Source organism: Brienomyrus brachyistius, unplaced genomic scaffold (genome assembly GCF_023856365.1).
Source record: "Brienomyrus brachyistius isolate T26 unplaced genomic scaffold, BBRACH_0.4 scaffold82, whole genome shotgun sequence".
In the NCBI taxonomy this organism is placed as follows: Eukaryota; Metazoa; Chordata; class Actinopteri; order Osteoglossiformes; family Mormyridae; genus Brienomyrus; species Brienomyrus brachyistius.
The window spans coordinates 1-72089 of record NW_026042357.1 but is presented as its reverse complement, the minus strand read 5'-3'; the positions used below and the strand labels follow the sequence as shown (position 1 = coordinate 72089).

Sequence of the window (72089 nt, the reverse complement as noted above, 5' to 3'; positions counted from 1 at the left end):
CCCTTATCTCCTACCCTTCTGCCCCAGGGGAAAGAGCAGCTGATGGCTCCCACTGAGGCGCAGTGGATTTCTGTCGAGTGAATCCCAACAGGGAGTATGCAGCTGGGGCTCCTTCCAAAGCCACTGCCTGCTCCCGATCTCTTCGCTTCAGCGACGGGAGATTAGCGGCAGTGAGGGAATGGGCCGATTAAGCCCCCCTACAGGGGTTTGCACCATTTGAATCTCCAATGGCCCCACTGAACCATCCACCCACTTAGCCAGGAATGCTGAGGGAGGGCAGGCAACTGAGGAATGGATTTGGGGTGCAGACGGAGAGAACAGGCCCATCAACAAACACGTGTGCTGTCACAATTCCCTACTGGGCCCAGTTTCCCTAGGTCCAGTCGGGGGTTGTCTGTGGGGTTCATGAGCACCGCCTAGAGACATGGCAGGCTTCATGTTGGAGGTGCAGAGTGTTCTAAACTGATGGACAGATACAGTCACAGACACTGTCAGGGCAGAATGGGGGTGGAGTTCGCCTGGACTGCATCCCAGCGCGGATGGTATAAGCTACAATGATGCATGGGCAGAGCCCCGCGTGTCTCAAGGCGGGGGCACCGAAGGCAGCCTTATTCAGCCTCCCCCACCCTGGCCTCTCCTGTTTCCCTCACGTCTGAGATAAACAGCCAAATTCGTCTGCCTCAAATCAAGCCTGACGTCCAAAAGAAAGCATGCAGGTTGTCTGCAAGGGGATTCATGCGGGCTGCGATAAAGATGGTAGATGAGAGCTAATGAACATCTTTGGTGCGTTGAACTGAGCTTAACTGATGCAGATTTTCACCAACAATGAACTTCTTTCGTGTCTCGGCTTGATTAGAATGATTGTAGTTGTAAAACGGGCCTCGGATTTGATTCAGCAGATTTATCGACTGCAGATCTGAGGTGTAAATAGGGAACCCCTCCCCCCGACACCTGATGGCAGAGGGTAACCAGAGGTTTCCCTCCACTGCTCCGCAAAGCCAAGGAGAATAAAGAATGAGATTTGCAGGATAACCGTGCGATCAGGAGCTGAGATGCGTCCAGTTGACCTGCCTTCAACCCTGCCCATGCTGGGGTAATGATGACTTAATCTTTTTTTATTAAAGCTCAGCTAAAGTGCCTGCTGGTTGATAGGTCGGGGGCACGCGGCACTTCTGCTTCCTTTGGTGAGCGGCGAGGGCCGGCAGCACCTGAAGACGATGTCCTGCTCCCGTTTCACGTAAGTGTCCAGACTTTTTTGCATTGCCAGCAAGAGCCAATCCAGCGAGACAGGTGGCCGTTTGTCTCCTTGGCATTTATTCTCCGAATATGAGAGCCCCCCCCAATCCCATTCATGCTCTGGTGAGGATCCGCGCACAGCTACACAGTTTAGCTGCTCTCTCCACCCAGAGGGACGGAGAGTGTCCTGACCGGCTCCCCCTATTGTCCGTTCCTCGCTTGAAAAGTCACACCGTGGTTCACTTTTATTCTGTTCCCAGACGTTCAGCGAATGCCTTGGTGGGGACAAGCTGTGAGCATGTTCACTCGGGACTGAGGTGTACCTTTCCCACTGCGTGTGACAGTTTGCTCTTACCTAGTTATGCCATAAGTAATTCTTGGTGCATGTGGGGTGGCTGGGGGGGGGGGGGGGGGGGGCACCATGCAAATAATGTAGCCCTCCCGCGCCTCTCCTCTTTCCACCTCACACTTCCTGGATCAGCTGCAGTCATGCGCTAATGAAATGCGCAGGTGCTGCCAAGAAGCACGCAGGGCCTCGGTGCAGAGGAACCGGGGCTGTGTACTGAGTCACAGCGTACACCCGGCCTGGTGACGTCTAAGGCCGGCTTACTGGCAGCCGTGCATCATTTGCATGCAGGACTGCTGAGTCAGCGCATGCCTTTTGCAGCAGCACATTACGTGTTTTCTGCCCGCTGCTGCCACTGCCGGACCGGTCAGTGGGGCCGCGCCTCCATGCTCCTGCCAAGCCCAGCTCAAGATAACGAGCTTTATTTTTAACGGTGTTATTACCTCGATCGTTATTGCTGTGATTATTCACAGGCGGTGTTCTCCGTCGAGAGCGTTGACTGGAAGTGAAACTTTCAACACATCGCGGCGCATTCCAGCACCCTGTGCTGCTGTGGGATCCACAGACTGTGGTGGGGGCACCAGGGTGGCGTGCAGCATGCACGCTCGCAATTCCAAGCCTGTGAGCTCATGCGATTGAACCCCGACGTCTCCCCGCCCCCTGTGTCCTACTCATTGTGAAGCCTTAACTCCTTATTGCCCTCAAGCTTCCTAGGAACAGACTGCCTAGAACGGACTACCTAGAACAGACTGCCTAGAACAGACTGCCTAGAACAGACTGCCTAGAACAGACGGCCTTGAAATGGTTACGCCGACAGCTTCTGCGAGGAGTGATTTTACCTGGTAAGTCTGGGTGCTAATATGATCATTCTGGGTTTTTGCTGGTTTTTCCTGGAACGAAGTGCAGAAGTAACCTGTGTTTGTACACAGTCAGTCTTCAGCACATTCAGCTGAACCAAACTGGTCAGAGTACTCACAGAGGATGTCTGTGAATATTGAGGGAGTCAGACTTCTCAAGGAAGATGCAGGTGAACATTGAGGGAGTCACAGTACTCACAGAAGATGCATGTGACCATTGAGGGAGTCACAGTACTCACAGAGGATATATGTGAACATTAAGAGAGTCATAGTACTTGCAGAGAATATGTGTTAACATTGGGGGAGTCACAGTACTCACAGAGGATGCACTATATATAGACATTTATGATATAAAAAAAAAAAAAATTGGCTGAAAAAGGAAGGAAAGCCCTATCGATGCTTCAGAAATCTCATTTCAAAAGCCTAGCGGCAAAGTGACTTGCAGGTCAGAGCAGCCAACACATTTGGAAACAAGTAAATACGAACATATCGGGAAATGTTAAAGACTAAGCTCAGATACTATCTGAGAAGCTCTGTCCTAATATGGAGGCCTCCGAGCAGGCCGGTGTTGCACAAGCCCGGAGACAGGCGAATTAGGACATTGTATTCCATGCACTGTTTTCCGAGGCATGAGAGTTATGCAACACGTAAGCGGGCGGTGGTATTTGAATGTGCTGACTGTCTTCTCGTAGGTAATGCTTAGGTGACACGCTTTGGAACAAGATGACCTTCCTGATATGAGACCTATCTGTTCTCTTTTTGTCTCTCTCTCCTGGACAGTGGGGAAAACAAAACAAAACAAACGCTTTGCATGATCATTGATAAAAATGAAATCTGTAACACTTCACTTGACGGAGCACAAATAGAAATAGCTCAGTTACTACTGAAGTACAAATCATGAACAAATCCTGAACAAATACAGTTACTACTTGAGATAAATGATGCATCACGATTCGTTAATGATGAATAAACATGAGATCAGCATTTCACTTGTGTTACTCATTACTTGTTCCTTCAGTACTTCCTTTGGTTCTTCCTTCAGATACTCACTAAGGTTTACTGAATTAACAGATACAGTAATAAATATAGTATACTTGGGATAAAACTTGCATCACGATTCTTTAATGATGAATAAATATGAGATCAGTATGCAAATAAGACTTAGTTTGTGGTTAATTAATTTATACGCAATAGTATTGTACTATACTTATGTCAAATAAAGCGTTAAAAAAACTGTTAATCTGGTTAATCTGTACTTTTAAATTCCATTTTTTAGTAGCCTTTTAAATATTCCCAACATTTCTGAAGTTGGATATAGTTTATTTAAAGCACCATGATTTTACCCTGACAAATTACTCATCAACTGTCACGAATAGCAGACAGCATGTTCTGTCCAGTACAAATATTTTATCAATGTTTCTGTAATGAAATCCTTTTTAGTGTTGCTTAATATAACAGATAAAGCCATGGTAAGCATTTTGAGAAACTGTAATGGTGCTGCGAGGGTGAAACGTCGGCGATCTACATAGTGTGACCACCTGGGTGCTCCACGAGCTCTGGACACAGGCTTGGGAGAGCCGCGCCCTGCCTTCTGCTGCCAAGAGGGCGGCGCTGTAAACACGACGAGTCAGCGCGAAGGAATGCAAGAGGAGCGGAGAACCCTGGGGAAAGGGCCAGGGGTAAGGGGGAGAGGGGTGGGGGGAGGCGGGGAGAGTGGGCGGTGAGGGGGTGCGTGTGGTGGGGGTGGCGGGCGTGAGTGATGTCGAGAGGGAGGCGGGTGGGGGGAAGGGTAAGGGGGTAAGAGAGAAAAAAAACGCAGCAATGCGAGGAAAGGCTCCTCACATCAAAAGGCATCAAGGTCAAAACTGCAAGGTCGCCGCAGCCTGGATCTGTGCTCAGTCTGTGAGCATCTGTATGAAAACACAGGGAAATGCAGCCGTCACCCCGAACAGCCGCTCCTATTGGCTGCTACCTCCTCATTCTTGTTTTTCGTACCTTACCATTTTCTCTTCCCTGGCTGACAGTAAATGTATTGTTTTCGTGGTCTTCCCTGCCCTTCTGCTCTGGGATAATTGATAAGGTCTGCTGCCGGGTGACTGAGAACGTGTCGTGTTGAGATGTGATTATTAGGGGTCAAGACTCAGTTTCTGTCTCTGTGTCTCTATGCCTCTATCTTTAACGGAGGTCACTTTCATACAGCACTGCCTCTGCATATAATGGAGGTCATATACATACAGCACTGCCTCTGCATATAATGGAGGTCATATACGTACAGCACTGCCTCTGCATATAATAGAGGTCATATACGTACAGCACTGCCTCTGCATATAATGGAGGTCATATACGTACAGCACTGCCTCTGCATATAATGGAGGTCATATACATACAGCACTGCCTCTGTATTTACTGGAAGTCATTTCCATACAGCACTGCCTCTGCCGATAATGGAGGTCATATACGTACAGCACTGCCTCTGTATTTACTGGAAGTCATTTCCATACAGCACTGCCTCTGCATATAATGGAGGTCATTTCCATACAGCACTGCCTCTGCATATAATGGAGGTCATTTCCATATGGCACTGCCTCTGCTTTTAATGAAGGTAATTTCCGTACAGCACTGCCTCTGTATTTGCTGGAGGTCATTTCCATACAGCACTGCCTCTGGGTTATGGAGGATAAAAATGCCTCAAGGTACAGCTGCATTTGAATTTGATAATCACAACAATAAAAGCATTAACAATCACTGTCTCACGGCTTATAAAATAAACATACTACTAGAGTTTAAACTCAGGACATTTGCCACCTGCAGTGCCATAGTTTAACAATCCTCAGCTTCTTTGACCGTTATTTTTTTCAAATCAAATATTAAATAACAGATTTAAATGCTTTTCAATCATCCAATCATCTTTCGACCACTTTGCCATACATGCACACACTATTGGCAATGTTCAGACTATTAATCCTAAGTGCATGTCTTTAGGCTATGGGAGGAAATAAGACCCCCCCCCCCCCCCACCACCCACAGAAAAACCACACAATAGGGAGGCCGTATCGACTCGAGATATGCAAGGAGGCAGGTTTTAACCCCCCAACTGTAATGGCGTGAGACCACCCCGAATGTGTGTCAGGTGAAATATGACATGCTTTCTGTGGGATGTACTTGCAATACTCAGTTGACCGCGATTCACATTGACGCAGCAATGATGTGCATATCCTGGGGAGTCGGATAAACAATAGAAATATGATCAGGCAGTCATGCAGGATGCCTATTTGGGGCCACCTTGAATAAGCCTCAGGTCCTAAACTTACATGTGAGAGTGTGTGACCCCCAGTGTTCAGCTCAGAGGTGCAGTTGGAGGCTCGGGGTTGCATTGCTTTATACTGCTGATAGAACAGGTCTCCTGTGAAAGATCTTGGGATAGTGACATGCACGTGTTAGCCTTCTGGGCTCAGGTATAGCGTTTCCCGAATGGTTTGAACTTCATACTTCAAAGCTTCATGCGTCACGTAGCCTAATATGTGAACTAATGTTCCTGGTCAAACAGGATCATTTAAAATAAAGTGCAGTGAAGCTGACTGTCCCACGATACTCTTTAAATCCCAAGTTAAATAAGAGAAAATGTCAAGTCTGAGAAGAAAAGGGACAATATGATTGTTCTGTGTTGAGTCAGTTTTGCTCAGATGAAAAGGCTTTTTTTTTAAATTATAACACTTTCACATCACTTTCCCAGTCTGGAGTCGGCAGAAAGAAAGCACATCCAGTCATCCCATTCCACATCAGCTGGATTTAATTCCCGGGGAAACATAAAAAGGCCTTATATGGCACTGGTAGGCCAGCGAGTGGCAGGATCCTCACACACAGACACAAAACTTCTCGCATACTTTCCAGTGAGGCCCTCTGGAAGGACTTTCCCTTCCACATCCTACGTTTTATAGATTTATGGGAATGAGAAGACAATTCCCGAAATCTTGTTTTCCTTGCAAATTCTGGGAAAAATAGAGACATGTGAGATGGAGGGGAACTCTGTGTTCACGGGGCAGGCGCGACGTGCGGGGGAGGGGTGGCGGTTTGCCTCTGATCCATGCGTGGGGGGGGCGGCAGCGCGTGTCACACTGAGCGCGAGTCCAAGTGAGTCACGCAGTGCACCCTTAGCCCCCCTGCTGGAACAGCTGCGGGGCCGGGGGGTGGGATGCTGTTGCTGGTGTCCCATGACGGGAAACCCTGTGTCAGTTTCGCGGGGGTGGCGCCGTGGTCGGGGGGCTAACAGAATGGCCGGCATAGACGCCGCCACGACCACAAGAAACCGCAGACCGCTTCTTATGGCATTATGTTTGCCTGTGGGGGGGTTGGTGGGGGGTTCACCGGGCATACGTACGGGTGACCTGGCTGTGTGGGCCTTTGGCGTGTGGGATTGATTATGGTCTGCTGCATGAGCGGTTAGCGTTCCCCTCCCCTGACACGAGAGCTCACAGGAATGAGTCGGGACACAAAGGAACACACAGACGGAGAGAGGGCAAGAGGGAAGGAGGAAGAGAGCGAGATGGGGAGAGAGAGGGCGAGACGGAACACAGTGCTCTTATCTTATGCCTGCTTAAGGAAGGACACCCCCTCAAGCTTCACCCCCCCACCTGTCTGCTTCTTGGTACAGTCCAAAGTGTTTCTCTCCCCTGTGCCCCCTCTTGCGGGATGGTTCAGCCCAGAGTGTCTCCCTTTTTCTTCAATGTGCCTCTCCCCCCTGCCCCCCCCTGCACCTCCCCGTCTGCATTCGGTCATCTCAGGCCCCAGACCCGACTCCCGCTGTGGCCTGTCTTGATTTCATTATCTCCTTTTCATGATTTTTTTCCCCTTCTCCCCGTCTGCCTTCAATTCACACATTTTTATTTAGGGGTTAACCCCCGTTTCTGCATGGGGGGGGGGGGGGGGGGGGTGGCGTCAGGGCAGATAGCAGGCAACAACGTCAGAACAGAATAACGAGGACCAAACGGATCCATGGCCTTTTATTGACTTGTCACCGTGGCCTCAAAGTAAACAGAGAGGGAGCCCCCAGTGGCCGCTGAGCCAGTGGGGGACGAGGCAGGGGATGCGAGGGGAGGGGGGATGAGAGGATAGGGGAAGAATTGACTGCAGTTTGTGATCGTAGGAGAGCAGCACGCATGCTCCACCAGACAGTTAGCCTTGTCATAAAAACCAGCGGCACAGGAAACATGCACAGCCACCCGCGGTCCTCGCCGGGGACGGACCCAGAGGGGCCTGGCTGACCTACATGGAGTCAGAACCCACAATGACTCTTTGCTGCGCTTCACACTTTTTCTTTTCTTTTCATCAAATGCCACCTCTCTTCCTGCCACAGGTCATGAGTTATGCAAATCACCTGCCGATCATTGCGGCGCTTTCTTTAAAAAAAAAAAAAAAAAACACTCGTTACTTCTTTGTCACCCCAAATCAGGGACTAGACCTAAGCCTGTTTTTCATAATTATGGCCGGAAGAGGTCTGGGGGCGGTGGGGGGGGCGGGGAGAAGGTACTGGCGCCCAGGGGAGGGGAGCCAGAAGGGTGCTGTGTAGGACACCACTGAGTCACTGGCTAAAGGGCTTCGCACTGCCTGATGCATCAGACCCCACACCCTGCTGGTTCGCGGGCTTGCGATGCCGCTAATGGCTCCACCAAGGAAGCATGAGGCAGGCAGATTGTCAGTAGCCATGTTGACAAGTTTGAAATACCCCCCCCCCCCCAAAAAAAAAATTAATTTGGGCCCAATCAGGAATGTAAGGAAGTTAGAAACCCTCTGAAATGTTCACCTGCTATCCGGTGGGGCAAATCAACTGAGAGACCCCCCCCCGTCGAAATGTATTTCTGGCTACGGTCCTGGCGCAGGGGGGGTCACTGTTTGGATGACTGTCACCCCATCAGCCTAACAGTGACCACACAGGTCCAGGATCTGTTAATGGTGTCGGAAATGTTACTGTGCACAAACTGTGTCACGGAGCAGTGCACTTCCATCCGCAGTGTGTATAAATACAGACAGTGCAGTCAGAGATGGCAACAGCTCAGCGTGTTTCACTGGAGGGACTGCATGACCTACATATAGTAAAAATAAAGTACACCATGTCAATTATTAAACTCAGAATATACCAGAATTTCTTACAGGGCAGCAGCTTCTCGTTCTATCAGAAAATTAGCTACTAAAGTTAACATTGTTTTTTTTGCAATTGTTGAGATGTTGACTATTTCATTGTGTGTCAACATGCCTATTGATCTTTTATGGTTATTGTTCAGTTGTTCACTATTATCATTACATGTTAACACGACTGTTGCGCTTTTAATTGTTGATGTTGGTTATAAGATTACATATTCATAATGCTGTTTTTCTCATGGTGAAATGTGATCATCTACATAAGTTTTTCTGGGAGAAAAAAGAAGGAAAATGGATATAAAGGAAGGAACAATGCAGAGACCGAGCTGTCGTCGGGAGGGGGGTGTGATGGATGGGTGACGGGGGGTGGGAGAGTCGACGTTGACCCTTGACCTCCACGGTGGGCAGAGGCAAAGAGATGAGAGCAGCAGAAAGGAGTCGGGGTGGGTCTCGAGGGAGGGGCTCTGTCGGATGGGTGGGTGGGTGTTATAGCGGCACTGGAACATCATCCGTTTGTCAGCTCTCAGCCCCTTAACGCCTCCCTCCTGTTCTGGCTTTCATATCCTGGAGGGAGGGGGGCAGAGACAGCTGATAAGAGCCAGAGATTGTTTACCTCTGCGAGAAAGAAACGCCGGTGAAGTTTTAGCCGTCCATGGAGTTGCCTTTCATCACCGGGACCTCCGACACCCCCCCCAACCCAATTGCAAACTTCCTTCCTCTACTGTGGGGGCGCCACCTGTACGCCAGCCACTGGGGTCATGGGGTCGCACCGTGCTTGGCTTGTCCGCCACTTCGGTGCGGTGGGTGGCACTATGATGCTGCTGAGATGGGCGATGCCTGCTTGAAGGGGGAATAGTTTCAGGGCATGTTGGGGGTGGGGGGTGCGAAGAAGCGTGTGACATTTCCAGCGGGGATTGAGAGCAACATCATGTAACCAGTGGTCCGCTATGCCTTCCTCTAATTGCACCGCATCTGATGGCCTTTTGGGGGCGCCACTAAGATCTGCCTCCAGCCCATGGACACTCCCCAGACCCCTTCACTGTGGACTCAGACAGACACAGTCCTCGGAGATGTGTCGAATGAGCCAAACACACGGGCCGCTGAAGTCCACACAGCTTCCTCGCCGCTCCGGTGACAAGATACCAGCAACATCGATTTCCGCGCTGCTGTTCTCAAAACTGGTTTTCTCGCCGAATGCCGGAGCTGAATTATTTATGCCTCCATTCAATTTTTACGCTCTCCTGCCCCCTCCCCCCATGCACCCACCAAGCTGGGGAGAGACTAAAAAAAGCAGATACCCCCCCAGCCATGGCCTCCCCAGCTATGTCTACCGCCGCCACTCAAAATACAACAACGTTATTCACATTTGCCCCCCCCACTAAACCCAACCCTCTCTCCTGCAGGGTCGGGGGGGGGGGGGCAAATGTGAATAATGTTGTTGTATTTTGAGGGGTTATTCAGATCACGTGATCTGAGCTTTTGGTGTCCCTAGCAGCTCGATGACCGCAGCTAACCATCTTACATGCTGGCCATCTGCGCTCGCTTCGAATGACGTCACAGAGTCAGTGTGAATTTGGGTAGCCCCCCCCCCCCCCCCCACACGCACACCCCCAGCACCACAAATAAGGGTCTTGTCAGCAGAAGGCAGGGGAGGGCCCAGACGGGCACAGGTGGATGCTGAGGTTGGAGGAATGGGAGCACCCCATGCCACACCTTGGCGAGGCTGCGTGTGTGGCACTAGCCCGGTTCGGTGGCCCGTGCCAGCCCCCTGGCAGATGCTGCAGGGCCGGGGAGCCGGCGGGGGGGGGGGGGGGGGGGGGTGTAGGCGCCTGATTGCGTGGCGATGGCGAGCACATCCAGGCAGAGATGAAATATTTGCAATTCTGCGGGGTCCCCAGGTCGCGCTCAGCGCCGCATTTGCATGGAAATTAGCCTGGTACTCCTCCCTCCCATTAGAGAGCAAAAAGGACTGAGAGGAGCGAGAGGAGGGGAGCGAGAGGAGGGGAGCAACAGAGGAGCGGAGGAGCACTGCCAGTGGAAAGGCGAGACCACACCAGGCGGTCAGAACCGGGACAGTGGTCGGAAGGGTCAGTCCCTCGGTAGTAGCTACGCTCGAACATCACGGCTTGGCTGGCTTCTGGCTACTTTTAATTTCTGCTGCCACCATGGCTGTGCTGACTTAGATCTGCATCCCAGGCCTAATTTCAGAACGATAATTAGCAGATGTTCTCGATACAGATGTTCTGTTCGGTCCATCCCTCCGGGGCACTCGGAGTAACCCTTGAGGTGAGCACTCAGCTGAACCATTCGAGGAAGGGGAATGCCCGGTCTGCCCTCATAAACCCTCCCCCCCATCCCATCCGTGGCGTCAGAAGTAGGACCTACACCCATCACTGTCAGAATAGGGGCTCCCCGCTCATGTCATGTGACCAAGCAGTGCCTCTACCCACGTGAAGATGAGTACCAAAGTCAGCCACCGAAAAGAGATATTGAAAGGAAGCCGGGGTCAAGCTTTGGAATAATCAGCTTTTGTCTTCCCTGAAAATGCCCTCTACAGGTGCGGGAATCTTTCGAGTCTCTGCGCAGGCTGTCCAATCAGAGAGCTAGGGTGAAGGGGGCGAGGCCCCATGGGTCTCACGTGTGAGCCAATGAGCAGACAGCAAACGGCATTAGCATGCAGGAGCTGTGGCTCTCCCTGTTACAGCCTTTCCCCGTTCGCTGAGAGGTGGAAACTCTCCCCATTTCACTCACGCTGTTTTGGATATCAGCGCTGCGGCTGCCATGGTAACCGTTTTGCTCATGCTAGATTTGACAACAGATAGCTTTCTGTTGTCCAGATAATGGCATCGCTTTACTGTGACAGGACAGAGTCTCGCTCCTCATTGTAGAGGAACGGCGCGCATGCGAGGGAGACGAAGTTTTCTCAGTCACCAACCTGGTGCTCGGAAAAAACTTCTCGTTAAAAATATCGCTCGCATTTGCATGTGACAAGGAATAACAGAACGGCTTTGTAGAGTGTTCAGGCCGTGAGTCTGAGACTCTCAGGCTGCCTCGAGAAAAGGGAAACAAACTGCGGTTTTGTTCGCCATGTCGGCAGCAAGGATTCTGGGAGGCATCCCAGACGGCAGTGGGGGTGTACTTCACTCAGGTACTCGGATGGTGAAATGGGATCGGGGGTGTCCAACCAGCAAGACTGACTGTCCCTCCCCCTGGCCATACACTGTGTATCTGGGGCATCAAGCAGGAGCGATTGATCCAGGGGAGGTGAAAGTGCAGGCGAGACAGGTCATGTTGGGGTCAGGAGTCAGGACAGTGCGGGTCAAGTGGTACTGAAGGCGATTGGCCCAGCAGCCGGCCTGTGGCCTGCCGGGGCCAGCTCATTCGCGGGTCAATAGTGTTCCCAGGGGGCTGCTCGGAGTTTTAAAGGCCTTCACTGTGCATGTGTATGCCCCCTACTGTTAGCTGAGCCACACTGCGAGGCAACGCCATTCATTACCTCATTCATATGTTTGAGAGTGTTTCACAGACACTTAGCTGGTAGGAGGAATTAAAAAAGGCATCCGGGGATGGAAACAGGGATCCATGGTGTCTGTGAAGACCCCGTGCCGTCATGTCCTCTCCTGTCACTGCGCCTAACCGATGTGAGCACTTGCCATCTGGCTCGTGAAAATGCGGCAGGTGATGCGAGAGGCAGCTCTTTGGTGGTCTCCTCGGCGACGAACATAATCACCGGTCAGGATCGTGGTTCTAGTCAACTGTGAGGTTTAGAGCACGCAATGAGGGGGCTGGGGCGGACAGCAGTGCTGACAGACTTTCGTATGCACATGCCACCGGCACTCATCCCGGCCCTGCGAAGCCGACCGGTAGCAGGGACCTCATTTCTGCTCCGACAGGCACATCATCAGCACGGTGGTCACATGGTGTGATGATAGATATGGAGAACTCCCAGCATGCAGTGGGGGGGGGGAGGGTGAGGAGAGAGAGAGAGAGAGAGAGAGAGAGAGAGAGAGGGTAGTGGAGGGCTGATGGACAGAGCAAGTGTATGGCAGAGGGCAAAGCCGATAAGATCGAGGGATGGATAGGGACAAAGGTGGTTGGGCAATGAGCAGAGAGTGGGGGAGTGACGGCAGGGGGGACAGGCACCGGAATGGGCGGGGGCTGGGGGATTGGGCCTGTAGCAGGAGCCGGGTAGCGTGGAGCATGTACCCCAGTGCTCTGTTCGCCCTCCGCCCGCTGTGAGCTGTGTGGGCCGCTCTATGATGTATAAATAGATGTTCTGCTCAGCAAGACCTGGGCTCGCCATTAGAAATGTGCTTAATGGCAGCATTAGGCACGGAGTGGGCTGGCCGCCTTTCACGCTCGCTCTGTCTCCCACTGTCTGTCACTCCCTCCCTTTCTCCCACCCTCCCCGGCCCCTCCACTCTAAAATATTTCTTTCTCCAGTGCCCCCCCCCACCATTCTTGCTCTCTTTGGCCTCTCTGTCTCTCTCAATTTCTACCCCCACCCTGCACTCTGTTTTTCTTTCACTTTCTCTCTCTCTCTCTCTCTCTCTCTCTCTCGCTCGCTGTCTCTGTTTCATCTGGGTGCCCATTCCTCTTTCCTCCTACACTCGACATACTCACTAAATGATTCCAAGTGTCTGGGCCCGGAGCAGACAGACAACACGGAGAGCAGGCGAGTAGGACGGGGTGGGGGGTAATGTTCTCCGCCATTAACCCCCTCACTGCCAAGGCCTCCTGTCCTCCCCAACCTGTGCTAAGCTCCACTTATATATGAGTAATGGAGGCATGGATCTCTATTTTAAACAGGATGAAGGTGCATGTGCTCATTAACAATCCCGAATCCCTCTTGGGCGCCTCTGCTGACTGGCTTGTGATTCCTTACTGTGTCAGGCTGGCAATTGGCATCACATAACCAGGGATACAGTGCCGGGTGGGGTACGACAGGGGTGCAAGGCCACATATTACAGGGAAGAAGACGGCGGTCGCAGGGAATGCAGTTACGCCCGCCTGGGTCTCTGTCTGGGCCTTCATTTCATAAATATTTCACAGTCATGAGCTAAATTATTCAGCACCTCTTGACGACTGTACGCAGGACGTCGCCTGTCACCCCCCCACCCCAACTGGCCATGTCGGGGGCCCCGGGGTGGCCCCTCCTCGCTTCCCCTGTCAGGATTCGATTTCCCTGGTAATGTGTCTGCTGGTGAGATTACATACACGCGGAGCCACCGTCGTCGACGAGCCGACATGCGGACGGGGATTGGTGCCCCCATCCGCAAAAAGGGATTTCTCTCCCAATCCACACGCCGCACAATGAGGCCCGTGACCGCGTGGCGTAATCCCATCTCTTGAAACTCGGGTAGTGTCACCGTGCCAACGGCGCCACGCGCCTGCATTGGATGCTCCTTTATCGCACACGTCAGTTCTCTTAACTTGCCTTCTTCAGTAGGGAACATTGTCAGGGTGTGAGTCACACTCTCCCTCTGCATTACGTCGCCCTGGGGAGCACTTAGATGTACACAGACCTCACCGCTGTGCCTCTACGGAAGAATCTGTATCTATGACTTTATATTTCTGAGCTTGGCAAAATGCAACGGGGACTTGGTGAGTAGTGCATGACGGCGGGCGCGCCGGACGACCCAGAGAAACGTGAATCATGGACCCTAGCTGTGGTGACTCGTTGGCTGTGGTTATCACAAGCCCCAACCCACCCCCCCGGCCACTGTCCAGGGTTCCGGAAGTACAGGGACACCCATCAATCACCCCCCCCGCCCCCCCGCCTCCTGCCCTGCACTGATTTCCCCGTAAACATGGACAAAAAATAAAAACAAGGAAGCCCTGGAATTACAAACAAATCAGCTTGAGTGGCACAGCAGCACTCAACTCAACTTGAGTGGCCCTCCCCCCCCCCCCCCCCCGCATGTCAGGCCCCGCCCACGAGCTGCATGTTTGGTGCAACCGGAGGACACAGCAACAACAGAGTTTTATGCTTAACCAGGTGGGCCAAGAATCTACTTTTAAAAAGTGCTTTAAAAGGGACATTAATGATGGAGTTGGTTGTTATGTTTAACAATGTTTAAAGGTGCAAGCTGGCTTGAGAGCAGCCTTATCAGATAGGAGAGGAGCTGCCGTATTAAAGGGGAGAGGAGCTGCCTTATCAGAGGGGAGAAGAGCTGCCTTATCAGATAGGAGAGGAGCTGCCTTATCAGAGGGGAGAGGAGCTGCCGTATTAATGGGGAGAGAAGCTGCCTTATCAGAGGGGAGAGGAGCTGCCTTATCAGATAGGAGAGGAGCTGCCTTATCAGAGGGGAGAGGAGCTGCTGTATTAAAGAGGAGAGGAGCTGCCTTATCAGATAGGAGAGGAGCTGCCATATTAAAGGGGAGAGGAGCTGCCTTATCAGATAAGAGAGGAGCTGCCTTATCAGATAGGAGAGGAGCTGCCTTATCAGAGGGGAGAGGAGCTGTTGTATTAAAGAGGAGAGGAGCTGCCTTATCAGATAGGAGAGGAGCTGCCGTATTAAAGGGGAGAGGAGCTGCCTTATCAGAGGGGAGAGGAGCTGCCGTATTAAAGAGGAGAGGAGCTGCCTTATCAGATAGTAGAGGAGTTGCCGTATTAAAGGGGAGAGGAGCTGCCTTATCAGAGGGTAGAGGAGCTACTGTATCAAAGGGGAGAGGAGCTGCCTTATCAGAGGGGAGAGGAGCTGCCTTATCAGAGGGTAGAGGAGCTACTGTATCAAAGGGGAGAGGAGCTGCCGTATTAAAGGGGAGAGGAGCTGCCTTATCAGAGGGGAGAGGAGCTGCCGTATTAAAGAGGAGAGGAGCTGCCTTATCAGATAGTAGAGGAGTTGCCGTATTAAAGGGGAGAGGAGCTGCCTTATCAGAGGGTAGAGGAGCTACTGTATCAAAGGGGAGAGGAGCTGCCTTATCAGAGGGGAGAGGAGCTGCCTTATCAGAGGGTAGAGGAGCTACTGTATCAAAGGGGAGAGGAGCTGCCGTATTAAAGGGGAGAGGAGCTGCTTTATCAGAGGGGAAAGGAGCTGCCTTATCAAAGAGGAGAGGAGGTGCCTTATCAGATAGGAGAGGAGCTACTGTGTCAAAGGGGAGAGGAGCTGCCTTATCAAAGAGGAGAGGAGCTGCCTTATCAGAGAGGAGAGGAACTACTGTATCAAAGGGGAGCGGAGCTGCCTTATCAAAGAGGAGAGGAGCTGGCTTATCAGAGAGGAGAAGAGGTGCCTTATCAGAGAGGAGAGGAGCTGCCTTATCAGAGAGGAGATGAGCTACTGTATCAAAGAGGAGAGGAGCTGCCTTATCAGAGAGGAGAGGAGGTGCCTTATCAGATAGGAGAGGAGCTACTGTGTCAAAGGGGAGAGGAGCTGCCTTATCAGAGGGGAGAGGAGCTACTATATCAAAGGGGAGAGGACCTGCCTTATCAGAGGGGAGAGGAGCTGCCTTATCAGAGGGGAGAGGAGCTGGCTTATCAGATAGGAGAGGAGCTGCCGTATTAAAGGGGAGAGGAGCTGCCTTATCAGAGGGGAGAGGAGCTGCCTTATCAGAGGGGAGAGGAGCTGCCGTATTAGAGGAGAGAGGAGCTGCTTTATCAGAGGGGAGAGGAGCTGCCTTATCAGAGGGGAGAGGAGCTGCCTTATCAGAGGGGAGAGGAGCTGCCGTATTAAAGAGGAGAGGAGCTGCCTTATCAGATAGTAGAGGAGTTGCCGTATTAAAGGGGAGAGGAGCTGCCTTATCAGAGGGTAGAGGAGCTACTGTATAAAAGGGGAGAGGAGCTGCCTTATCAGAGGGGAGAGGAGCTGCCTTATCAGAGGGTAGAGGAGCTACTGTATCAAAGGGGAGAGGAGCTGCCGTATTAAAGGGGAGAGGAGCTGCTTTATCAGAGGGGAAAGGAGCTGCCTTATCAAAGAGGAGAGGAGGTGCCTTATCAGATAGGAGAGGAGCTACTGTGTCAAAGGGGAGAGGAGCTGCCTTATCAAAGAGGAGAGGAGCTGCCTTATCAGAGAGGAGAGGAACTACTGTATCAAAGGGGAGAGGAGCTGCCTTATCAAAGAGGAGAGGAGCTGCCTTATCAGAGAGAAGAAGAGGTGCCTTATCAGAGAGGAGAGGAGCTGCCTTATCAGAGAGGAGAGGAGCTACTGTATCAAAGAGGAGAGGAGCTGCCTTATCAGAGAGGAGAGGAGGTGCCTTATCAGATAGGAGAGGAGCTACTGTGTCAAAGGGGAGAGGAGCTGCCTTATCAGAGGGGAGAGGAGCTACTATATCAAAGGGGAGAGGACCTGCCTTATCAGAGGGGAGAGGAGCTGCCTTATCAGAGGGGAGAGGAGCTGCCTTATCAGATAGGAGAGGAGCTGCCGTATTAAAGGGGAGAGGAGCTGCCGTATTAGAGGAGAGAGGAGCTGCTTTATCAGAGGGGAGAGGAGCTGCCGTATTAAAGGGGAGAGGAGCTGCTTTATCAGAGGGGAAAGGAGCTGCCTTATCAGAGGGGAGAGGAGCTGCCTTATCAGAGGGGAGAGGAGCTGCCATATTAAAGGGGAGAGGAGCTGCCTTATCAGAGGGGAGAGGAGCTGCCTTATCAGAGAGGAGAGGAGCTGCCTTATCAGAGAGGAGATGAGCTACTGCATCAAAGAGGAGAGGAGCTGCCTTATCAGATAGGAGAGGAGTTACTGTGTTAAAGGGGAGAGGAGCTGCCTTATCAAAGAGGAGAGGAGCTACTGTGTCAAAGGGGAGAGGAGCTGCCTTATCAAAGAGGAGAGGAGCTGCCTTATCAGAGAGGAGAGGAGGTGCCTTATCAGATAGGAGAGGAGCTACTGTGTCAAAGGGGAGAGGACCTGCCTTATCAGAGGGGAGAGGAGCTGCCTTATCAGAGGGGAGAGGAGCTACTGTATCAAAGGGGAGAGGAGCTGCCTTATCAGAGGGGAGAGAAGCTACTGTATCAAAGGGGAGAGGAGCTGCCTTATCAGAGGGGAGAGGAGCTGCCATATCAGAATGGCATGGACTGGCCATTTTGACACGTCTCAAGTTTAGATGGAGACAGATTAGGGTTCCATCTGTTCGCTGGTGGCTGACAGCTGTGCCTTGCTCCTGTCGCAGCCACGGGGCCGTCCCTAGTTCGAGGGAGCTGCGGACAATGCGCACAAAGCCACAGGGCTGTGCTGTTTTATAGCGACAGTTTAAAAAGGCCAAAAAGAGGGTAAAGATTTGCATCGTTCCTCAGTTGCGGTCTCAGCAAATCGGCTTCCTCCTTCCTCAGATGACCTTTAATTTATGAGATGGCCCCCGCTGACCCCCTTTGGCTTAGTAGGGGGAGCTCCCATACAGGTTATAAAGGCACTGGGGGGGGGGGGGGGGGGGGGGCTAATGCGTGAGCCTCCGCCGTAGCCGACAAAGAAGAAAAAAAATGTTAGGAAATGCCCAGAAGGCACGTTAGGTGGGATGAGATCAGAGAAACAGTCAGCACAGGTCCAGAAACTTAGTGAGAGAAAAACCCTGCTGTTACCATTTCAAAAGGCCAGCTCTGAATGTCATGTGAGCGCCCGTCAGTTTGCTGCGAGACTGTGGCCGTGCCCTGCACGTCTTCGCTTTCCGCTCTTTCTGTCTTTTTTTTCCCAGATTCTCCGCCCGCGGGCTCTTAAGCGCCTTCGGATGTTGTCCTTAGCCGCTGTCTTTCTACCTCCTCAGGCGCGGGTGCCTGTCAGCTCGGCGGCAGCCCCCCTCCCCTGGCTCTCTGGCCCGCGCCCACGGCTCCCCCCGCATGGCCTGCAGCTCTGCCAGCGTCCGGGCTGCTACCGTGCCGACAGCCCGGCAGCGACGGCGACAGATCGCGGCAGCATGCGCGCGGTGGCCCCCGTTAGTCACCGGCTCTGCTCTGACACACCGATCCCAGGCTGGGCCGTGAGATCCCAGAACCCCCCCCCCCCCCATCCCCCTCCTCCCAGGGGAGGACGTACAGTCTTCGGAAGCTCCAGTGCCACGGCTGATGTGGTGGGAGTGAGCTGGCAGTGTATGGCTGGTGCCGTTAACATCCTGCCGTGTGTGGGGTGGACGGCGACGCCGCGCTCACTCTCCGCACTGTGAGCTCGCTCTCTCTCTGTACTGTGAGCTCGCTCTCTCTGCACCGTTTCTCTGGCCTGTTTCACTGACACAGTGCCGGAACCAAAGCTAGGGGGCAGGGGACTGGAGACGCCAGGGTGCTACATCTGCCAGGGGTCTCCTCTGCCGGACCCGGTTCTGGCAATCGACAGCGTGATCCAGGCTGGTTCATACTTCTCTGCACAACCGCAACACTAGTGGGTCCTCTCTGCACATGCATGCACAGGAACGTTCATAGGGGGTTAATGGAGGTCATGTGATGCCAGAGAGCCAGCTCACAGGGTGACTGACTTTGGTCAGCTAGCTGGCGTGAGATATTCAGTTCGAGACAAGTCTGCACACACATACACTTGCATTTAGACATATGCAACAGTTTTATTATTTTGTCTGTGGGGTTTGCAAACTACCCCAGCGCTTGCCAAAAGCACCCATGTTGGTATTTAAAGTGGGCTCTAGTGAATTGATCATGCACAATGTGTCCAGAGCTGCACGGACACAAATTTGGAGTTCAGCAGACGTTCGTCCGCGGAGGAGCACAGTGACGTCAAACGCGTCATACACGTTAGAGCGGACACGTCTGCTAGTACGCGTGTGGAGAGGTATGAACCAGCCTTCATCTGGCATGCCGGGGTGGTGACCTGTCGGCATGACCCCAAAAGGGGAAAACACTAATATCACAATCCTCCGCCAAGTCGTATATCCACCACCATCCCTCCAACTCGAGAAACGTAATGAAGAATGGAGCAAAAACGTGCACAAACCAGCCCTGCCAGCGTCTGGGACGGTGGTAGGAGATCCTGCACTCTGTTATGAGACGAGACACCAGCCTGGGTGCAAAAACAGAGCGAGCTGGAGGCCAGGGGAGAGGAAATTATTTTTAAAAGGAAAGATAAATAATGTCTATCAGGCAGAATAACATCCACCTCGGGGTCCTGGATGGGCAATTGGCCGTGGTGCATGAAGGGATGAAGTTTTCTACAAAAAAGTTATTAGTTACTCCTGAAGTTTCCAAGTGCGCAGAGAGGCAGAATGGACTAAGAAGCATCAATCACGCCCGATTGCGATTGGTCTGGAATTTCCCCCGAAAAGGTTCCCAAGAAAAAAAAAAAAAAAGCACTGGTGGGAGTTTTAAGGTCACTGGGAGGAGGGTGGGTGGAGCACTGGGGCTTTTGTGTTTTGCCAACGATCGCAGCAAGTGTTGACCTCTCTGCAGAGGTAGCTTAAACGCCATTAACTGCTGGTGGTTCCCGCAGGACCAGGATTGGTGATGGTCAAACGGCTTGATAAACAGCGGCACAGACCAGGGAAATTACCTGGAGAGGGAGAGTCTGACACGAGGCAGGCAAGCCCCGAAGAAAATAATTAGTCCAGGAGCTGCAAAAGCCTAGCAGTGATTTAATAAGGAAAGACACGACTCGGAAGAGGGAGGGATTTGGTTACAGCGAGGCGTTTCTAGACTGTCTGGCCAAGAGGCTGGGCACGAACCGAAACGAGAGGAGTGAGAAAAGAGGAGGGATGTCAGACGGCCGCTGTGTTTTTACCATGGTGATCCATGTATGGAGAGGGGAAGTGAACAGGGGGTCTCCCTGCTTGTGGGGGGGGGGGGGGTAAGGGCTGCCAGAATGCACTTATACCTAAGTGAGGAAGACTGGGGGAGGGTGCGCTGTCCGCAGACAATGGCGTCCATGTGGGTTGAAGGCCTGGACTCTGTTTGCACAGCTGCCAAGGGCATGACAGGGGAAGCCGAGAGAGTGTTTGGAGTGGGACAGCCCCGAGCGGGACGAACGGAGGAACTGGGGGTGGGGTGGGTAGGGGGAAGGCTTTGTGTGTGTCACAGGGAGAAAATGACAAACAAGATTCCTTGTCGCGGCACATTCCTGACAAACTGCTCCGCAAGCCAATCAGCTGACGGAAATGAGCGCCGTCACACCAGGAATTGTTCAAGTTACTCTTGCATTTAATGGTGAGAAATGAAGTCCAGTGAAGTACCTAAGAATATATTCCCTCCATCACCTGTCGAGTACATGACCATAGGGGCCTGGAGCCTCTCTGAGGCGGCACAGGGTGGGATTAACCCTTGATGGGATACCGGCCGTCACAGGGCTTGTGCACACTGGCTAGTTAGCCCAACTGCATGTCTTTGGGCCGCAGCAGGAGCCCCACATGAGATAGAGATAACAATCAAACTGAACACACAAAGTTCAGGGGAGGGATTCAAACCCCCAGCCATGCAGGATTGAGGTCATTGTACACATTGCATACAAACGGCCCCTCCCAGCCTGAAGTGAGACACCTCGAGGCGACACCCTGCCCCCCACCCCCGCCTCAAAGCTAAATGAGCTCGAAGCGGCTTAACAGCTCGCAGTGACGAGTTTGATGGCGTAACGTGTCCGGGTGTGACCTCCCCCCCCCCTCCCGCTGCCTAGGGTGCCCAGGGATGTGTGTGGGGGGGGGCATGTGCACTGGGCTGTGAGAGAGGCTTACAGTCACAAGAAGCTGGAGTTGCACTGTAATCAAAACGAATTAGCAAGGACAAAGCCACCAACCACCCTAAACAAACCCCCCCCCCCCAAAAGAAAAACAGGCAATTCAACTTCTGCCTTCACACCCTGGCAGACTGGTGACACAGGCTGCGTCGCATCGGAAGGAGAGATCCCGTCTTCCTGCCGGCTTTTAAAAGGGTTAATTAAACGCCACGGCCGACATCTGTCCCCCGCAGACCAAGGCGGCCCTGGGTCTGACCTTTTTTACGGACCACCGTAAGTCACCGGCGGGTTAAAACAATCATGCGAGGCCTGCCTGCCTCTCCACAAACGACGGGAGAGTGTCCCTGCAAGCGCGGGAATTCCAACAAGCTCCAGGATGTCGATGCCCTGCAATAAAATGAAATTACGCTGCATCGGCCATTTGCGTGAGTAGGAGTACAGGTACACTAAGGTGCTTCTTTTGTATATCCCATCATGCTCTGCTTTCAGACACACACACACATACAGTACCAGTCACGTCTGGACACACCTGCTTTTGATGCATTTGTCTCTATTTTAGCTTTTCTTCACTTTATAGTAAGAGGCCTCAAGGCAATGATGTAATATACATCAAATATTATAACGACCAAGAGATATGTTCAGCATCTCAACATTTCCTCAAATTTTAGACTCTAGAAAACAATCCCCTTCTGATCTGATCGCAGCATTGCAGACTCTTGGCATTCTTTCGACCAGCTTCCTGAATGAGTTTCCACAAGTTCTGGGTACCAGTTGGCCGCCTTGCTCTTACTCTTCAATCCATCTCATCTCCAACCAGCTCTGTATAGTTCAGGTTGGGCGATTGTGGGCGACAGGTCATCTGTCACAGCACTCCTGCCTTATTCCTTATACTTTCTATATAACCTCGAGATGCGCTTATGGGCATTATCTTTGTTTAAAAACAAGTGATTTTCAGTAGATGTTCCAAACTTTTGTCTGGTACCATATACAGTAGAGAGGAGAGCTTTGGGTGTGAACACAGGGTCAGGCTATTTATCCGAGACCCCTGGAGCATTTTAAGAACAATAAATGTGCATGTTGTCATAACCATAACCGTAATTTTAGTTATTAAAATACATCTTCACAGATTAATATCCAAAAGGTTGAAGGATACTTTCAGTAAAGAAAATAACGATAATTTCTCACTATGCGAGAAACGAAAATGTTTTCCGAAAGCCCAGACCCCCGGGCACTTAGTGAGCACCCATCCTCGCAAAAACAGATCGGCGAAAGAAGAGGCGACGTAGGGGCTCCACCCCCCGAAGAATTTTAGTTTAATTAAAGCGATGGGACTGCGGGAGGGGGGGGTCAGGTGGGCCGTTATCAATCACGAGGAGCGAGAGGAGGCTTCACGCTCCGGAGTAGCCACCCATCCGTCTGGGTAGGGCTCTCTGGCATCATTATCATTTTAATCTGTCGGGAAAGGCTGCTTAGACGGCAATCCTGCGCGCGAGGTCACATGTCACACTCTGTCATGCTGGGCCGTTCCATTTCCCTGCGGGGGTGGATCGCTGGGCCTGTGTGCACGCACGTGTCTTACCGAGTGGGACAGTGGCAGCGGGGCGTAAGGAACACGCCACTCCGGACGCGATACGAGACGCGAGATTCTCCTCAGGAGGGATGGAGCGGGTAGGAAGGAAGGGGATGTTATTTGCGGTAATGGCTTTTACAGCGGGGGCTGGGGGGTGTCGGATAGGATGGATAATAAGATTCAGGCTGACAGGACAGCAGGGCTGTGCGTGGGACGCCCCCCCGTGGGGAGGAGACACGGGGGCTTGATAGCTTGAGTAAAGGGGCTTGTCAGCAGACCCCCTTCCTTCTCCCAGGGTGTTCACACCTCCCCTGACCTTACAGAAGCCCAATACCAACATAAATATAGTTAAAACCATTATTACCTCTAATTAACACCCATTCCATTCAGCCAAAAAGCTTCCAAAAGCTTATCCTGGCCAGGGTTGTGGAACCACAACTGACAGAATATACAGTACCAGTCAAACGTTTAGCCACACCAAGCCTCCTACAAAGGAGGGCGACAGAGTATCACATGGACATCACATGACCTGGGCATCTGACCTAAAGTAGAAACTGATATGGAGGAGTTTGACCAGAGAGTGAAGGAGAAGTGGCCAGTGGGTGCTCAGCATATATGGGACCTCTTTCAGGGCAGCTGGAAAAGCATCACAGGAGGCCACCTCATGGAACCGGTGTGGAGGAGACAGTAGGGTCAGCCAGTCCCTGGAGTAATTAAGGTTAAGGGCTTTGCTCAAGGACCCAATGATGGGATCATTCTGCCCACCATGGGATTTGAACCAGCAACCTTCTGAGTCCCAACCCACAGAGCCCAAGTTTTAAGTTTTTATTTCTATGTGTAGGTGTGTCCAAACTTTTGAATGTCACTGTACATATTATCCATCAATATATCCATCCATCCATCATCCATCTATACCCACTTAACCAGGACAGCACTGTGGAGATGCTGAAGCCGACTCCAGTCACATGATAGGGAACACCCCAAGCTGCATGCCAGTCCTCTCACATGCTACAGACAATTTGCATATGCAAATTAGCATAACACAATGTTTTTGCACTGCGGGAGGAAACTGGAGAGCATGCAGGAAAGCTGAGCAAACACAGGTAGGCCATGCAAACGGCACATGTGCGGAGTGCGGGCAGGAGTCGCCTTGAGTCTGCACTGGTGCTCACTGGCTGGCCAACCAGCCTTTAATAAACAGACATTAATGGGTACGGCATGGAAATCAGATGTGTAAGTGCTTATTGTGGGAATTCTGTGTTCTCAAAATCATCCGGTAATATGCAGCTGCTACCTTTCCCATGCAAACTCACCCAAATCAACATTTGTACTAAATGCCTGAACGAGAAGATGCTTTAAGAGGTGATTCAAGCGGAATTTTGAAACTACAATCTCTGACTGAAGGGATGAAGGGATTTAATGTTTAAATCCACTCACCAGGATAATTATAGAGGTTTACACATTAGCCCTGGTTATTAATCTCCTGCTGAAACTCACCATCCTTATTTTCACAACAAACACGTAAACACTGATAGCAAAACTATGTTTGATATGGAGTCATAATGTTTGTCTCTTACTGATACTGAAGTGTAACAAAATAGAGAAATACAGTCATTCGTCAAGATCAAAATTACGAATATTTAATGAATCCCCACCACAGAGCTGTGGCGTACAAGCTGAGGGATGTGCAATAATAGTGAAAAGAGGCGTACATGAACATAGGATTATGGGTCACAGTGTGGAGCTGGCTCGTGCGTCGCCAAGGTTACCACCACGACGCCTAATCTCCTGTTCTGTGACACCGTTCAGGCTGCCGCTGGCCCAGCAGAGTGGTTGAGTGGTTGTATGTTGCCCATGCTCACGTCTCGCTCTTCCTGAAGTCACGTTGTACGGAACAAAGTGTATGGATAACCGTAAACAAGTCAGAGAAAAACATCAGATTTATTAAGGAGGTTGCTAAGGGAAGTAGGTATGTCTCATACAGAAAGCCTGCAGACAGTCAAGGGTCCTGCGTCCCCCCCTGTATGACTGGGTCACCGTGTCAGACCTGCACCCTGACAAAACCACACACAAGTCGCTCCTCAGTTCCTGCCAGGGAAGGTTCCTCAGTTCCTGCCAGGGAAGCGTTCCTCAGTTCCTGCCAGGGAAGGTTCCTCAGTTCCTGCCAGGGAAACGTTCCTCAGTTCCTGCCAGGGAAGGTTCCTCAGTTCCTGCCAGGGAAGGTTCCTCAGTTCCTGCCAGGGAAGCGTTCCACGGCCTGCAGAAAGTTGCCCCCCTTTTTGCAGATTTTACGAATGGTCGCATTTAAAATATAAAATCTTCTAGCCGCTGCCCCCCTCTGTAGGCCGCGTAGACCCGGCACCTGGCTTTTACGGTCTTGAAGATTACAAAGGGCATTATCCCCAGCTCTCGCAGATAAGCCTGGCTAAAACAGCCCACCCCCCTGACTGGGATGCTCGCTCGCTCTCTCTCTCTGTTTCGTTGTCTCTGTCACAGACAAACAGGACATGCTCCTGGGGGTGGGCAGGCTTTCTGTGCTGCTCTTTAACCTCACACAGCTGCATTTGCTTTGTTTCTTTTTTTTTTTTGTTCCATATTTTCCAGCCACCTGAACCCCCCACCCCCGCCGAATGTCCCCGGGCAGGCGGGGGATGCCGGGTACAGGTAGATGTGCAGGCTGTGTAAATGTCAGGAGAATTAGCCAGCGCTCCACAGCCCCATTTGCCAAGCGCCCACGGAGTGCGCCATCGACAATGCCGTTGGCTGCGGGTGGGGGGGGGGGGGGATGCAGTCCGCGAGCGGTCTCTCAGCCGTGAGGGAGCAGCCTGTTCTGGCACCTCATTCCCGACTGCCGGTGAACAGCAGCTTGGAACAGATTGGTCACCCCCCCCCCCAGCCCACCCCCCCTACACATCATCTCCTACCCCCAAATCCCACTGATCACCTCCCTCCCACCTCCAGAAGCATAAAAATACACACCCCTGTTTGGATCATCCTGTAGTGACTCAAATCAAAGTTTCTGAGCTTAAATCTTCCCCAGTTCTGCCAGTGGAGTCTATTACTGGTATTTTCAGCAGCTGGCTGCCCCCCCCCCACCCCCCCACCACCCTCTACGGCACAGCTAGGACACAGTGGTGGGCTAAAAACAGGCGGAGCACACGCACAACATGTATTATTGCAGTGATCTAATGGTAGTGATTTGTATGAGGACATTGTGTTACAGCCACCCTGAAAAAAGTGTCAAAGCATCTCACAAATTTCTCTTTTTGAATGGTCTCCTCCTCTTCCCCCCAGTTTCACAATATATTATCCGGCACTTTGCCCCCTTTCTGTCAGAGGAGGTAACCACAAGCACAGGTGGTGGAATTTTCCAGCGAAATGAATTTTCCAAACTGCCGTTCACAAATCCCACATGGCAAAGGTTACGGATTCCCCGGACACTGTGGCGGGCCAGGCGGGCATGGGGGCTTATGTCGTCAGTCACGATCCGTGACGTTCGTCGTGCCCTCTGCTTGCCCGGCACACAGGAAGCCGGATCCTGGAAAAAGGTCAGGAAAACACGCCGAGCTTGGAACAGAGGGATGTAGCCCTTTTTACGTTTGTGTTACTTGGATTTTGGTGATATCAGTAATGGAAAACATAAGAGAAGAGGCTCGTCACAAGGAACGGTGGCCATCCCAATTGGTGCCGTGGTCCTTGGGGCGGCTGTGGGGGCCAGGACGCCGACCCCCCAGGTGTAAACGTGCTTTTTTCCGTTATAGCTGACATCACAGTGAGGCAACCCTAGTGGGACCCCATACAGTAGCATGCTCTGCTAACTCATGCCTTAAATAGGTTGCCAGGGCAACCTCACAGGCTGACCCGCACGCGCGCCGCCCACGCCGACAGTCGGCTGCTTTTTTTTTAGCCTCTTTTATTTTAGCTGCGTGTGGGGAGGTGCCTGCGAGCGAGCGTGTGAGAGAGCGAGAGAGAGAGAGAGAGCGAGCGAGCTTGCGGATGGAGCTGGAAGGATTCGGGCGAAGGCGGCTATCTCGACGTGCCGCCGGTGTAAGTGAATGGGATCCAGTCGCTGCTGCACAATCCTTTGCGGGGGGGGAGAACATAAAGCTGGTGTCAGCTGTGACATTAAATTCCTTTATTGAAATCATTACTGCCTCTTTGTCTAATCATTAAGTCCTTTAAGAATGACTGGTTTACAGCGGATAAAGTATTTAGACTGAAGAATAGCATGTTAAAGTGAGCAACTATAGCGAAATCCTTCTTGTCTGGCCTTTATGCTGATAAAAGGCATTTAAGCACATACATTGTCAGTACACCATGGCACTTTCCTGACAAATGAGATACAATTTATTCAAAAAAAGGAGAGAGTCGTGTTTATACAGCAAGACTATGAAGCTACAGCCTCTTGTCAGAGCAAAGACCCACTCGGTCACGCTCCGTTTGTGCTGCCTGCGTCTACAGCTCGTCATAACGTTAACGCAATCTCCGCTGCTGACGAAACAAGCATCACGCCGCCCGAGCGGGGGCTGCCGGCCCACGTCAGGAGCCGGTGCAGTCAGCCAGCAGAGGAACAGGTGTATCTGTAATGTGGGTGCACGGTCACCACAGACACACTTCAGGCAGTACATAACGACCACCTTCAACTGAACTGCATCTAACTACCTGAACTGCCTAAATTGCTCCTCCACTTCTCCATTAATCATCATCTGCCGAGGCTGTCATGCAGGCTCTGGCCTTGCAGGGAGCGAGGGACCTCTGGGGAAGTAAAAGCCCATCGTTTCAGGTGAAGCACATTATTGATGTCATACACTTGAGGATAACGCTAATGCTAACAATAACGCTAATGCTAACAATAACGCTAATGCTAACAATAACGTTAATGCTAACAATAACGCTAAAGCAGAAGAAAGACAGAGTGAGCAGAGACTGGACTGGTCTGGGGCAGATATTACATATTTATGAATATGTTTATAGAAGGGAATGTGACCATTCGTACATTTTCACGCTCATGGTGGATCTACGTATACTCAAACACCGCGAACGTTGTGCGGGTGGGCGTGTCTCCGTGTGCATGTGTGACCATGCACCATGTAAAAACTGGCTGGAGCCTCTACACCCACTCCTGGCTGCTGATGAATTAGTGCTGATGATAGCTTTAATCTGAATGAATGTGGAGCTCGCCAGGGCCGGATCTGAGCCTCATTGAAATTCCACTCGTATCGCTGTACCTCACTATGCTTGCGATCATTTGCCCACGCCGCGGCTCTGACCTTTGGTCCCATAGAGACAGACCTCAGGATCTCCACAGATGACCAACTCCGCTCTTGCGTCCTACGGACCAGCAATAGCCAGACCCTTGAGCGACCTTTCAAAAATCATGTCAGGCCCAGTGGTGGGGACCGGGGGTGGGGGATCTGACCGATTCTGGTCAGCCAGGACCAGTCAATGTGCGGAGACAATAGATGAGAAAGTACCCGGGAAAGAGACATGACCGACGTGATTCTGTTGTAAAAGGGAGGAAAATGGGAAAGAGAGAGAGAGAAAGAGGGGGAACGGAGTGATGTGATTGTGAGAAAGACGTGAGATATGAGTAGAAGCAGCATCACGGCTGTTATAGTTCTCATGAAGCATTCCTGGAGGTGCAGTGAATGTTCAGGAAAGAGGGCCCAGACAGAAAATGACGCTCTTGCAGAGCTGCGGATAGGGGAAACGGCGCTAAAATCTGTAATGTGCGCACAATACGCTCTTTGTTCTGGGAAAACGAAGGAAGTCTTCTGAATGTGACAAAAGGAATATACGCAAGACTGGAGGTAATAAACAAAACGCACTCCCCGCATTCTGCTTATAAACCCCACCTTCAAACGGACGCCCACGCACTACTGTTATACAGGTGCAAACACTACAGCGGCAAGAATAGAAAAAAAACGGGAGAAAAGAAAAAACTGCAAAGCTTCCAATAGAACCGAAGAGAAAAGAGGCAGAATGAGATGAGATGAGGGATTATGAGACTCCAAAAATAAATTAGTCATTGGGAGAGAGAGAGAAAAAAAATGTTCCGGAGCTTAAAATAGCCAGCCAAACAAAGGCATGAATAAGCGAGAATGAACATTGTGTGTTTTTTTTTCAGAAGGAGCCCCTTTCTTCTCTGGCTCTCTCGCCGCTTCCCCGTGTTGCTAGGCGACGGCATTCGCTCACGTCCGAGTGCTGAAGGTGCTTGACACCCGCGAGAGCCCGAGCGAGCGAGCGAGCGAGCGCGAGGCAGCCGCGCCGCGTCCCGGCGTTCATTTGAATTTTAAAGCAGCGCAGAGATGAATCCGCCTCCCAATTTAGCTGACATCAAGGTAATGAGGACATCTGATTTCCTTTCTTCCTTCAAAATATCTTTTTAAATGGACCATGAGCTCATTTTCCAAAAGACAGCTGTGTTGTTTTTTAAAAATTGTTTAGATCCTCACTGCGACCACATATTGATTTTGTTGTTTACCAATATCAATAAAAAGAACTGGCATCGTCAAACCCCCCGTTATATAATTAACTGTTAATTTCAACGCCACATCAAAAGATGTTTGGTGTCTGGGCTCCGCTCATTGTCTGAGAAATAATTTTTTTTTGCATTATTTATAGCCTGTCCACCAGCCTATTGTTTAAGGACGGATATGCTGTTTAGAGGAAATAGTTACCAAAAAGCTTGTCAGCGTTTGTGGATGTCCATGCGTATTCGGGCCACATCTGCATTACAGGCTTTAGGATGCCACAGAAATGAACCCCAAGCTGGCCAGGCACACGGCCAGCATCACCCAGAACACGTCCGTCATGCGTTTCCAGTGAGGTCACTCTTCCGAAAAGAACCCGGCACCTGCCTCATTATCCATACACACATCCTCATGTCTGTAGCTTCACCATCAACCCGAGTGATAAGGGTTCATTTACGGTGGGGTGCATTAACACACACTTAGTGGAAAATTCCTACACGGTCAACAGCACAGAGAAAAGATTAACCAGAGGGGGTTGTGAGAGTGATCGCTTAAGGCAAATGCTTCTCCGGCGAGTTGATCAGGCGTTCCACGTTCCCTCCTGAGAGACTCTGCAGCCTCTTTCCACCATAAAGGCAAACAGGCTGATTAATGAGCAGTGACTATTCATCGGTGAGATATGATTGGCTGATTAATGAACAGTGACTATTCATCCATGAGATATGATTGGCTGCTTGGTCTGCTTTAGATGTCCATATCGCTCCACAACTGAAATATCCTGTTAGAGAGGCTACTCAGACAGGCAGAACCTCTGATCTTCATTGTGTGTGAATGTGCCTCTATATCCACCCCAACTCCCCCTCCAGCAAGTGCTCTGCTTTCTGGTTTTGGCCTTATTTAAACAACAGCACACCACACTGCAGTAGGCGAGGCATTATGAAGCTGGGGTCAAAGGTTAGGCCTTAAGGAAAGCCTCCTTCCTCTTTTCAGCTGATAGGTGGGAGATGGCTGTTTTTGAAGCGGGGGCAACACACAAACAGGGGGTGGTTGGAAGTCTGCTTCCTCCTGGAAAAAGAAGTCGAGGTGATTTGTGCAACTGTCACAAAAGCTTTGGGATAGGTGTGTGTGTGTGTGTGTGTGTGCCTGTGGCTTCGGTTTATATTACATTGTGGGGACCAAATGTGCACCATAATGTAATAAAAACCTGTTTTTTGATGTTGTGGGGACCATTTTTCAGGTCCCTACAAAGATCTGTGAATGCAGCCAAAAAAGCAAAAATGCCAGAAGTCTCGTATTGTGTTTGGTTACTTATGGTTAAGCTTAGAGCTGGGAAGGAGTTAAGGTCACAGGATTAGGGTTTTCCCCATAGAAATGAATGGAGATTCCCCACAAAGATATAATTACAAATCTGTGTGTGTGTGTCTGCATATGACTCCCAGAGATGGTGGTCATTCCTGCCCTTCAGTTATTAAAAATTCATCCTTATGCAGGGCAGCAGAGAGGAAGCTGTTTGCCATGACTCTCGCCCTCATGCAGGGGGGTGGGGGGGGGGGGTTAGTTGGGGCACCTTAAGCTCCCCACTGTGACTAATGCACTGCAGTGGGCTTGCCTCTGCCTCCACTGCCCCCAAAACAAAGAGTGCAGGTAATCGAAGGCGACGACAGGTATCCTATCAGAGCCAAGTGTAGCGACACTGTTCCGGGACTTTCTTAGGGTTGGGGGGTGCAGATAGCCACTGGGCTGGAAAAGCCATTTCGTGCTTTACAAGGGAAACAGAGAGCAAGGGACCCTCTAGTATCCTGCCCTCAGGACAGAAGCTCATATACAAGTCTGTGTGTGTGTGTGTGTGTGTGGGTGGGGGGAGTGGGTCATGAATCAGACATGTGGGATATGCCCGTGGGGGAGGGGCCGGTCTGGAGCAGAAGCTGACGTTGTATCATGCTACACAGAATAAGGCAAAATATGAAACAAAAAGTAAATGTGAAAATATACAGGAGGGGGAAAAACTTTATTTTTCAATAAAAAAATCTATATTTAATTTTACTTAGCTGATGGCATCATCCAAACTACAATGAATAACAAGGTTGACTCCCCGCCTCCCCCGGGAGATAATCCAATGGCCCAACCCCCCAAAGCTTGTTTTACTCTTTCTGTGTGCAGGTCCTGTAAGCAGAATGTGCTGGAAAAAAGTGTGAGGAAAGGCTCACTGGGCAGAGCTGCAAAGAGGAGCTGTTGTGTGTCTGTTTGCCTTAACAGGAAGGTCTGGGGCTTTCTGAAGCCTCCGTTTTGGAGGGGGGGGGGGGGGGGGGGTTCAGCCCATCAGGGGGCCTGAGGGCACAGGGCAGAGGATGACCCCACCGGACGGTGACCTTTGCATGTTTGTCATTTTTTAATTTTAGCTCTTCAAGGTCACTTTACATAACAGTGGACTCAACCCTGGTGGGGAATCCTATTCTTATTATAGTGGGGGCCGTCCAATCATTTCTTTGGGCAAAAACCTAATCCAAACCGTGACACCCGTAACCCCTATGCAGCTCTAACCTTAACCGTAAATAACCAAAGAAAAAACAAGACTTCTGGCATTTTTAGGTTTTTCATTGCAGTCACAGGTTTTGATGAAATTGAGGGTTTATATTGTGGGGACTGAAAAAATGTCCCCACGAGCTAAAAAGTAAGAGGTTTTACCACACTGTGATAAATACAAACCCTCATACACACAAACACAGACACGCACACCATCCCCGTCCCTCAGATACACCTCATTCCTTCAAGGAGATCAAAGCCTAACAGAAAGGAGAACAAAAATCGAGAGTGTAGGGTTTGTAGCTCTTATCGCAGGAGCCCCCCGGCTTGTAAAGGAAACTTTTGGAACAGATACCTGGAAACTGGAATAAAATCTAAATAAAGATATAAGAAAATATATAATTTATAAAGGACATGGAATATGTAACTGAATGCCAAAATTACTCTTACATGAACAGTGAATAAAATACGAGTAATACAATTTTTAGTGAGAGGTGCTGATATTTCATTAAGTTTGACAATAACATAAGTACATATACCACGTGCCTTGTGCCCTGTTTCAGATTCAAACTGGTAAATGTTTTAGTGTCTGTGGTGATGTGATTTGCTGTTGTCATTCATCATTGGCTGCTATACTTACTGCCTGGTTTTTATGAGGCACTATGGTCTGCGAAAAGCACATAAGTAATAATCTGATTGTACGACAGACTCCCTTAGACCTCAGACCTCTTGCTAAACAGACAACTGCACTAATTAGACTCTGCCCAGATAGCATAGTGCCGTGGTGACTGAGGAACACCTAAGAAGGTCCATATTCTATTTATTATGACGCTGATCTCTCCGTTAGAGGAACGACAGTCCCAACGATCTCTCCCCTTCTGTTAAATCTGCTTCTGCAAGGACGTGCGGGTCCATAGGTGCTGCACTGAGCTGTCACATATCTCAAACGCTTGCCACCCGCGCATTCATTTCCATTTAATGCATCGGAATCAACACATTCGATTTAGTGATGGAAAGACAAAATGTAGTCCTTCATCTCTGATCATCCTCCAAGTCTAAGAGTGACCTTTGCATGATAATACACACAAGAAAACGACATATTAAGTGAAGTGATTATCTCCTACATATTCGCATATGTAAATTCCTAGATGCAATTTCAAAAGGCTGTGCTCAGATTTAAATAGCTGTTGGAAATGGTAAGAGGCGTCTTCATTTCCATAAGCTATTTGTGACCCTGTATGCTGGCGAGGTCAAGAGTATGTCCAGCTTTTTTTTTTGTTTATGACCCCCCCCCCCCCCCCCCCCACAATGCTTATCTTTTGACAGAAAGCTCATCCTACAGAAAGACCAGGGGAAAATAAGGTTCTTTAGCCAAATTTCTGAATACACTTTTAATAACCACACCTGAGAAGATCTGTCTGATTCTGAATTCATTAGTCGGGGGGGGGGGGGGGGGGGGGGTTCCCAGCCTTCTGATGTCTCCGAAATATAGGACACATCGTGTTTCTTTCATGGATCAATAAGGAACACTGCATTTTATTTGTCACTACAGGGCAATGCCATTATATATGGGACAAGTGCATGGGTGTAAATTACAGGGGGATTGGGGGGGGTTGACCCTTCCAATAATCAATCTCGCCAATACAGCCCCCTGAACAACACTTAAATGGGTGGAGACCTCAACCCCCACCCCCCCCCCCCCAAAGCTCAACCCTAAGTTATGCCCTTGGGAGGTGCCAACCGTAGCAGCAGCATTCTGCAGATAGGGACCCCCACCCAAGGTCAGTGCCTCGGTTACAGGTGGCTTTTTGCATCACTGACTTGAATGTCGTGTTAGAAATAGTTTAAGATTTAGCAACTTAAAGGCAAAAAGAAAACTTCTAAACTCCTTACTAATTAGCACGTGCCTATGAAGCTACGCTTTTGTTGGCATTCCTGAGAAAAAGATGCAAAAAAAAAAAACAGCTTGCGAACTTAGCAGGTATGCAGCATTTTTGGGATGATGCACCCCCCCGGAAAGTTGATGCGTGACTCCCGTGGAGGAAACGAACGAGCGGCGCAGGCTGTCAGCTGCTCAGACACATTGGGACTGTTTACTCCTGCGTCGTGATGGCAGAGGCGAACAGATTTTCGCGTGAATAATTAATCGATCAGCGACCATGCCGGTAAACTCTCCTCATTTATTTCTGGTGAGATATATATATATATACATACAGATTACTGATCAGCCAATCACATGGTGGTAACTCAATGCATTTAGGCATGTTGACATGATCAAGATGAACCGTTGCAGTTTAAACCGAGCTTCAGAATGGGGAGGAAAGGTGATTTAAGTGACTTTGAACGTGGCATGGTTGTTGGTGCCAGACGGGCTGGTCTGAGTATTGCAGAAACTGCTGATCTTCTGGGATTGTCACGCACAACCATCTCTAGGGTTTACAGAGAATGGTCCGAAAAAGGGAAAACATCCAGTGAGCGGCAGTTCTGTGGGTGAAAATGCCTTGTGGATGCCAGGGGTCAGAGGAGAATGGCCAGAGTGGTTCGAGCTGATAGAAAGGCAACAGTAACTCAAATAACCACTTGTTACAACCAAGGTATGCAGAAGAGCATCTCCGAACACACAACACATCGAACCTTGAGGCAGATGGGCTACAGCAGCAGAAGACCACACCGGGTGCCACTCCTGTCAGCAAAGAACAGGAAACTGAGGCTACAATTTGCACAGCCTCACCGAAACTGGACAATAGAAGATTGGAAAAATGTTGCCTGGTCTGATGAGTCTCGATTTCTGCTGCGACATTCGGATGGTAGGGTCAGAATTTGGCGTCAACAACATGAAAGCATGGATCCATCCTGCCTTGTCTCAACGGTTCAGGCTGTTGGTGGTGGTGTAATAGTGTGGGGGACATTTTCTAGACACACTTTGGGCCCCTTAGTACTAATTGATCATCCTTGCAACGCCACAGCCTACCTGAGTATTGTTGCTGACCATGTCCATCCCTTTATGACCACAGTGTACCCATCTTCTGATGGCTACTTCCAGCAGGATAATACACCATGCCATAAAGCTTGAATCATCTCAGACTGGTTTCTTGAACATGACAATGAGTTCACTGTACTCAAATGGCCTCCACAGTCACCAGATCTCAATCCAATAGGGCACCTTTGGGATGTGGTGGAGATTCGCATTTCTGTTAAGCAGTTCTGAAGGCAAAAGGGGGTCCAACCCGGTACTAGCAAGGTGGCCGGTGAGTGTATATATTGTATATATAGTGTATATATAGTGTATATATTGAGTGTATATATATATATATATATATATATATATATATATATAAACTTTACCCACAATCTATATGGTATTTTGAGGTACACCATTAATTTACTTCCGTATCGAGTGACAAAGGTCACATTGCTTGCCAAAAGCACTGCTAACATGAAGTGAGACAAAGGATGATGATACATTTTACATCAGAAACCTAATATGGCTCAGAGCATGATATGCAATATACCAAAAAGCCATAATCTACTTGTAAAGTATGTTGCTACCATGTCGCGCCAAGTTACTCTTAAAGAGAAAGCAACCATGAAAATAGTCCATCTCAGCATCTGCTATAAATGTAAACTGAAATTAATTTACCCTTAATAGGTCAATCTACTTTCCAGCCACGAATTGAAAGCACACACCTCTGGCCTGCCTCCCATTCAGTGAAGTACTGAAAAAAGTGCTAACATATATGCGGTAAGCACTATGGCATGTGCCAGTCTGCACTGAACGTACAGAGACCGCAGTATATTTGAAAGTACTCTAAGTGCCATTTGTCGTTAATTTGCCAGACGAGAAAAGGTGAACAACAAATATGTTTTTGCGCCAGTAATGGCGCCACTGATGGGAATCAGATTGCATAGTACTTATTCTGGTCTCTTCCTTCAAATGAGACTCGGTTGAATCGCTCAATTGTTTTCTTTGAATGTCTAAAAACACTTTGGTTACTGCTTATTAAATAAAAACTCAGGGTCAGCAAAAGAAGGGTAATTTCTCAAACTAGGGCGACTCTTAGATGGTAATATCATACGAGTAAATCACAGAATAGGACTGCATATGGTTTACTTATTTTTATACTCTATAAGCCCTATTTAAACACCACACCTGACAGGTAACCTAGAAACTCAAGCATCCTTCTCTCAGACCGGCCTCATTTTGTTGTGACTTTTACATTGCTGGTATAACTCCTGGAACAGCCTCCGTCCAATGACAACACGCAGAAGAGGCTCCGCCCCGTCACATGATCCCTGGCTCCACCAATCACATTCCCTTCCTCGATCATCTCTGAGAAACGACTCGGTAATTAACCTGGTCTATTGGGCCAAAGGATCTCGTCTGGGGGACTCGTTACCCGGTGCCCTTCTGCTGCTAGGAACCTCAGCTACATTTTATGGCGCTGCTGAGAGAAGAGGTTGCTGAGCGTGTCAGATTGTGCTGTGACCTTGAAGACGGAGCAAGCTGCACAGAGCAGCTCTGCTAGCATCCTCTAGATCCCAGGGAGAAAGGAAAGACTACGGCACTAGCATCTCTCATTAAAAAACCATAAAAGGCTCTCTGGAACATGAGAGATTAGGGTCATCACTGCAATAGGGGCAATTTATGACTTTCATGTGCTTTAAATTAATTTACTTCCATTCTTCGAGGCCACGTCGACAGACTGCAGCGTGTACGTGACACTCTCTCTCTATGCTCTATTTAACACTGAGTGTAAAATGATATTTCATTCAAATAGTATCAATATACAGCAAAGAACAAACAGGGAGGACAAGCAGTGGTAGTAAAACAGTTGGTTGTAGGATACATTTGATCACATTCCAAGAGCTACATTCATTGACCTCTGGGGGCTGGATAAAGTGGATTTTCACGCAAAGAGTTTAAAGCACCACAGTCAGAATTAGCTCTGCGTGAAAACAGGCCCTGACACACAGGTTACTGAGAGCATATGCAGAAGCCAAGAGAGGAAGGAAATCCATTCATTAGCATATTTATAAATAGCTGGATCAAAGGCTGGTGGCTCCAGGATTCTAGAATTCTTTGTGGCCGCCTAACATAATGCAAAGATAGAATTTTTTTTTCTTGACATTATAATTATAATAATTATTATTATTTGCTAATTTTAGTATTAGATTCAGTGCATCTAATTTTAGTTTTACATCTAGCCTACATAAAGCTCTGGAATAAACCTGTAACCTTTTCTTCTTCTGGGTTTCCCTTCTCTCTCAGTCACATCATTTAGTCATTTTGAGAGACAGTCATCCATTTTCCAACCATGGACTGGAGACTGGAAAACATCCTCGAGGAGATGTCAGTCCAACGCAGGACCATTACATATTAAACACAGTCATGCACCACATAACGATGTTTTGGTCAACGTGGCCCTCATATATGACGGGGGTCCCACAAGATTATACCATAATGGACCTGAAAAATTCCTATAGCCTAGTGACATTGCACCTATCATAATGTCATCGTGCAACCATTACTCACATGTTTGTGGTGGCGCTACTGTAAACAAACCTACTACGTTGTTAGTAGGAGGAAAGAGAGGCCGGGAGGCACTGCCAGTCTTCCGCAGGGCTATTACATGTTATATACTCATATAACACATTTTTTTCATACTGATACAGTTAGTTATAAATTGCCATAATCGTAAAGTATCAATCTTTGAATTGTTCCGTTTTTGGTATAAATTTAACCACAAGCAGCAAAGCGAAAGTCACACATGACAAACAAAAAATACAAATAAAATCAGGTCACTGCTAATCAGAAGGCGTTTGTTAATAGGGATCTGTTTACAGATTAGAGCATCACATTATACAAGTGATATGACCCTGTCCTGTAAGTATAACTTAATGCTCAGATCTTTAAATCCCTCTGTTCTTTTGCTCACTTTTTTTTTTATACATTTTTTTGCTGTACATGGATTATATAAAATAATGCGATTGAGGATCCTGCAGATTCTGCTTGCAGGTGGCTTGCAGGTACTCCTGAAAATCTGTGCTTTAGTTCACAATAAACTGCGACTTCTGTTGCGCCTGCGAGGCGCTTTCCGTCTGCGGCGTCCAATAGCTGCTTTCCCTCCTGGGGACGTCAGGTGACTGCATATTTTTGTTGGCCGCGGTGAAGAACGCAGGCCCTCTCCCTCACCTGCTTTCATGGGGGATTCTGCCTCAGCTTGTTTCCATTTATCATGCACATACACACGCACACGCACGGCACACACGCGCGAGCACGCACCCGCCTCGCCGAGCTGGCAGCATCCCCAGCCTCACGTCTCCAAGCCCCTTTGCAGCTCTACACCTCAGCACGAGCGGAGTGACCCTAATCTCTGTGTGTGCTTTGCTTAAGCAGACCTCCATCTTCGAACTTGGCTGTATAGTATCATGGGCTCAGATGAGAATGAATGTGACATTTTACAGCCGGACCGAGCGCTGGAATGAGAATTTATTATGAGGACTTATTATGAGGTCATGAAACGCTGATTGAAAATAGGACCGTTTGATGGAGCGATTTGTAACTTTCACACTCTGTGAATAATCCCCTAAAGGCCTGAGGCTCTCTTTGACTCTCTGGCTGCTTCCCACTAAGGGAACACAAGCACTTTTCTAATCTCAGACAGAAAGTTATCAAAACATTCTAGATGTGCACTGGAGACAAACTGTCCTTCATACACCTCCAGCTCATAGAAGGGCTGTAGCCTGATGTTCTTCTCTCTCTCTCTCTCTCTCTCTCTCTCTCTCTCTCTCTCTCTCTCTCTCTCCTCTCCCCTCCTGCTCTCTTCCCTCACTCTCTCTATCTCCTTTTTCTCCCTCTTTCTCTCCTTCTCCCTCCCTCCCTCTCACACTGTCTCTCCCTTCCTCTCCTTCCTTTTATCTCCCTAACTCTACCCCCCGTTCTTTTTCTTCCCTATGTCTCCCTTCTCCATCTCCCCACTTCGCTCCGCCCCCCCTCCCCCCCCTCCCCCCCCCCCCCCCTCCCCCCCCCCCCCCCTCAGGCTGGGCCCGCGGCCGAGCCCCTTGAGGAATGTGAAGCGTGCCGCTGAGGAGGAGGAGGAACCTCCTTTTGCCAGACTTTTGCACATGGATGAAGAAGAGCGGCACGGTACGGGAGATCCTTGCACGTGGCACACAGACGGGCATGCCTGCCAGCTGCAAAGGACACACCCAAATGTAGCAAAATACAAAGAGTTTCACAGGATATCATACACCAAGACACCCAAGAAAACAAGCAGAACACACAAACAAATAAATATGACTTTTCAGTGATAAATGAGAATCAGTAGTGGAAATCAATTAGTTTCCATAACATAATTATTCCATCGTCCTATTAAAAATCATAATTAATTGAGATAAAGCAGCATAACAACTAGTCAGTACTGATATTTTGTAATTACACCCAGTTCAGCTCTTTCCATCAGGCTATATGAGCTACATCAGCTACTGTGTGGTGAATTCCACTTTCTGGAGCCCAAATGCCTTCATTTGCGATTTCTGAGCATTTACGGAACGACATCGCCTAAAAAATGACACATCGCCTGCTACACACAAACACATTAAGGTCGGCCTCACAGCTCTCGTGGTGGGAATGAGATCCCAGCAGAGAGACGAATATAGGGGCAGACAAAGGAAGCATGGAGAAAGGCTGGGGTGGGGGGCAGCTCCGGAGGCGGGGGGCACCGGAAAGGGGCAGGCGCTGCGTGTGGGGAGCGTGTCGGGGGGGGGGTTTTGAGAAACAATCAACTCATCCTCTAATTGTGTCTCCGCTGACCGCCAAGAAATGTGACATTTCAGCTCTGTGTTTATCGGCGGGGCTAATTAATATGATAATTTTTTTCCCACCACCCCCAACCAAACTACACCTCCTCGATAAATGGTAATGAGGAGGGTCAATGCACCACATACCAGGCGGGGGCAGAGTCACCAAGATCTGTGCTTCCAGCATCAGCATGATTATGCATGAGGAGTGCGGGCACTGCGCACATCTGTACGGGCCCAGCCCACACACTCACACCTCTGGGCCTCATATAGAGATGATCGGGCCTGGGAACCAGAACGGTGTCGCTGGGGGGAGTGAACTGGAGCCAGTTTCAGGAAGGTGCCCGTTAGTTAATATGGATGGATGGGTAGTCGGTGGTACTGGTGGATGAATGGATGATAGATCGACGTAGAGATGGATGAATCTCTATGAATGGATGGATGGATGTTAATAGGTTGGATGGATGGATGGATGGATGGCTAGTCGGTGGTACAGGTGGGTGAATGGATGAATAGTTTGAAGTAGGGATGGATGGATGGTATTTTGTTGTATGGATGGATGGATGGATAATAAATCAATATGTGTCTGGATGGATGGATGGATGGACAGACGGACGGACGGAACATTCTTTGCAAAGTGCATATAAACAAATAATGAGCATGTAGGTGTAGTTCAAGCTATTGATTTGCATGTCTTCAGAGAGCCCACTGATATATATAATCCAGGCATAATATATGTCACAGTGAAAGTGTTATCCTTCATAAACAGCCTGGATGAACAGTGGAGCCGTGACCATGAGTCACACAATTTGTACCTTATTAGCCACACGGTTGTGTGTGTGCGTGTTCTGCATCCCAGCAGACTATTGTGCGCCGTTACATCGTGCCTCTCCTCCAATCGGCTGCCCTCAGACAGGGCCGGTGTGCAGCACTCTCTCTCTCTCTCTCTCTCTGCCACCTCTCACCAGCCTGCCTCATTAATTAAAAACCCTCTCGGTTTACAGAAGCCGGCTCCCGCAACAGAAAGACACTTTTTTTCCATTTGCGGTTGAATGTTTAGATGGGCTGAACCGCTTGTAAATGTAAATAATTTACCATTACCTCTATCCTGATGGAATCTTAATTGGGCTTCTCCATTTCTCCTAAAAGCCATTCATCAGTGTCAGACAAAAAAAAAAAAAAAAAACCCAACCTTGCCCCTTGTTCTTTAAGAAATAAAAGTCTCAAGCTAATAAAGAACGTGACCAAGGACAAATGCACAGGCAGCCGCAAATCACCCACAACCGTGATGCAGATGGAAACAATATTCATTGTTTTTGTAATGTTTTAATGTTTGTTTTTTTTTTCTTGCACTGTTAAGTATCTCTGTCACAGCAAAGCTTTCGTAAAAATTGAAGTGGCGTAAAGCGGACGTTGGCTGGCTGAATGTTTGTCGTTTTGCACTTTTCAGGCAGAAGCTTTTATGGATCCCCATGGTGACGCCTGCCTCCGTTTGTTGAGAAACAGCCGGGCGTTTTCCCGTAACGATCCAGGCTGCTTACCTTAACTTGAGCCAGAAGAATTCTTCTTACAGGTTTACTTCCTTAACCGTTATTATTATTATATAGATTGCCAACTCCTGGTAACTATGACGATGGAATTCCTACGGACTGTTCTCTTCTTAGACTTTTCAGTTCATTGTGGTGGCGAGTGAGTCCTTCCATCTTCTTGGTGGTCATCCTGTTCCTCTTTACCCTTCTACTGTTCCAAGAATTATTATGATTTCAAATGTTTTTGTAGTGGGTCGGCAAGAAAAAACAAAAAATACAGTGATCTGTCATGACAGTCTTTTTTCTGAGTAGGGTGTATTGCTGGAGATTGTAACTCGCTGCTCTAATGAACAAAAAGGGGTAATTTGGGGAATTGTGGAGTACAGCATGGTCTGGGGAGACCATTGAATTCTAAAGCAAGTCAGTGTCAGTTTTCATGAACAAAAATCCCTGGAATTACGTTTATATTTGTCCTGAGTAGAGCGGGACGCCTGTGAGAAGCATAGTCAACGAACAGCTAGCCAGAGCTCAAAAATCTGCCATGTATTCTGTCCAGGGACGGATTATGGGTTGTGTGGGCCCCTGGGCAAAACGTTCGCGAGGGCCCCCCCCCCCCCCGCCACCACCACCACCACCAGCACCACCACCACAACCACCACAATTCAAGGGCCCTTGGCAGCCAAATGCCCTCCCTATAGGGTCAGGGACCCTTGTAGGCAGAGGATCAAAGAATGTAGGCCCTCTAAAATAGACAAACGAAAATACATTGTTGATAAGCATTGCAAATTGTTTTGGGCTAGGGGCCCCACGGGCCCCCTGCACCCCAAGGGCCCCTGGGCAGCGGCCCCGCTGGCCCGGTCCGTAATCCGTCCCTGATTCTGTCATGTATCAAAGGAGTACTTCTGTCACACATTGATGTGGCTGTATTTACAGGTCGCATTTGCAATTTGAATTTTGATAGTTTCACGGATCTTAAAATAGAATTTTTCCTTTTCTTTCCTTAATTAAGAGATATGTTAGACGCTAGCAATTTTTCCATGGACCTGTTAGGCAATTCCCTCTATCGTCAAGGCAACCAAGTAGACAGTAAATGGTGTGTTGAGATGACCAGATTGAATGCACCAGCACATTTAACTCTTGGATGCTTTAACCTCTCACTTGGTGTCATCCCACACAAAATCTTTTATTCTTCATACATAGACTTACTTTCGTCTTGCGTGTCTTTACTCAAGCTACTCAGGCTAATGAGGGTGTTATGGCTGTTGCCGTAGGCCATTCCGTTATGACTGTCCATCAGTAGCTGGGACATTTGATATAACGGCGTCTCGTGACCATTTTCTGACACATAAAGTTAAACTGGGACCACAGAGCTGCCACTTCCTTTTCTTGTGAAATCATCCGTGACTCCCACAGCTCGCTAAAATTGTCCGTGTTACCAGAAGTCATCGAGGACCACAAGCTAACAGCTGCGGCCAAAACGCACTGCACTCTGTACAGCTCCCGTCGGGCGACCACGATGGCGCTTGACTCATCGCAACTGTCAATCTGATGCGGCGAGACAGACGTCTGCAGACAAGGCCCGCTCCAATGGCGCTGGGTCTACATGAGACAAGACCGGATGGACCACAGTTCTGGGTTTGGGCGTGGGAGACTTGAGGAAATGTAGCCTCAGCGGTGAGGAGTAGGGAGTTGCCGAAACGGTCAGTTTCATCAACTTACCCTTAGCCCAGTCTGTCTAATATCACAGACAGTACAAGTACTGGTGTAAGGAAGGAGTTAATCGCATTTGAGTCTTGCATGGGGCTCAGCCCTCAGAGACGATGATCAGACGACCAGTTGTTAGCTTGCCCGCATGCTCACTCCATCTAAGGGTAGCACCTACTGACGTTGACTGTCATCGAGTTGTATTCATTCCTAATGCTGTGTTCGGCACGGGCCGTGCTCCTCCCTGCACACCTGTTTGGAGGCCCCTCCTCTGCCTGGGGCCCCTCCGGCTGTGCTGGAAACACACTGGCCCTGTGTTTCCTATCGATAAATATCGCATTTCTCGGATGCTTGCCTCCCTGCCTGCCAGCACACCTCAGTCAGGCCCCTACCGCATCTGCCTCGCAATAGATCAGGCATGACAGCCTCCCAGACCTGCAACAATGAAGCCTCTCACATGACCTCCATTCCCCAACCCTCCACCCTCCTTCCCCCACCCCGCATTTATGCAGGTGTTCCCAGACGAAGAAACGAAGGGCGTGGTCTTTGGAACTCTGTGAGTTCGTCAGATGGAGTTGAGCAATTACTCTGTCTGCACCTAACTCCTGTTCCACCGTACACCCAGGTGGCTGAAGACGTGAAGGCTGTCGGCAATGACAAACCAAGCCTGCTTTCCACATGCATGCCCAGCGTTACGGCCAGACACCCTATACTCAAAGTACCTTAGCATATGTATCACTTCTGGGGGTCCCGGCAACAGCGGTGCTGTCGTAAGACCCTTCACAACAGGAGGCCCATTATGTGAATGAGCATGACTTATTTATTAATCGGGCTATCAGGTTGCCGAATTCGTGTTTTACCAGTAAGCGGGAGCAGATTAGCTATCAGAGCCAGCTGGTCGTACCCCCCCCCACCCCCCGAAAGACTTTCCTGTCACTTAACTCAAGGCTGCAGACGGAGAGAGCAGGCAGATGGACACAGACCCGGATCAATCACAGGTGATCGATAGGTAGCGTCTGACCATAGCGTGAGTCGTTGGGTGCATTGCGTAGGAGAGCAGCATCCTCTTTCTGAAGAGCAGGAATGAATCGAGAAGTTGAGTTTCGGTCCGTTGATAGCTGGCTCTCGATAGAGGGCAATGATGTTGGTGGGGGTTTCATTCAGGGTCACAGAAAGGAAAATCCCAAGACGTCACTGTGATTCTTTCATCACGCTCCCTGGTCTGAGAAAGACGTGAGCAAATAGATTTTCTTTACACTGCTGCTCTGCCTTTTAGCTGTGCAGTGCAGTATTATAATTTTAATTTGTTCATTAATAATAACTACAATGCAGCCTCTTTGTGGGCCAGGAATTGTTTTAAGTGCTGCCGTTCACTTCCTTATCTATTTTTCCTAGTAAAAAAGAAAAAGAAGCTGAAGGTTTCTGTGAAGAACTATCCAATTTTGTCTTATCGCTTCTTCAAAGGACCATCCCCCAAACCCCAAAGCAGCTGAAAACTCTGCAGATAGCATACAGCAGCAGTCATGGGCTCAGCTCAATCAGACTTTTCTCAGTTTAAAACTGTTTAAAAAAACCCACAATGAATCAACCCCCTCCCCCCCAATCCCCTGTTACTAACATTTTCCTTTCAGTTCTAAGCTTGGTTTGCGCATTCATATATATAAGCTGAGTCAGCATTAACACAACACAGGTGTATTGCTATGTTTACTACAGCACAGACCCAAAAGTACGTGCCTATCTTTAACTATTGGTATATCTAAAGATCTACTTACACATGATTTCAGAAACAGCACCAACAGTATAGTTGAGCTACTGTTTATTTAAGAAGACCTATTTACTATTACAACACTGTTGGCGATTTTCCGCCGGCATACGGGAACAAGGTTGTATCCGAGCCCTTCACTTCAGTTTCCCACTGCAGGAGGGTCGGCTCTGTAAAGGCAGTGCTGAGTTATGAGAGCGACAGTGACGTAAAACCGAAGAGACGCTTATTTGCTGTTCACACGGTGTACATTGTCAGTTGTGCCTTGTGGTCATTTCCGCTAGCACATCTGTGAGAATCACGTTGTTATGTTAGCATCACTAGCGGAATTAGCATTTGCTTCTGTACATTTGGCATTACAAATCCATCCCATTCAGCTGTTCTACAGTCATTTTTGAGTAGGAGATTGGAAATTTTCAAGTTATGAGCTATTGGGAATGCACCAGTACATCGCCATGTGTGATGCTACCAATAAATTAGCTATTCTTTTTATATACATATATAACATATGGCCTTTTTACCACGCTTATCTACACTTATCACCAGTATTTCACCATGCATTTCAACCAATCAGATGGCGGCGATGCAACCAGCTCAGTTTGGTCACACTTGCAGCCCTTCTAGTAAGCAGGGCCATGTCAGTGTGGGTACGGATCAGGTACAGCTCAGATAATTTGCAATGGAAAACTGCCAAGTTCTCAGGACCACTCGGGTACGGCCCGGTTCCTGGTGGCAGTGGAAAAGGGCCATATGGAATTCCAATAAATCTGTCCCCTTCTACACCGAAGCTGCAGGAATCTTCAGGACAGATTAGGAAATATGGTGGGATGTAGATAAAACTGGAAGTTGCAGGAATGTCTGTTGAGTATTGTCTGCTGACAGGAGGCGATGCCCCTTCATCACAAATCCAAAGAGGAAATGGTGAGGAAAGACATGGAAGGCCACCGCAAACAGTGCTACCATCCCCTTTCCCCGTGCTGACATGCAAACATTGCATCACTTCCTGTCAAGCCTCCATGTGGAATACAGCTTACATCTTTAACTGCCAAGACCTGTCTTCACATAGTTGTTTGCAGTTCGACTTTACAACGGAAAGATGGGAGATAAAACGCACAACTCTCTGTTTTCCTCAGGTAAAGACTATTTGCTAGGTTGACACTAAATATATGCAGCACCACATTCATTTTTGTTACACATTCTCTCCTTTTCGTTTCGCATAAGAAGGAAGAACTGTGATTATTTTCTATTCTTGCCCAAATGTCAAATGCACTCAATAATGCTGATATTAGGTTTATACATGTTTAATATGTTTAAATATAAATAGTAACTAATTGCCTTAATAGAGAGTCGTACTTTCCCAAAAACTCCTTACAGTGCAATCAAAAAGACCTTAACTGTGATGCTACAGGACACTTCTGAGCTGACCTCACTGAGGTTCAAATTGAAGGACTGGTTTGATGTTCAAGAGAATAACGAAAGCAGGTCAAGGATCACCTGTCCTGTGAGAAAGGCCAATGTGCGTAGATCAATACATAGTATCTTACAAATTGAATTCGACCTGGATCGACCAGAGGCCGTCTGCACTTGGCTGCCCAGCGTGGACGGATGCACAGTAAATACCAGTGATAAATATAGGTCATAACTGCCAGGATTTTACTCATCAGGAATTCAGGACGTTCATTTATTACATCCTGCCAATGGCTCCTGTGTACTTTACTACTCTGCTACTAATGTAGAATTTTTCGCAATACTTTCTTCAAATCCTCTAATTTCGATTCAGATCTTATGTGCCCGGTGGTGCTCCTCCATCTGAAGAAGAGCTACAACTGAAGGCTGAGGAATCTTAGGAATGCTGAAGTTCATTTCTAAACACTGTCCGCCAGCTCGCAGCGCAACAATTCCAGAAACTATGTCCTGAAGGATAAAGTGCATTGGCTTATTCACCAGAAATAAGGAAAATGATGGTTCTGTTTTAATTATACTGAAAGTACACATGATTTTAATAAAAGATCTTCCAGCTGTTTTCGGCACATTGTTCAGTATTAAGCTCCAAATGTTGATTGGATCTTAATTGTATCTATTACATGCTTATAAAAATTTGCATCTCTGCTTCTGGGACACATCAGATGAGTGTCTCACTGGGCGAAAACAGCAGGGGGGCAGGACACCATGGAGGCTGCGTGTGTCATAAGGCTTGTGGGTGCATTTATTGGGGTCTGTCTTATTGACAGCCAGGATCGATATTACAAAGACCCCACCAACAGATGCCTGTCCCCCGGAGTCCCGGTCTGATGTGCTTGGCACCTCATCAGTCACAGAGACCCTCCCCGTCCAGTGGACCACCCCCAGAGCCCCACCTGCTCCGTCATACAATCTCCATTGATTACGGCTCGTATCCAATGGTGACCATATTGTTCTGCAGGCAGCACACCAAGCAGCCACACTGATCCCTTCACAGATAAAGGCTTCTGAAAGATATCATGCCGAGATAAATTTATCTTACTGTTTCATTGTAGGGGTGGGGAACGGGGTGGGCGGGTGGGGGGGGGGGGTGAAGTGTTGTGCAGTCTAGTTGATGGCATCAGTTGAGTTTCTTAAGAGAGGCTTGAGAAACTGTGGTAGAGTGACGCAGATCGCAGTAAGGAGAAGAAAGGAGAGATCGATAGGCTGCTTTCCTCAAAACCAACAGTCATAAAAACCATGGAAACATTTCCAGAAGCCCAAGTTAGACCGATCCGAATCTAGGAAAGCAGAGGACCACCTCTGATGGCTTGTGGTCTTATTTGAAGGCCTAATCTGAAGGACTGGAGATAACAGACAAGCTTCTCTGTGTCATAGGGACACTGAAAAGAATGTGCATGACACAAGAAGGTCGTTTAAGTACGCAGGACTTACCAGGCAACACTTCAGCGAGGCGTCTTTAATATACTGGACACAATGGTGAAGACTGCATGATTTCCATGGATGTCATCCATCTGCTCAGATGGGGTGGGGGGGGGGGGGCGTTTCCTCCCCACTAATGAAAGGTTGCGAGTTCTGATGAGAACGGGGGCCTTGCTGTAACAGCACCTGCCCCCATCTTTCATCTGCGTGCTTAAAGGGAGATAGACAGGGATCGGGGGGGGGGGGGGGGGGGGGATGTGGGGGGAGGAAGAAGTCAGGACAGATGATCATAGAGACAGATCAGCAGACGTAGCTGCAGGTGGTATGGCGGGGGTGGGGGGGTTAGGAGGAGGAGTGTAACCCAAGCTGAAATGGAGTTTCCTTCCCGGCAGAATTAGATAGCGCTTTGAGAGAGGGCTCAGCGTGTGTGGCTCAGTCTTAAACCCCCACCCCTTCAACCCACACATCACTACTACCCCCCCCCTCCCATTAACCACAACTCTGACTCTCAAAGTATCAAAATAAAGAAGGATTTAGTCTGTGAGGATAAAATAATGACTCAACCGCATACTCCAGGCTATGACGTGGCCCAATAGTAGGCCTGACGGAGGTTACAGGGTCCTAATTAATGACAGCTAAACAATAATCACCCAGGCATTGGTGCGTAAGCACCTCGAATGCGAGGTCTTAATTAGAGGCAGGACCGGGAGGTTGGGACCGGAGCGGAGATATTGAGGAGACGTCTGAGGTCCGAGCCACACCCGGGTCTCACACTTTCTCCTGAAAACACGAAGTAATGAGATACTTCCTGGTGGATTTCAGCAGTTCCCCACTTCAAACTGCACAAAGCAATGACTTTTAAAAAATGATGTGCAATTGAAATATATAATATCAAGTGATCCTACATCTCAAGCAAAGGAAAATCTTTGTTTGGCGTTATATGTCAGCCCTTACAGAATATTTCAGCCCTTACAGAAGTTCTCAGTGAAACTGAGTAAACATGAAACAAGTCAGGTCCTGACTGGAAAAGCAGTCGGGGAGTTCGGATTATGTCATTAATGCACTACAAAGACCGGAATATAATATCTTTCTATGGTGTTTTGTTATATATCCGAGTCAGCAAGGGTCTCAGGCTGAATTTTTATGTATATTAACAGGCTTTCACAGTGTTCAGGTTCCTGTGGATTTCATAGAAGAATTCAAGGCTGTGGCCTATTAAATGACCAGCGACGCCACACAACACGTGATGAGTTCTTCAGGTGTGACGCCTTACAGTAAAGACATATCAGGCATTCTTGGAAATTCATAACGTAGCGGGTACAAAAAAAACACGCGTGGACTGCGAGTAACAGGAACATTTGATGGACGGCCCCTTACTTTTAGCCAAGACTGTACTTCAAGAACATGTGCCCCGCTGACTGAAACCCTCACCATCGCAGAGCTCCCCCAACTCAGCTTGTCCCACGAAGAGGATGCTTCTCAACCCAGTTGGTGCAAGAGCTCTTGCCTCACACTCTTTGAGCGTCAGCTTCCACCCACCGTTAGCCTTTCAGAAGAACATCGCTCCCTCTGTTTTCCCAGGCTGACATCACTTTTGAGATTGTCCCTTGTGACACCATACTTAAACTTTTTTTCTGCTTTTGTAAGGGAAACGCCTGCAAAATCTGTATCAGCAAATAAAGCTCCTAAAATCTCCTCTTGGGTCTGTTCTAGTTCGCAAATTTCAGCTTGTAGAACAGTTTGTTTCTTTAATAACGTGGGATGACACTGGGTAACACTTTACTTGAAGCTGTGATCTATAATGCATTATAGATACCTTCATACTGCATTATAATGGTCGAGATAAGAACTAAGGATGCTTTGTACTGCATTATAAAGGTACCTATAGTGCAATATAGATGAAAGCTTCATAAGGCAATCATAATGCATAATAGTCATGCCTATAATGTGTTATGCATTTTTATAAACATTTATAGTCATGAATGCATATGAATGCATTATAATGCATTATGGATGTGTTCATAGATTCTTATGGACATGGCATTCATAGAAAGTGTTTCTGACTTCCTCTCCTGCCACACACATGTGAAGGACTCGGTGACACAAGGATAAAGTCTCATTACAACAATTTCTGGTCAGTACTCTTAATTTCTGGTCAGTCTTAATTAAATGAGTACATCCCAATTTCCTACTGATAAAACCAGGCAAAGGACAGCCAGCTTTGCTGCCGTGAACCCCGAGCTGTGTTTTCTATTTATCTCTGAGAATGTGAAAGCCATTTCCCCTCTTGTTTATTTCTTCAACAGCTGCCCTCCCGCTGCTCGAAATGACGTCAAGAAAGCGAGACTGGCAAGACTCGCTCACAGCCCATGCTTTCAGTTAGTTACCAAGGGAACGATTCTCGCTTCCTGCCAGCGTAGGGCTTCCTGTATTCATTCAGCTTTTTTTTTTTTTGACTGTATGCCTTTGTGTATTTCAGAACAGTCACCGAGATGTTTACATTGCCATATAAGGGGCTTGACGAGCGGCGCATGCAGGGTTTCCCCTTGAAAAAGACGATGAAAAAAAAAGTAAGAGAGTAATTTCTGCACGGCTGCTGTTTGTACAAAGATGCATCGAATTAGTGACAGTGCTCAGGATTTTCCATTAAAAATGGACCCTCAACATCTGTGCCGAAACCCCACGTAAATGCCAGTAGTTGATAAAATGAAATGTCTCCCATGTGAAACGTGCATTGTTATAACGCTTAAATATGGAACCAAAAGACAGAGCATCACCTGGTAGAATTCCTTTCCTCCATCCATGCACACACAGAGACATGCACACGCACGCAGACTGCAAGTGGGGGTCGCAGTGGAAGGATATACCTCCGCCTGGGGGACCTTTTGGGGGTTGGGGAGGGGCGGGGGGGCACGTCCTGAACGGATTCCCCTTTTCGCTGGCTGCCACACTGTGCGAAAAGTGTCGCTCAGCTGCACAAGCCCCCGGCACGGAGCTTCAAGCAGGGAACTCAGACGTGCGTGGGCGACTAGTTTATACTTTTTCCACTGAGAGAAACCGAACGTGACACTCATGCATTCTAGCATCTGCTAAAATGCAAATACTCTGCAGAGGCGGAGGAGGAAGAAGCAGAGGCGGCGGTCAGCGGCAGGACCGAGGCGGGGGGTCCGAGGTGCAAGAGTCTGTTTTTTAAAAGTAGTACTGCTCTTCTGCAGATCAAACTGAATCTCCTCCTGGCTGGATGACGGCTTCCTGCCTGTCCCGCTCTCCGTGGGGGAGTGGGTCAGGCTCCTTCATCCTAAGCGCCGAGCCGATGCCGTGTCAAGCCCACAGGACGGCTCCGTGTCAGGATTTCGGCAAGCTGAGCCGCACGGTCTCGCGGCAATGCCATCAAACCGCCCCTTCTGGTACGACTACTGCGAGGCCGTGAACTCACACCTCCCGAGACGAGTCCCTTTCCGAGCAGAGCTCAATAAATCATGTTGATCGCACTGAGTAAGTTTCCGGTTTAGGGGGTTATTGTACGACTGGGCAGGGGAGTCCCTAATTAGGCAAGGCGGTGGTTTAGTCGAAGCAGCGCTTGGCGGTGAGTTAGGGTTAGCACCCGTGTCACGGCCGGTAAATGAGATGAGCAATCATCCAACATGCAACGCCGATTATTAATCTCTGGAGAGTCCTGCGAGCGAGAGCGGTGCTGTGGGCGAGAGATGAGAGAGAGTGAGTGAGGATGGCGAGGCCGGGGCCCCAACGAGGCAGGCGCGGGACAGGGGCCCCTGCGCTCCGCCGCCGGCAAAGGTCACATGAGCGAGACCGAAAACCAGCGTGAGGAGGCACTGACTATTAGCACAAGAAGTAGACACAAGGAAGAGGAATACTTGGCTGATTAGAGTGAAGATCCAAAATTCTGAGAGAACACAGGGAGCATCAGAGGCAGGCAAAACAAAAGTCAAAGGAAAAACAAAATGAATCTTAATTAAATAGCTTTAAAGGTTGTCGCTAACTGAGAGTTATCAGCAATGGTTGTTATGCACATTACTGATTACAAGATTGCGGAGATGGTGCAGTGTCTGCTCAGAGACCTGCACAGGCCCGAAGCGAACATCTGCAGGGTCATTGGTGAAATCTTTGCGTGGATGTCAGCCAGACCTAATCTGCTGTTCCTTCTCCATCGCAAGCAGTACAGAGATGGAGCTGAAGTAATGAACAGAGTGTATCGCACAATGCAATCCTCAATACTTGTGCCCTGTGAAGGGATTCCCTTTCCCAGCAACGTCCAGCTTTTTTGTGCTCTAAGAATCTTAATCTACCTTCACCAACAGACACGGGGAGAAGCTGTTTCACCACCAGATACCCCGAAGAGCCCCACAACGGAAAATAAAGGGGCCGGGTGTCACCAAAACAAGATGCAAACATTCGGCGGCCAGCTGTATAAATACGTGCGTTATCAGCGAAGAAGGAGCCCTCCCACCCGTCCCAGGAAATGAGAGCAAGCCAGCGGTGCGATTCCAGCCAGGTCAAAGCGCTTACCAAAATAAGGGTCCGTTACCATAGAAACACACGGACAGGACACGGGATCCGCTGGGACACAAAAGCCGACACACTTAACGTTTGAACATGCGATGCAGTCACACGGATAAAATGTTGCATGGCCAGTAGAAGGATAGTACCAAATTTCTGAATTTAGCTGGAGGACCTTTCCACATATAAGCATGCAAACGGAGTCGCACAAACCTGTACTTCCTACCACACACACACACACACACACACGCACACACACACACACACACACACACACACACACACACAAACAGACACACAGGTTTGTGGGGTCTCTGCATTAATTTCTATGAGGAAAACTCTAATCCCAACATGACGACCGTAACCCCTACCCAACCCTAACCTTAACCTTATGTAACAAAACTGAATATGAGACTTTTGGCATTTTTAGCTTTTTTTCATTGCAGTCACAGACCTGAGAAATGGTCCTCACAACGTCAAAATAACAGGTTTTTCTAACATTGTGGAGGACATTTGGTCCCCATGAAGTAATATAAACCTAATCGACATGCATGCACGCACGCACACACACACACACACACACACACACACACACACACACACACACGCACGCGCGTGCAGACATGCACACACAATGGCAGATGATGCAGCATGAAAATCGTCGACCCGACAGCGTTCCCTCGCAAACGATTCTTTTAGGATTTATCAGTTTGTGGCCAGCGCGGCAGTTTCTGGTTCCGTGGTTCTCCTCGCACCCTTGTGCTCTCGGTTTCATGAGACGCTGAGAGGCCACGACGCCAGACGTGAACCCGTCATTTACCAGCGAGCTGTGTGGAGGCTGGGACCTGCAAGTTCAGCGCAGAAACGGCGCACAGTTCTGGGAAACCTATCCGGCTCAAGTTGTATTATTAGTGTACAGACACTATTTGCAATCGGTGACGGTACAAAGACTGCAGCCGAAATTCAGCTCATTTAGCTGACTAGATCAGCCTGAACAACATCAACTGGTGACTATCCAAGTAAACTGCATGCATATCTGTGATCTTTTGAGAAAAATTGCACCAGAATTTAGGCTTGTTTAAATAAAAACAACCTCGCTGCTATTTTAGTAAATGAGCGTTTATCCGAGCACCCAGCATGCAAAGTGGAAATGTCAACAAAAGACTCCTGGCAGTTACCAGTTACGGCAGTGGTGCGAGCCACAAACCTCGTTTGCACACACCTGTGCAAGAAGAAAAGGATAAATAAAAAGGTGCCAGACAGAAGAGTGCTCCCTGCACCTCGACTCCACTCCCCTTCGCTTTTCTTGCACAGTGGCCTGGTTCCCCTACCTGACGGAGCCATAATGCAGATTCGACGACAGAACCTATGGTTTAAGAAACGACCGGAGCGAAATGTGACTTTGGTTTCCCGCTGAATTCCTCACACTTCAGCCATTATTCTGATTCTAAAGTTCATCTGTACGACAGAGAAGCAACATAATTAAAGGGATTGTCAGTATGAGAGGAATCCTTTATGGAACCTAGCTTTCCACCGCAAATGTGCTAAAATGATGCATATAAACAGCCCATGCTAAGCATTACCTAAGAGTTTCTTACATGTTGCATATTGAGTTTATATTAAGACAGAATCACTATCAGCATAAAAGAAATTATACAAAATTTATTGAGGAGGAAGGCCTTCTTGGTATTTGACGGGGCGCATATAATTCACAGGTGTGTGTGTTTCTGCGAAGCAAGCATCTCCTAGCTGATCTGTGCTAAATCACAAGTCAAACACACAGGAGAGGCAGCACAACAAAGACATTTCAAGTCCTCATAACAGGTTTTTTTTCCTTTTCAATTTATTACCTAAATAAAGAAAGAAGTTCTATCACAAGTCACACTGAAATGTATTGCTTAAGAAAAAAAATATATTTTTATATTTTTTTTAATTGATGATTTCCATTATATTCCACCAAAAAGAACTAAATATGACATTGCATTAACCTTGGCTAGGCCACCTTCTCCCACGTAAAAAAAGATGCACAAAGAAATACATAATTCACAGTTACCATTTTGGTTTCATAAATTAATACAGTCACATGTGCTACACTGGTCTATAGCTAGAACATTGCAAATTGTATTTTGACTCGTAATTTAAATGATTGGCTACAAGAACAGGCAACTTAAATGAGGTGATCTGAACATGTAGTAACTTTGCCAACGAACTGCTTTGCAAACGCCCCCCCACCCCCGTCTGTGCGCCCCCCCCCCCCCGCCCCCCAAACAAACCACACTCCAAGCAATGCCTTCACCTTTGACCTTTGCCACTTCTACATTTTTTAAGTCAGGCACACAGCTATTATTCCACACGTTTCTAAAAAAAGAAAAAAACTTAAGGTGAGAAAAATGTCCATGAAACACGACACCAGAGGCGACGGGAAGCGCGTCGTCGACTCCCCAGGACGCCCGCGGGCAGCCCCAGACCACGCGTGGCAGTCAAAACACCGCGGGATTCTTTTCCGTGTTTGCATGTGTGCTGCTCTTTAGTTTGTTGGTGACGCGACAGAGTGGGTCCCCACCCTCCCCCGCCACAACACCCCCAGTACAAAAATTGTCTTCAACAATGATGGGAACAATATGGAGAAACAGGAAGACGAGGACCGACAAGATTCCACATCTGTGAAAATTATAAAAAAATAAAAAAACTGCTTTTGACCCGCTCTCACCTTCTACGTTAAATACCTCTCTAGTGAAACAGAAGTCCTTCAATGCCATCAGAGTCTTGAGCATCACTGGGCATGGATTATCATTACAATGGATCTGCTTAAGTGATCGTTTATCTCATGGCATTAGGGTGACATATCTTTAAGGCACTGAAGCCTTTATAACACACTGCTGCAGCTTCAAGAACGACAGAAGGGTACACACTCACTCTCTCTCTCTCTCTCTCTCTCTCTCTCTCCCACATACACCGGAATCTCTGCACCTCTTCCCTTAAACCTCGGTCGCAGTTCACGAAAGGTAAGGCCACTTAACAAAAAGAGGAGGGCTCGCCTTTCGAGCGTAATCTCTCACTGCAGGCGTCTCGCCGGTGCAGCCTCGGCTTTCCGCACTCCTGGGCGGAGTTTCGAGTCCTCGGAGGGGAAGGGATCGCCGTCCCCCTCCCCCCCCCCCCCCCGACTCCCCCCCCACCCCCCGCCCCACAAGACACACATCGCCAATCATCTCGATCTGTTCCACAGAGGGCCGGCAGGTCGAGACGTGGCTGGTTTCGGCCCTCGGGAGGGGGCAGAGGGCAAAGGTGGTGAGGTGGTCTTCTCTGGACACTGGAGTTTAAAAAAAAAAAAAAAAAAAAAGTCCCGTCGTATTTCACTGTTTTCAGCATTTTGTTCTTAACCTTTGGAAAAGACGCAGCAGGACTGCTGGAGAGAGAGACCCAATTTGCAAAAAAGAAATATATATATATACTCAATGGCACAGTTTTCCCCTCTTAAACGATTCAAAGTCATGCATTTTACTAGTAGTTCTTAAGACCAGCCTGTCATACGCGGCCTCCCTCCCAGCTCGGCGAAGGCTTCAGGATAATTCACTTTAACATGCAGAATCTTTTTTTGTTTGTTTTAAATAAAACACCCCATGTAGCAGCAGTTTTGCCTTTCAAAGGTCCCATCTGATAAGAAAGTTAAACGGCACGAGAAGGGATTCCCGCCGGACTCGACCAGGAACCGTGAGCCTCTTTTCCTGTAAATGATGGTGAGTGATTGTACTGTGAGTGGTGGTGGTGGTGGGGGGGTAGGAGGCATAATCTCAGTACAGGGTAGGGTGTGGCTTTATTTACGTCACTCCAAAGAAAACAGGGTACATTTTCATTCTCACTCATACCCTCATTCCCTAGACTTCCAGGGGGGCGGGAGGAAGGGGGGGGTGGGGTGCAGTTAGGTATCTGTGCAAGAAAAACAAACTAAAGACAGAAAATCATTTCTCTTGGTATTATGCTGGAGGATTTCAAAAAGGGAATGTTTTTAAGACAGCGAATCAGTCTGATCTCGCCCCCTCCCCCGGTAAACCAGACACATACAAGAGCACAACATCCAAGACCTGTAGACAGTCCCGGGCATCTGACTGGACCCTGGACCGTACACCAGGGCGTTGGCTTGATGGGGGATTTCTCCCCTTCGTTTAAAAAGCATGATCAAAAGCAGGGCAAGATTGAATACATTAAATATATCACCCATTAACTATTCATTACAAGATGGCTTGAGCCAAGCCATATCTGCTTAATGGCTTCCGAAGAGATCAAATTTTTCTTCCAAAATAAGCTTCATAAAGCACTTCATCAGTCACTCTACACATCATTCCTATTTATAACCTGAATCTGTGAGGATGCGGTTTGACGAATGCTTTCGAGGTCCAGAGTTCCACCTCTCAAAGTCCTGTTTCTCTCCATTCCTCCGTCCGTCCATCCATCCACCCAAGACCTCCCGTCTTCCCCTCGTATCTACGACCCACGTGTAACCCCCCGGAAAAAAAAAAAAGTGCAAATGAAACAACTTGTTTGTTTGTCTGTTGGTAATACACCTGAATGCTTCGTGAACAGTGCTACATATCTGTTTTTGGGGAAATTAACAAAAGGAGATGTCTTCCTAAAAATAACCTAATTCAGGTTGGTGAGTGTGAGAGCTGGAATGCCCGTAATGATACCGCGATGGCTAAAGGGGGGGCGCTCTCTCGCCCCGGTACAGGACGGGGACACTGCTGCCTCTTCCCATCCCCGGTCAGAGTCACATGTGGTTTTTTTCCAGTCATTGTTCTCCTTGGAAGAAAAAATATTTGATAGAATGGGGGGGGGGGGGGGGGGGGGGGGGGGAAGAGAGATCTTCCACCACTGCAGAGCGCCGTGTTTAGCTTCTGTAAGGCAGGACACATCTGTCTCTTAAATTTAGTTGATGTCAAAGTACAGGCAATCCTTTTTTTAAAATATCTTTAAAAATAAGATTCAGGGCCAGCCGCGACCAAAAAGAATAAATCGAACCATTTCTGCTGCGTGTCTGTCGTCACAGGTGTCGAAAAGAAAAAAATGAAAAGTAGGTTCGTCTCTTAATGCATGTGGATGGTCTTTGACTGGCGTCCCCTGCCCCCGTCGCTGCTCCGTCACGCCACGACGAACTCCGACTTCATGTCGGCTTTGACGTCGGGCTTCCACACGGAGTCGTCAAAGTCCAGGTCGAGGGAGCCATCGCTGGACACGCTGCTGTTGCTGTTGCTGCGGCCCGACTTGCGGTTGGACAGCCACGGGTAGGGGGCACGCGAGTCCCGCCGGGCCTTCCTCCGCAGTCGCTTCTGCTGCATCAGCAGCTGCAGCTGCTCCACCTTGCAGCGAGTGGCCCTGTTCTCCGTCTGCCGCAGCCGGTCGCCTGGGGAACCGGGATTGGGGGGGGGGGGGAGGGGATGGGGGGGAGAGAGATGGAAAGGCGGTCAGATGGAAGGCCCCTCCCATCAGCAGCAGCGGCACGCATGGCCCATAAAAAGCATAAGGCCTGTCAAGGCAGATGCCTGCAGCATCCCGGTATGGAGGGGAGACGCTTTCCTCTGAGGAGCCCTGTCAGTGTTATCTGAGGACGAGTCTAAAATAAGTCCAAAATGACAGTGGCATCAGTGGCATTGGGACCAGGTGGCCCTCCCCACCTCCATCTATACAGGGCGCTAACGGGGCCCCACGTCTGCCTCTGGTGGGGGGTTAGAGAGAGCCTTCTCTAGTCCCTTATCTCTGGCTGTTCCTGATCACTGTTGCATTGATCTGCGAGATGAGCGTGGACTCGAACGCGCAGAGCCGATGCGGGTTGGTCTAAGGACATCGCCTGCTGTTCCTCTTTCTTTTTTTTTAAAGGAATCTGCTCTCGAACTTCCTCATTGTCAAATGCAAAAAAAAGCACCGCTTCAATACAAAGGTATCAGGTCGAACCGTTTTCCTGTTATGAAAAGTAAACAGTGACAATTCGATGACCCAGACGAGGAGGGACAAATGCAGCACAACTGCAATGAGGCGTCCGAGCCGTCGAGGCCCTGGAATAACTGCTCCCTGGGGGGCACCGTTACGGCCCCCCTGCTTGGCTCTTACACACGGCCAGCCTTTAATTTCATTTATAAATATATTCAGAGGGATCAAAGGAAGGAAAGAGAACTGCAGTGGAATAGCTATCGCCATTAGCATCTATCTGGGAATTAAATAATTAAATAAGAGCTGGGCTGGATCGATGCGTTCTGGCGTGTTCTGTCTCTGTGGCGGGCATGCGCCTGTGCACCCGTACGCGCACACGCGGCTTTTACTGTCGATCGATGGCGAAATGAAAAGAGCTATTGATTAAGCCTCAGCTGTAGCGCAGCCATCCGTCTATGGGCGAGAATGCCCGTATTGGCTTTCGATGGAAAACGCAAGCGAATGGAAATTGTACGCAGGGAGTGTCGGCCCCACTCCCCCCTCCCCCAGCCCTGCCAGCCGCCGCTCCCTGGTGTGGGCCTCAGGAAGGGCAAAACCTCTTAAGAGGGCCAAGCAGGAGGGATGAGTATCTGCCCCAAAGTGCCAAAGGCGAAGGGTAAAGGAATGGGGGAGTGTGGGGGGGGGGGGGGTGATACAGGAGCTGCCACTGGTTTCCACCCCCTAAAACTCAAAAATTCACACTAATTATCTACATCCTAGAGCTGACAAGTCAGCGATGGCAGAGATTTCAGCGGCACCTATAAACACCAGCTCTGCGCGAATCAGCGAAAGCCCAGAAATAAACCTTCGAGATGTCAGGCGTTACAAGATGAATGCCGTGCCTCACGAATGCCCGCCTTAGTGCCGGCCTGGCATTTGGCCACGGCCCAGAAAAGGCTGTATGTTGCTGAGTCACCGGGATCTGAATCGTCTGGAGAAAGGTCGTCCCCACTTAAGCTCCGCCCACATCGTACTAAAGCTAGTAATTTAATGGCTCCTCTCCACTAAAACTATCAGGTGCCTTCGAGAGGCTGTTGGACAGTGATTAAATGCTTCATTTAATTTTCGCCCTGAAAAAAAGCACAAAATCTGGGAAGAAGATTCACAGCTGTGAAGAGTGTGGAGCTAGAAAAAAAATACGATATATACGAGAATATATATACTATTCCCAGAAGGCAGTGTGGGTGCTCGAAGAAACAGCCCAGAACATCAGCTCCTGAACCCGGGTGGAAGATGGTAGCGACCGTAGGCTTTCTGCCACTTCTGCCTCCTGGGAGGTGTCCTTTACTCTGACAGCAGAGTTAGCTAGCGGTGAGACACCTGTGACCCGACATGTGGATTCATCGGTCCATCATGAATGGCGTGTCACTGCCGGGCTGCCCTCCCTGCAAACGTCCGTCATCCTTTTAAAGGCGGATCTCCGGTCTTCACTGCAGAATGGCACGAACCGGGAATGACTTTAGACGCATTGCAGGCATCAGAGGTGGCAACACTCCAAGTCCATTTATGATCACAGAGAGGAGGAGTAAATTTAATACGATTAAGGACAGAGATTAACGCTGAAGTCGGAGAGCAGGAAAGTACTGCCTGACGCCAACCCCCCCCCCACCACCACCACTTCATCAACATCACAAGCCACAGTAAAACTGCCAGTCTTCTAACAAAAAAATACCTGTCCTGCCTTCTTCAAAAAGCCAGCCACCCCCCCCAGTCACCGCCTTCATGTGGCTTTCTTTCGTGGGTCTTCAGGATCGCCTGACACGCAACAAGCTCCGACAACAACACGCCCAACAGTCGTGCTCCAGATGTGGACATTAAACAGGCCTTCCTTAGCCGCCATTCCCTTCAAGCACAGCTTAATTAGTGGCTGCCTCCCCTTCCTTGGTGATTGTCTTGCGGCTTTCGCTGTTTGTCAGGGTAGCGATCTTCCCGTAGAAGCGGACAGCCGACTCCAGCGACTCACTTTCCAAGGAATGTTCTTCTGACAACACTTCACCATCCTGCCCCCCCCCCCGCTTCTCTAAGCTCCTTCAAAACCCCCCCATCCCAACACACCTTTACACCTCATTCCCGAACACTAAAACTCTCCTGTGGACCTGTGACTCAACAAGCTAACATACACGAATCGACTCTGGTCCGGATCACGGATATCGGGAGGTAGGTCTGCAGTGCCCCCCCCCCCCCCCCCAGCAAACTGTGGCTCCCGGGGGAATGGGAGTCAAGCCAGTGAAAGGCGGGTACAGAGCTGTCAGGAGAGACGGCCACACAATGCGATCCTTGTTCATCCATCTCAACTCTTTATTTTTGGGAAATTCAGGACAGAATGGAGAATCGGAGACAAACACAACAGGCAAACCCAAGAAAAGGCGAGGAGTGGGGCAGGGGCAGAGTATTTGCGGACACACATTTATATACGGAATGGCAGGGGGGGGCCTCGACGTCCCAGCATGACTGCTCCCATCGGGGAGGTGGGGGGGTGGGCCAAAATACCCAAGGGCATTCAAACAAGTGGTGAAAAGAGGAGACGCCCCCCCCAGACCTCCTAACCATACTGGCCCACCCTCCATTGTCCCACTTCAACCTTAGGCCGAGCTAAACCAACTTGACACACCGAGGAGAGCTGGGGGGGTGGGGTCCCACTGAGGGTACTCTCCCCCGCCTGTGGAAGACGGCAGCTGTGAGGCTCCAGGCCCCAAAGCACAGCCAGAGGGTTCCTGATCCCCGCAGCCTTCATGACTTCCCAGGCAGGCTGGCAAAACAATGGCCTGGACCATGCCGGGGGAGGAGAGGGGACGGAGGTGGGAGCCTTGCTAAGCACAGGAATTCACTCCCCAGTCACAACCGCCCAGCCCCCCCACTGCCATGGCGTCATGGTCTTACTCACGCGTAGGAAGATCAGATTGGATCTCGCCTGTTCTGACTGACGGGCGATAAAGGTGGCCGGACGCTCGTACCCAGCCGTGCAAGGTGCCGACTGGCATGCACTAGCTGATAACGTCACTGAGGAGCAAAGTATCTATAGGGAAATAATTCATCGAGTCCAACCGCCGAAAAGGTGGAGCATTCTGGGGCGACACCTCGAACCCACCTGTTAAATATGCACTAACATTAAAACAAAAGTCACTGCTGGAGAGATAATCAGCAGGCAAGCAGTGGACTGGAGCGGAAGGCCGTCTCCAGACACGGTTATGTAAGCTGAAATACGGCATCCCCAGCTCAAATACTTCTTGTTTTCAGAGGAAGAACCAATTAATCTGTGGGCAGGAGCTGGCTGGATATAAAGTACGGTTTTATGAATGGACACTCAGTTCTGTGTTGCTCTCGCCTTGATAACACAATGAGCATTCTCGCAGCGCTCCCATTTTTGTATAAATCTGTCTATTTAAAGTTGGAGGGGAAACACAGGCGCCATTGAAGGCTGCACTTGGAAAGCCGAGGCGCATTTTACAGATGAGGTTAGAGTTTTGGAGCGCGGCAGCGGAAACGGTGGGACGGCCCATTGACTGGAGAGAAGGGCGTGGGGGGAGGGGCAGCGGGACCTTTCGGACACAGGGGGGGGTTAGGAAAATAGGCAGGCATTTATGTGGAGTGCGTGGACCTGTCACAAACACAAGCAGCGACCAAAAAAGGAACTCTTCAGCTTCCTCGTCTGTGGGGGGGGGGGGCTCCCGGGCCCTCACACTTTAGCGTAATGCAAAAGGAGTCGGACTTGAAATAAATCACAGATTTTCCTATGCTAATCACAGCCGCCGGTGCGAAGGGGATCGCTAAGGACTGTTTTCGTCAAGCCTGGGAATGACGCATGAACTGTGCTTTATATAAAATCGCTCACCTTCCCCCACATGGCGATCAACGTGTCACGTTCAGGAAGCGGGGGTCGCACACATGTACCGAGTCGCTACCCCTCAAACACCGTGCCCCTCCCCCTCTGCGCCTGTGCTGTCTCAGAAAAGAATCCCCCCCCCCCCCGGCGGGAACCCAACCCCTTGGGGGTGGGGGGGAACAGGGCCCATCCGCAAGCTGACAAAAACCGCCTTGTTGAGCTTCGGCCACTTCATTCCCAAGAGCCCCCCCCGCCCCCCCCCCACCCCAGCTTCTCACCCACACAGGAATCTCCCAGCCTGCCTCGGCTTCCCCTCTCTCTCCCTCTGCCTCCTCCTCCTCCTCCTCCTCCTCCTCCTCCCCCCCCAGGCTTTTTAAGTCCAGCTCAGTCACTCCACACCTTCCTTTTGACCGCAGGCCTGAAATAGCCCCGGGAAACAAAGATGGAGGCCATCTGACACCCCACCAGGAAGCTCAGTCCGTGACCCTTAATGCCCCAGACATGTGACTCGGGAATTCGAAGCGGAACATTCCAGGGTTGTCATGGTGACTCAGTGGCAAGTCAGGGATCCCCACTTTGTGGCCATGAGCTTCCCATTAAGCCCCTGGTTTCCAAAAACATGCAGACTGGCATCTCCGAATTGGCCATAGGGTGCCCCGCCCCGCCCAGTGCACTTTGTTCCCTGACAGTCAGAGGGAGTGGGAACTTACCGGAGGGTTTGCACATGTGGATCTGGCTCTGGCACTGAACCAAGGGGTTAGAACGGCGGGGCTGGGAGCAGGCACTGAGGTAGCTCTGGCGGAGAGGCCGGCGAGCCCGGGGTGGTGGGGGGCGGAGGGGCGGGCGGCGAGGGCGGCCCGCACTGGGTCTGGCAGCGCAGCTGCGTCAGAGAGGCGGGTACGCCCTGATAGTGGCGGGTGGCGCTCAGGAGGTCATTGAGGATCTGCAGGATGGTGCCGATATCCCGCCGCGGCCGCCCGCTGCTGTCTTGGCAGTTTGGATGCAGGGTGCCTGGGGGGAAACGGGGGGGGCAGCTTTACCGGTCGGGCCCCATCTAGAGGTTCGGGTTGCGGGTAAAAAATCTGGGCCAAGTGGCCACCAGGAGCACCCATGCCCCCTGCTTACCAGAGAATGTTCCTGAGAAAACGCCGGGGCGCGTGGTTGACAAAACTCTCGATGATGGCACCTGGCTTGCGGGGACCGTGCGCTGGGGGGGCTGCTATTGCTGGGGGCCTTGGCACTGCAGTTAGTCTGCTGGGACAGAAACCGACATAGTTAAGGCGCAGCTGTGGGGTAGAGCGGGTCACTGTTCTCGTTTGCAGCAGGGTGAACTCATATCTGGGCACACGACTGTCACAAAGCTCCAGTTACAAAAGGGCCGACGCAGGATGGTGGCGGGGGGGCCGCGAGACGTAGAGAAAGTGAAAGAAAGCCACAACAAGGGGGATTTAGAGGGAGGACTGGCAGAGGGCGGCCGTTTTGGAAAGACGGGTACACTGGCAGGAATTTCGTGTGACTTCTTTGATTGCGCATTGTCACCGCAGTTCATGGGAAACATCTTATACAGTTATCGGGGCGGGGGGGGGGGGGGTACATGCAGGGAGCTGCGGCTAGACACGGATGAACCGTCCGGATGGGCCATCAGGTAATCAATCACTGGGCATCACATGTTTAAACACCCCCCCCCCCCAAACTCCAGCTGAGAGACATACCTCAGGGCAGGGGCGTGGCAGGGCTGGAGCTCACAGCCGGGGGGAGGTGAGAGCGGAGGAGTCCATTGGGGAGAGGTGAGAGCCGGGGAGGGGGACTGCACTGGCCCGCAAGAGGATGATGGGTAGGCAGGGGGGCATGGCCCTGCACCGGGCTGGAAGCGGGGAAGGCTGAGGGGTCTGACCGAGGAGACGGGGCGTCGGGTGAAGGTGGGGGACATGTGGGAGGGTGGGGGTGTGTGGTAGGGTGGGGGGGGTGCGCATGTGGGTGGGGGGTAGGGGTGATGCGGGGAGCCGCACGTGTGCTCCACTGTTGCCGGGCACTGCGGCGGACGCCCCTGCAGCCTCGGGGGCCCCCCGGGCGATGACGTGCCGATGCTGTAGCTGCTGACCCCCGGACTGCTGTGCTGCCAACTGCAGCTGCACGAACATCATGTGATCGCCGACGCGCAGGGCCAGGGTCAGCGGGCGAGCGGCCCGACAGGAAGTCGCTGACCTGCACACAGGAAGGAGAGCGGCGTTAAGAGAGCGTCAGCAACACTAAGGCACGAAAGCAAAGCCAGCCAGGCACCGGGTGTCGGGGTTGGACCCCAAAATAGACCCCAGGATAGAGTTGAGCGCTAAGCTCAGAGTAGAAGGCCCATGGATGCAGTCTAAGCCCGATGCTGTAACCGCCTCGCTAATGGTGAGGATGCAATGGAGTAGGAAAGCAATGGAGTAAAAAAGCAGTCAAAGGAAGAACCATATATCACCCCGCCTCCCCCCCCCCACCTCCCACGAGCCGCAACCCTGCACCCTACCGCTATTCAGCAGGCACACAAAGCACGGCCTTCTGGCCCGGCCGCGGGAAGGCGGCTGCAGATGCGGGCCGCGAACCCACCCCGCAGGCGTGCATAATGCCCAATTGTTCTGGCAGCCATGCCGGATCTGGAGCGGTCTGCCCATTTTTGGGAGCATCCCAGGAAGGAAGCCAGGGCTTGCTCCACTAAGCTCTGAAGCACCCCCCCCATGCCGAATCTGGAACAAGCTGCACAGGGAGCTTAAGTCAGTCCGGCTCCAGAACCGGCACAACAATCCCTGCTTGTCCGGCTATCTGCTGCAGCTGCTCGGGGCTGCCACTCTTTTCGGAAGCTGGAAGTTGGGTGAGAGCTGGACTCCCCGGATCACGGGGGACTGACAGGGATTTTAGGAAAGCGGGAGGCTAACGCCGCTATTTTTTGATGACGGTCATGTGACCCAAAAGGACACATTTCAGACACACGAAAAATTAGAGAAACACACGCATGAAGCAGAGCCAAGCCGGCTTTCTGGGGAAGTGGATTCTTCCAGCAGGAATGCGCTTGGAGCGCCTAAAGTGCTCCCAGCAGACCCATAATGCACTGCGCTGCGCTGGCGCACTCTGACCTGTCGTTGACCCCCAGAATCGCAGAGGTTCTGCCCTCCATCATTTCTCCCCCAAGTCCTTTGCTTATTTATTCTTCCATCGACCGACAGCTTCTGCAGTCGGGGTGACCTTTGGCCACTTGCGCATGAAGTGCCTTATTGACACAGGGGACAGCAGCAGGCCGGCAGAGGGGGGGGCTCGGAACGCCCCCCCCCCCCACCGAAGTAAGGCCATGACGCCATGAAAAAAAAAAGTGTTCTTGATCTAAACTAAAAGATCTAATTAAGCTTGTGACGGCCTCCAACACACCACTGCCCTGTAATCTCAGAGGAACTCCTTGCACTGAAGCCACTGCAGGGGCCACACGCAGAGTGGGGGGGGGGCTCTCCCTCTCAGGGATACAACGGCCAGGGACATCGAGCTTCACGCTCCCCTTCAAATCCTCTCACCGCCCCCGCCACACATCCCAGGATAACATTCCCTTAGTCAGAGGGACCGAGACCACGAGGACAAACAGCCTTTCCTTAAAATCAAAGACTTCACTGAGCTTGTGGTAAAACCTACAGTAAGCCATCGGTAGCTATTCTCCTGCTCCAAGGTTGCAGATCTGGGACTTGGTAAAACACCACGTCTTCGTCTGTTTGCCTTGCCTGAGCTCGCCTTGCTGAAGGTAGTAATCACAGTGAATGACAGACACTCTGTCTCTACCCTATGACTTGCAGAGATCACCAGGAGGTTACGTGCTATACGCTAATCTACAGAGGAGATCTCCTCATCGTGCAGAGTCCCCAGAATGAGAGCCTAACAGGGGTGTTGCTCAGAGAGGAGTCATATCTGAGTACCCAAAGAAGACCACCTGCTTTTAAATTAAACACTATTTCATTAAGGAACAATAAGCAGATAGTGTGGATTTCTTCTCTCTACAGAAGAATAAAAGGTCTGCAAATGCTACACAACCCTAACCAAAAAAAGCCCCAAATTGATAAATCATAATCATTTTCAATATTTTATTGCTTCAATACACAGAGGCACCAGACAATTGCTGAGGAAGCCCTTGGGAAGCCACTTAATCACTCGTGGCAACAACACTAAGAATCCAGGGGAACCTCAGAACACCTGAAAATGCATCACTCTGAGTCGACAGGAAATCCCCGGTGACTGTCTCGACATGCCCCGTATGGTGAAAGATCGCCTTTGGCTGAGGATGGGTGGGGGAAGCAGGGCATCTTCCAGCATGCCTACAAAAACAGACCCCCTCACCTGCAGCCTGGAAGCACCTATAACCCTCTGGCGGGGGACCCACCCCAGCTGCCCAGCCCCCACCCCACCCCCTAGCTCAGAAATCAAAGGAGTCAGCAGAGCACATGCCGACACGCTGCTGTCGTGTGATTCGCCGATCCTAAGCAGGTGTGCGGAGCAGTCAGAACTTGAAACGATGATGCGTTGTGGAGAAGGTGCTCAGCCAAACAGGATAGCCTCGACTAATTAACGCCTTGGAGGCTGAACAAAGCACCGCTTCCAGCTACCTGTAGGCATAGCCTCGAACCCACTCTCATCCAGTGCAAGAAAAACCCGGAAGACAGGATCCAGATGTTAACCGCACTGAACCTGCATTTTCACTCGCCTGTTTAGTTACGAAAAAAAAAAAAAATTAAAACCTTTAAAATGAAAATCAGAGTTAGTATTCTGCTTGGGGAGAATAAAATTGTCTTGTGATGAGAAATATATGGGCGCCATGTGTAAAACGCGGCTAGGAACAGGGAGAAGCTGTACTTTACAGGTTTTATATGTTACAGGAGGAAAATTATTTAATGAAAGACCACTTTAAGGACGAGCATTTCAGCCAGACATCTGCCGCTCCGTGTCTTCTCGATCACTCCAGGTATCCGTGTGATAATCAAAAAAAAAACACACACACACACACACACACACACCAAAATCATGCAAAATGGAAACAGCCTTTGATCCGCAAGGATTAATTAAACTCTGACCGCGTTTCCGCGACGACGGTGAGATGAGACGCGACTTAACCTGATGGCAGTTACTCAATGAAAAACGAAAAGCACCAAAACAAATGAAGCCAACATTTGCATTCGTTTCGAATCCTTCAAAGGCGTCATGAGCACAGACTCATGCGAGTGTTTATTTACTGCTTAAGTACATCCATTGCAGGGATGAAAGACAATGTAAGACGATCATTAATAATAAACATAACAAATGCTTTGACCCCAGACCTGATTTAAATGTATATGGGGGGGGGTAGCCCCTAAGCGTGGTTTCTCTCAGCACTTGCGAGGGTGACACACCCACTTAGTTTTGCTGCTCTAATTGCCTTAATTACAGACTGAGCCCTCAGATGGTGAATTCTGCATGTTGCCCCCACCTCTTCCTGGATCGCCTCCAGTCACGACGCCCGGCACTTGAATGACAAAGGGAGCCAGCAAATGAAAGGCCTCGGTGGTCACGATATACAGCTTAGCCGTTCAGGATGAATGCAGGCCTCTCAGAAGGCCTGCTTAAGTGCTATTACAAACAGCAGGCCCTGACTTTTGAAAAGCATAGTCGTATAAACTCGACGTCCGATGTGAGCGAGAGGAAGGCGTTTAAACGAACCTTCCAGAAAAGGGAGGAGCCTATTTCTGGCCATCTTTGCGATCTAACGTGTGGAAATCCACAAAGAAGTCGAAGAGGAGCCACAACATTAGACTGAAAAGCACATTGGTCTCTCGGACGCGTCAGTGCTTGAAGAGCACAGGTGCACACGCGCACACACACGCATGCATGCATGCTATGACATAGCTGTCGCAGAAAGAGCCCGGGGCGTTGCAGTTTTACTTGGGTATTGATCTATCGCCTTCAGAGATGGCTTTCGATTTCTCCCACTTGCCAATTGGTCAATCTTATTAAGAACCAAAGATTTCCAATTGTGTTAGAGCAGCAGATTAACAAAACTGATGAGGGAAAAACAGACAAATGGTCTAGTGGAGGATTGGAGGAGGGGGGGGGGGGGGGGGAAGCGACGCCTATTGACTGAAACATTGACACGTGACATTTTCAAATCCTGCAAACATATTTTGCCAAATGACTGTTTCAATAAAGTGATTAAAATGTTCAGGGGCTTTAATGAGAGGCGGACCCCCGTCGGAGATCAGGGTGACCTGGCGAGAGCCGGGAGTCACAGGACATCTTCACTCTGCGCTGCCTCTCCCTCCAGCCAGGAAAGTGCCGGCACTCAGGGCACTTACAGGAATCCCTGACTCACCAGGGCCCAGCCGACCAGCACGTCTAAAGATAAACGATGAACGGCCGAGGACTCGCACAGCGCGGAAGCATGCAGCACACGGCCCAACAAACAGACACGCAGCCGGGGTCATGACCAAGCGTCACGCACACTGATGTCTTAGCAGTTAGCCTGAAATAGGACCAGACGAAAAAAATTATAATAATCATTTATACGTTAATCCGGCATAACGTATTCTGAATCTCCCCCTTTAAAATTGAACTGTCAATTTTTAACTATTGATAAACTCCTCCGATGATATCTAACCCCGAGGCCTCTAGAGTAAATCTTCCAGTGCCATCTAGGAAGCGACTTGTACAGGCTTGGACACTTCAATGTTGTTTAAAAAAAATTATATCAAATATTTAAAATTTAATTTTAGCAGACGTTTTTATTCAAAGTGAAATACATGCTTTGTGAAAGCAGGGTTCCTGGAAAAATTGGTGTTAAGGGCTTTCTTCCACATACTCTGCTACTCGAGATTTGAACCAGAGACCATCAGATCATGGATATTTGTGGAAGTTGCTTGTGGGAATTCACAGTTTACCCAGTTGGCAGCCTCCTCTTCAAAATTTACACCTCTCTACTCTCGAACGGGGATGATTTAGGGCAGAAACGGCGAGGGTCGTTTTCCCCACAAGTCCCATGTTGGGAGAGAGTCATTCAATGGTGCAAAGCTGGCAAGGAGTCATAACACAGGAAGGTACAGAACCGGCAGTTTTTCCTCTGTAGAATTCAATACTATAGTTCATTCTGAGGGGCAGTCAAGACGTCTAGGCTGAAATAAAGGATCAACAAAAGAATTTGTCACAGCCACTGTCAGGGATCATAGTCCTCCTTCGGCTTGCAGTTCTTTTGTTTATATGCTGGTCTAACAGCGGTGGGCTGGTTATAAGGATCAGCAACAGATCAGGAATAAGGGGAGGGCTGCACAGGAATGGCTGGATTCGATTGGGTGGCATATGAACGGCACTTAATTTACCCAATGGGCAAGCAAATGGTGCTATAAAAAAAGACAAAGAACGAACAATTTCACTTTCACAATCTGAAAGCAAGTGATGAATGCTGTAGACGCTGCCCAACCCCCCCCCCCCCAACAGCCAACTACATTTGTCATGAGTGAGAGTGACCTCATCCAATTGGATTCCTTTTTGTAATCTTACACGAACTGGACAAAGTCTCATTCACAGCAGCTCTGAGCCGATCGTGTACAGCCAGTGTTTCTTGCAAACAGCCGTCCGGAAAAGGCTTAGGAGTTTACGGGGTTTCTCCTGGTCATATGACAGTAGAGAAACTTGACCAGAGTAGCACCTTAATGTAGTATGTTTGAAAAATTGCTTATACATTTAAGGGGGCTTGTTTTTGCCAACACTAATGACAGCAATATCACTGTTTCTCCGATATTGTCTGTAACAGTTATTGGAGGTCAATGAGCACCCAAAGCACTCCTCCCTAAATGACAGGAGGGGTGAAAGTATTTGTCACAAAAAAAACAAAGGTTTCAGGCTTGAGTTTCCAGTGGATGCCGGACTGAGTAAACATCCATCTGTATAATTAGATTAAAGTGTTTCAACCGAACTCGCTTTGGTAAGAAGGTGTTTGCTAAGCAGCTGAAGAACAAACGTTGGATTATCACAACAGAAACCCCCCCCCCAAACCCAAGCTGCAGACGTGCATTTTCCTTGGTGACCAGGTGCTGTGCTGGTAAACAATCCCCACACCCCACACACTGTTCTTTTCATGCCATCTAATGCCATGGCAAGAGACCTAGAAAGCAGTGCCAGGCTTGCAACCACGCAACGCAAATTACAGAGTACACAAAAAAGCGGAAACACGGGAAAAGGGGGGGGGGAGTGCCCTGCAATAATTACAAGGCTCCCTATCCGCACAACACTTTCTATCTTACAACAGAGACGCCTGAAATGGATCCATCCCACTCCGGAAACCTGCATCTGTGCTTCCAGCCACCCCATGCTGATAACACGGGGCTTATCGAGGTAGATTCTGCAAAGACCCATCCATACACAGAACCTGATCTCAGTATCTCAGTCCAACGCTGGAGAGTGGAGCCATTTAAACAGATTTCTGGGTGGGGGGCCTTGCTTGAATAGCCACACTCCCATACTCTAGCGCACCATCATACTATCCTTGCCACTTTTAGAAACTTGGGGCATCTGTTCGGTTAGAAGACCCCTCTTAAGAGCCCCCCAGCTCTGATTGATTCTCGATATCTCCTGGGTGTGCCCTTACACAAGCTAAAAACTCCTGTATCGATATTTTCCTGGGTTACTCATTCCGTATACATTTCCATACATCTATTACACTACAGAATCCGCATGACCTACAAGCCATTCACAAGTCTAATTTTCCTTCCCCTTTAAATTAACATTTCAATTAACCCCAAAATAACCCATCATTTTCATTTCACAAGCCCGGTAATATTTTGGCATTTAAGCTTTTGCTTTTTTCTCGATACGTTTTTTTTTTTATTATTCTTGTCAAGCCTCTGAATGACTCACCAGGAAGCTCAATTACAACATCAGACAATACCGTACATTCTTGAGAAAATGCGAACCCGAGCGAAGGAAGTCATACCTTCTGATTTACTCACGACTGTCACTTCCTCCTGCTGCTGCCTGTGGGAGCCAGCTGCCTACAGCAGTGCTTCTCAACCTGGTCCTCCTGGACCCCCAGATGGTCCGCGTTTTTGCTCCCTCCAGCTCTCTGCCAGAAAGCCCATATTACTGCTACCAGGAGCTGGGAGGCAGCAAAAACGTGGACTGTCTAGGGTTCCTTGGGGACTGGACTGAGAAAGACTGGCCAATAGAAGAAGAGTCTCCAAGCTATTCAGCACCGTCTCTCCCAGAAACCGCACTTAAGAGGAGATGTGAGGCTGGGCAATCCACATAATTAAGGAGGGCATTTCTCCCCCCTCCCCCCTGCACTGACAAACACAGTCATCTATCATCACCGACTCTACTGCTTACACAATAAAGGCAGGATATCCAGGTTAAGAATATCACAAGGCCACCCCAGACTCTGACATTGTATTTTTAAATCATTCATGCTTAAAATATTCCTTTGAAGTAATACTTCAAGGAAACAGACCCTACAACATGAATATTGATTTCAGTTTGCAGAATTACAACCTCCTCTAACAGGGCTTTGCGTTTGTATACATTTCAAAGAAATGAGCCGAAGAAACTGTCATACTTAAAAGCACCATTATCGGGGGCAATGTCAATTTATTTAACAACCTCGTAATTGATCAAAACGACAAGTCACGTGACCCGCTCGGCAAATGTCACGGGCTGCTGAGGGTATGGTGTGCATATTAACGCCTGCAAAAAAATGCGTATAGGCAATGCATTCAACTAGCAACGTTCCTCTCATGCTAAGAGCACATGCGTTCAAAAATAAACATGCAAGACAAGCATGCAAGGCAGTCTTCAGTTCCCATGCGTTTTGAATTGGGGACCTTCGTTACAGGCAAGAACTGTTAACGCATGGAGACAGCTGCAGCGATACCTGCGCAACAGTCACACGATGCAGCGTCCTGACAAACCAGACCTTCTCGTATCCTTAAACCCAACCGAGATAACACATGAGAGTAGAACAAACTGCCCCCCCTCCCCCACCTCACCAGCTGCTTTTGTACAGGTGTGTATGTGCTGCCAGTACAGTGTTGAAATACCAAACGTGCATGCTGTGAAATCCTTTTTAAAAACACAAATTCAACCACAGAGACGATCGTATCGGCAAGAACAATGTCTAATAAATAAACACCCCATTTACCTGAGTTTCCGTTAAACTCTCCAAGGCTTGCATTACAGACTGCTCCGGTCTTGATACTTGGGACTACGGCGGGGGGGGGGGGGGGGGGGGGTGCACAAAAACAAACTGGTTACCGGACAGGCCTTGTGCAAAGAGTTAAAAGACTGTCACAACAAGATGACAGTAAGGTGACATTTCATCATAGCACAGTGAAGTGTTGCTTACCATTAAGCCTGCT

The 72089-nt window shown here is 49.5% G+C and overlaps 1 pseudogene; it reads right to left on the bottom strand.

Moving 5' to 3' along the window:
• Positions 1–56773: 56773 nt before the first annotated feature.
• LOC125726973 (midnolin-like) lies at positions 56774–71935 on the bottom strand (annotated as a pseudogene).
• Positions 71936–72089: the final 154 nt, after the last annotated feature.